We start from the raw sequence: 72089 nt of genomic DNA on the forward strand, positions 1-72089 counted from the left end.
TTGAGGCACACGCTCAAAGGCTTGCAAGTTGTCAGTTACACAAAGGAGAACATATTTTATACAATGAAAGTCACATTGTATTAAATAAGACTTGAAACTAGTGACTCTGGCCACGAATTCATCAGGAAAGTGTTTCCTGAGGTTGTGGATCAAAGTCTTTGTTTTCCAGACTTCCATAGAAGAAGAATTATTTTCTAAACCAAATGAGTTCCCTCCTCACGGCCATCAGGAATACTGAAAGCTGAATTACTGGCTTCACTTTCCAAACGCCAAAGCTACATTCATGTTTTATATGCAGTCTATGGTTCTGGCATTTATTGTTACTGTGACTGTGGAGTGTCCCTTGTGTTAACGGCACAAACTGCTGACAACAATCCATGAACGCCCAACCTCCTGAAAGAATTCACTGTCAAAGTCTTGTGTTCATCTATGGTAGGTCAGCTACACAGTATTACACAGGTGGTTCTAATGTTAAAATCTTTCTCCTGAAATACAAAGTTTTGAATTATCATGTGCCATGATAACTTACAGATCTCACTGTGCCATATTATCCCAGTAGAGCACTTTGATCAACGACTACAGGCTTGCTTGTCGTTCCTAGAGCCTCTAAAAGTAGAATGCGAGGCAGAGCCTTCAAGTCTCAGGTTCCTTTGTAGAACCATTTACACTTTTGGATTCAGGAGACAGACGTCCCTGTATTTTTAAGGTTAGCCTTAAAGTGTTCCTTTTGAAACATCACTTAGTTATGCATCTTACATCAGTCTGTTGGAGGCCTTCCCATGATGGACACAGCATTTCTTCTCCACGTGTCTATGTGCCACTGCTGCACGTCATTAACAATGCCCTCTCTCCTGTAGTCTGTGTTTTGTTGATTGTTCTTCCTCTTTTATGTTTTTTCTTTAACCTAAGAGCTTGGTTCTGCTGAATGGTTCTTCCTATTAAATGGGAGTGATTTTTGGACTTCTCTCTGGTATTGTATGGCCTAGCTGATGATATAAAGCACTTTGAGGTGGGTGGTGTTATGCATTGGCTCTGTAACTGAACTAGCTAATTATTCTGTATGTAAAAATAAAAAAATAATATAAGAGAACCAATTATTTATCTTGTATTTTTAAAGGTTTTTTTTTTTTTTTTTTTAGAATCATTTACAAAATGACTGCATCCATACTCAATAGTTTTTCGGTACAAAATGTTAGTTTTCATCCTTTGATTAAACTCATTGGCACAATGGGGTGTGATATCACACCAGAGAAAAATGTGAACAGGCAAAGGTCTCCCCATGATTTTCCAGCCTATTCTATGGACTAAAATTGACTAAAATTATTATTTTAGTTTCATCAGATCTCTCCATTGTGAACTAAAATGGCTCAAAATGATCAATATATTAAAACATTTGCTCTCTCTGAAAAAACACCTCACTCACTATCAGAAAACATCTGATCTTGTGGTTAGAGACAAAAAAATATACTTGAAACATCAGTACAATAGTCTACATGTGTGTAAAAGTAGTCCCTCTTGCATACCTTCACGCTTTGATGTATCAAATAAAAAGTTAAAGTCTTACTTTCCTGCAGGATAACTGAAAACATGTTGACACGACTTCACAGCCTTTATTCAGACTGCCGGCCACGGGGGGGATTTTTCATCCAATCATTTTTACATCCGTTTCACATGTGGAAACAAATATACACGTGATTACAGCTAGAAGCTGTCAGTCAAAACACCTATGTGCTGTACACCTCCACATGCCTCAGCTGTGATCTCTGTGACACACACACACACACACACACACACACACACACACACACATGTCCAACTTAACAACTTCCTCCTCTCTTTTCTTTTCACCTGCTGACGTGCAGCGATTTCCTGCTTCCAATTCCCCTCCACAAATCTGCAGAAATAATTATTGATATTATTTTAGGATGAGCAGGGATGTTTTTCTTTTTTTGTGAGACATTAAAAGGGAGAAGAGCTGTTAGAAAGTCTTTTCAGAGTGATTGGATCAATCTTTTCAACCTGCAAAATCAAACTTTTCTGATTTGTTGTTTAGAGATGCTAATTCCCCACTGGTGTATTTTTTGATCACATGAATGCTACTCCCGCTAACAACTGACTGTGACCGTGGAGTGCTGGAGGGAGGAACTATCCCAGTATAATTTCCAGAAGCAAAGATGCCACCAAAGACGATTGTGTTAACCCTTTAAAGCCGGTCGGAGCGGGCACGCTCTGTTGTGCGTAACTGTTTTTAAATCCCGGTCGCAAATTTGCATTATAATATTTATTTTCGATTTTCCTGCAGTATATGAAAATTGGTGTATTTCAAAAATAAAACTATGAAGACACTTAAAATAAATTTCCTGTGGTGGGAAACTAGTTTGTGCAACTTTTTTGTATTTACAGTTTTGAGGGATAAGCCTCTTAAATTTCTCTAACTAGAAATATATGTTAAAAAAACAAAAACGATTTTCAATTTTTTTGTAGTTTATTGCACTTTTTTGCAATTTATGTACTTACTATGCACTTAATGCATACATATTATTAAAATTTGGGTTATAATGGTTGTATTGATGTATATCAACTTGAAATGCTCCCAAAAATGGCACTACAGCATGTAAAAATATAATATAAGCTCTGGCGGACTTGGTTCTATGGTAGGTCTTAAAGGTAATCCAGGTATCCAGGTAAGGAAATCCTATAACGTTTGTTCTCTTAAATTCAAGCCACAGAGATGTGGTGTTTAGAAACAATGCATCTCAAATGTTCTGATACTCCTGATGCATACGGGATCCCTACAGGCTTTCGAGAAGGCAGCTGTCCTTCTCTCCTGGATCGGCTGGAGCTTTCTTTAGGTGCCTTCCCAGCTTTGACTAAAGTCCAGCTGGAGTAACCACATTTACTCAGGGCATTCTTGATGTGATGTTCTTCTGCTTCTTTGGCCGCTGTGTCTGTGGGGATGGTGTTCGCTCTCTGTTGTAGCGTCCTGATGACAACCAGTTTATGCTCCATTGGATGATGAGAGTCAAACCTTAAATACTGATCCGTATGCGTAGGTTTACGGTACACATCAGCTTTTAGATGTCCCCCATTACTGATGGAAATGTCACAATCTAAGAAGGCTAACCTGCTACTTCAGACAGTCTATCACCCTCTTCCTGTAACCATTTCCTGGGTCCTAGGGGCTCATAAGTATTTTCGTCACTGAGCAGTGTCAAAGTGTTCTCATGATAGTCTGGCTGGTTTAGCAAAACTGTGCACCTACCTTTGTCTGCCTAAAGGATGATAATGTGATGTGAGTGCCTTCCTCTCCTCCATGCTGATGTTGGATGCTGGGGGCTTTGCGTTGCTGAGACAGACCGAAACGTCTGCCCGTAGTTGCTCTGCTTCCACGTCTGCAATATTGTTCTTTCAAATTGCTCTTTCTGTGGCTGTGATCAGTTCCACTAGCGGGATTTGTCTTGGCGTCACAGCAAAATTCAAACCTTTAGCAAGGATGTTTTTCTCTGTTTGGGTGAGCTGTCTGTCAGACAAATTCTTCACCCACTTGTCCACATCCTCGGTATGGCATCCTTCTCTCTTCTGACCACTGAGGACACTCTTTGTATTTTGCTGTGGTTTCCGACGCACAACAAGTCAAACTCTGTTGCCTGGTTTTAGACTTCATTAAGCAGCTTTTAGCAGACTTTTAGGAGTAATCCTGTCTTGTCGGCATCTGAGGCTGAATCTCAGGTGGTTCCTGTAATCAGCCATCTTGCATGCTGTTTGCTCATACTGATGTACTGATCTACTTACCTGGATGATTGAGCATGCATCAAGACGTTGTACTTAGAAAGTGTTAGTACATTTGTGAACACTACTCTTCAGTAGCGCTGAATGCTAAAAGAAGCAGTTGCCATCTTTCTGATATTATTTTAGGATGAGCAGGGATGTTTTTCAGTTTTTGTGACATTAAAGAGAGAAGACCTGTTAGAAAGTCTTTTCAGAGTGATTGGATCAATCTTTTCAACCTGCAAAATCAAACTTTTCTGATTTGTTGTAAGTGAGCGCTCTACCATTTGAGCTAATCCCCCACGGATGCATCGGTTTGATCACACGAATGCTACTCTCTCCTTGAAATGCCTAAGGAAACAACTGACTGTGGCGTACTGAAAGGAGGAACTATCCCAGTATAATTTCCAGAAGCACGTGTGTCCGTTCTCTGCACTGCGCATCTGCAGCTCTACAACGCCACAGCATGTGTGCTCAGTTAAAGGTCACTACAGTTGACTCGTCTTAGAGTACTGCACCTCTAGTTATTAAGTTAAGCATGTAAACAGGGTGACCCAAGGTCTCACAGTGGTTTGATCCGAAACCTCTGCTGATAATGACCCATGCCTTTTTTCAGTAAATGGTAAAAGTTACTACACCCCTCCCTGTTGTCATTGGCTGTGGTTTATGCTGTGGTATATGATTTATTTTTGGTGCAGCGTCAATACACAGTCCGAAAATATCTGTTCAATAAACCAAATTAATTTTACTTTCATCTCTGAAATACTCTGTATGTATTTGCTGGTGATTCACTTCAAAGTCCGACCTTTCTCACATATTTGAAGACTATTTATCAGTGTCTGATGACGTCACTCGGGGTTGACTCATGTGGGGGATTAGCTCAAATGGTAGAGCGCTAGCTTAGCATGTCAAAGGAATTTGCAAAGAAAAGCGTCTGGACTTCTTTAAGTTGCTTGAAGACGTTTCACCTCTCATCCGAGAAGCTTCTTCAGTTCTAAGGTCAAATGGCCGAGAGTCCCAGATTTAAACCCAGTGGGAGTATCCCCCCAAAGAGGGACAAAGGACCACCTGGTGATCCTCTAATCACATGAGCCAAGGTGTGAAAGCGGGTGTGGGACCTAATCAGCCAGGGTTTCGGGTGAGCTCATTGTGAAACCTGGCCCCACCTTGTCATGTGAATTCCTGAGGTCAGATGGCCCAGGATGTGAGTGGGCGTTAAGGCGTCTGGGGAGGGAACTCAAAACTGGATTATAGATGGCAGACAGTTGGTGTCGTAAACCACCGCCTCTGTTCAAAGATGGTCGCTCACAGTGGACATAGATGGCCTCTTTCACTCCTCTTTCAAACCATCTGTCCTCTCTGTCCAAAATGTGAACATTGGCATCCTCGAAAGAGTGACCTTTATCCTTAAGATGCAGATGGACTGCTGAGTCTTGTCCTGTGGAGGTGGCTCTTCTATGTTGTGCCATGCGCTTGTGAAGGGGGTGTTTAGCCCGACTGATGCCCGCATCCTCCAAAAGACTTTTCTTTTAGGCATCGTCACAAAAACATACAAGTTTGCACAGTGAAATCCCTCTCATCACCTACCCAAACAGACACTGTCTTTTTACTGTACATGTTCAAGCATACAATGGTAGCCCAACATCACAGAACTCTCAAATGACATTAAACAGTGGCTGTCAACTGAGCGGACAATCATAATGAAGCAGTTCATTTTATTTTGTAGAGTCAAGCGGCTCGTGATATTATTGGCCACCAGATGGCACCAAAAACGACGGTGCTAAAAAGCTTTGAGTAATGAACCCTTTTTCTATACAAGCTTCAGTGTTTCAGAAAACTTAATTTGGCCATCACGAGTAACCAACTACCTCATACACATAAAACTTAGAGTGTATTCAAAGTAAATAAAGTTTATTTATTTATTATACAAACTTTAAAGAGCTAATCCCCCTGTGTCTCCTGCGGTAGCAAGATCACAATGCAATGACGTGTGCCACTGAAAATATATGAAGACATATGAGTTATTATTTGTCAGACTATATCAATTGCCCATTGATGATGGCTAAAGATTACATTGCTGTTTTCTGTGAAGGATATATTCCTGAGTCTCGTGACGTACTAATGAAAGCCCAGTAACAGTAAGGTCTGGTAGGGGTAGCTAGTCACAGGGATTTAAGGGATTTGTTCACTCTGCAAATTAAATGTTTTCATGATGAGGTTTAAAGTGAAACACCCATTTGGAGGATGCGGGCGTCGATCCCGCTACCTCTCGCATGCAAAGCGAGCGCTCTACCATTTGAGCTAATCCCCCTGTGGTTGCAACGTACACATGTCACATGATCTGTGGTGTTTCAGAGCTGCACATATGCAGTCCTGAGTACAGACACACCAGGGCTTTGCTTATGAACCTAGAACTGGGATTGCTCCTCTTTCCAAAAGTAGTTTAATGACATTTAGCTTCTAGTAGGGGTACCTGGTCACATGAACGTTTCAAATATTGTAAAGGCCATGCCCAGAATATCAAGTCAACACAGCACTTGAAATGATCTGTTACTTAGAAAAATGAATAAACTGCAATTGAAAAGTCTGGCTCATTGTCTTGAAAGGCAGAGTGCTCGTTTTGAATGGACAACTGTTCCTTGTTGCCCAAACTGCCACACTGCAAATTGGTTTTTATATATTTTTTCTTATCCAGGTAAGGAAATCCTGAAACATTTGTTCTCTTAAATTCTCTATAAGTAATTCTCTATATGATTACTTTGATTTCAGTTATCCAAAACTCCCTATACAGAATATCCAGTGAATGCAGCATTTGAAACGAACTTATACTTAGAAATCCCAAAAAGTTGATTCTGTTCATCTGGACGTAACGTTTTCAGTGGGAGAAATGTTTCGTCACTCATCCGAGTGACTTCTTCAGTCTCAGCTGACTGCAGGTTCCCCCAATCTTATAAACAGCACATTTGCATAATGAATGAAACTAGCACCACTGAACGAACAATGAGCTGGGAGGTCATTTCCTTAAACATGAGTATGCAGATCCTCATGACCACTGATCAATGGCCACTGATCAATGACCATGAGTACATTCACAGAGAGTTGGGGAATGGCTGCAATCACAGCATGGTAAGGTGGCGAAAGATGTACCCTTAGGCCCCCTCCTCGATTCAGAGATGATCTTTTCCTTTTCACGTAAGTGGCCTCCTTGACTCCTCGCTCAAACCAGCGTTCCTCCCTGTCCAGGATGTGTACATCCTCATCATTAAAAGAGTGTCCACTGGCCTGTAGGTGTAAATAGACTGCGGAGTCCTGGCCTGACGAGGCAGCTCTTCTGTGTTGTGCCATCCGCTTCGCCAGAGGTTGTTTGGTTTCCCGATGTATAAATCCGCAATCCTCATGGCACTTAACAGCGTGCAATATATTACTCTGTTTGTGTTGGGGCCCCGTCCTTGGGGTGGACCAATTTTGGCGCAGTGTGATTTGGGGTTTAAAAGCCACAGAGATGCTATGTTTATAAAAATACGTCTCAAATGTTCTGATACTTCTGATGCATACGGGATCACTACAGGTTTTCAAGAAGACAGCTGTCCTTCTCTCCTGGATCGGCTGGAGCTTTCTTTAGGTGCCTTCCCAGCTTTGACAAAAGTCCAGCTGGAGTAACCACATTTACTCAGGGCATTCTTGATGTGATGTTCTTCTGCTTCTCTGTTGGGACAGCGGTCTGTTGGGATGGTGTTCGCTCTCTGTTGTTGCGTCCTGATGACAACCAGTTTACGCTCCATTGGATGATGATAGACAAACAATAAATACTGATCCGTATGCGTAGGTTTACGGTACACATCAGCTTTTAGATGTCCCCCATTACTGATGGAAATGTCACAATCTAAGAAGGCTAACCTGCTACTTCAGACAGTCTATCACCCTCTTCCTGTAACCATTTCCTGGGTCCTAGGGGCTCATAAGTATTTTCGTCACTGAGCAGTGTCAAAGTGTTCTCATGATGGTCTTGCTGGTTTAGCAAAACTGTGCACCTACCTTTGTCTGCCTGAAGGACGATAATGTTGTTGTCATTACTAAGTGATGTGAGTGCCTTCCTCTCCTCCATGCTGATGTTGGATGCTGGGGCTTTGCTTTGCTGAGACCGGCCAAACGTCCGTCCGTAGTTGCTCTGCTTCCACGTCTGCAATGTTGTTCTTTCAAATTGCTCTTTCTGCATCCTTCTCTCTTCTGGCCGCTGAGGACACTCTTTGTATTTTGCTGTGGTTTCCGACGTACAACAAGTAATTCAAACTTCCTTTGTTGCCGGTTTTAGACTTCTCGTGCTGTGCTAGACGAGCCTTCTCGGTGAATTCAAACACCTTTTTAAGAGTATTGTCATCTAGAAGCATTATAAGTCTCTGTCGGATCCACTCCTCTTCAGATTTTAACACGTCGATGGTAAAACTTGTTTGCCTCACCCGCTCATTAAGCAGCTTTTAGCAGACTTTTAGGAGTAATCCTGTCTTGTCGGCATCTGAGGCTGAATCTCAGGTGGTTCCTGTAATCAGCCATCTTGCATGCTGTTTGATCATACTGACGTACTGATCTACTTACCTGGATGATTGAGCATGCATCAAGACGTTATACTTAGAAAGTGTTAGTACATTTGTGAACGCTACTCTTCAGTAGCGCTGGATGCTAAAAGAAGCAGTTGCCATCTTTCTGATGGTAAATGGCCTGCATTCAGATAGCGCTTTTACTCAGTCCCTAAGGACCCCAAAGCGCTTTACACTACATTCAGTCATTCACCCATTCACACACTGGCAATGGCAAGCTACATTGTAGCCACAGCTGCCCTGGGGCGCACTGACAGAGGCGAGGCTGCCGGACACTGGCGCCACCGGGCCCTCTGACCACCACCAGTGAAGGTGAACCACATTGAAGTTCACCTGTTTAAACAAATCTACATTTTATTATTTCAGCAGTACATGTGCAGCATTTTAGTGGCACATATAAACAGTACACAAAGTAAAAAGCTCTGTGAGTTTTCAGGTGAAATCCTTTTTAATTCCTAAGCTCTTCTATCTGTTATGAGCTGCACAGTGTTATAAAAGATACACAGAACACAGCCAAGACACAACATACCTGCATCTGTGATTTTCTAGCTTTTTGAACCAAAGAAAAGCAATGCATAACAGAACAATCAGATCCTTTCACTATATGGGGTTAAGTGTTTTTAAATTTATTTTGTCACCAATCTGCAGCTCTTTTATTTAGAAATGTCCAAAGAAATTAAGTCTGCTGAAAAATACAGAGAATATGATCTGTAAAATCAACATGCTTTTTTTTTCAGTTCAGTCTTACATTCACTGACTTTAAGAAAATTGCAATTTTTGTCCCTTTACTTCTTGTTTGTTAAGTTGGAAATGAAATGGCACAAAATCCAATTTGAATTTGAGCTGGAAAGAAAAGCTGAAGAAACTGCCACTTGGATGCTATGAAGATATACTGTAACTTTAATTAAAAACATGTTAAAATTACAAATAAAAAACATGTATAAATACTGTAGTATACTACAAACTGCCCTTTATTTTCTAAAAAACTAATGCCAGTACAAAATGATTTACTTAAAAAAAATTCAACCTTCTTTTGCTTGTTTTTATGGTTAACTTAACATATCGGTTTTTTAAAAGGAGATGACAAACAAACAGAGAGAAAAAATATGGAAGGAGTCAAGGGTGTTATCTTTGGCTGTTGTTTTATAAAGAAAGTAATAACTCTGGAGCCAAAGTGCTGAATCTGACGCCTCTAGAAGATAAATGAGAGACATCAGGCCCAAGCTCAGAGGCCTGGCCGCCACACAGTCGTACGGAAAGCTACAGATGTTGCTGTGCACAAAAGAGTGCGCAGCTGTGTATTTACTTTCATTTATGGACCTGTGAATGGGATGGAAATTATACAACTAAAATTCTGATTGGTTCCATTAATCTGTGGATAAATATATAACTAGAAATGTAACCATTTTGCATTTCAAATTTCTAACACTCTAAATCGGTTTATTAACTTTACTATGTCAAATTTGATTGGATCCTGTTTTAACTGCAAATTATTGTTGCTATAGGCATTTCCCCACTTTGGCAACTTTCTTTAGCAAATTTAATTTAATATATTTGTGAAATGTGAAGGATTACATAAGGTGGAGTCAGAAAAACAGCTCAGCGAGGCCATTTTTCATGCGTGATGAGGGTGTTGAGGAGGTCCAGTGTCATGGTGAGCTGCAGCATTTCACATTTCATTTGCTTTATCGCTTCCTGTGCTCGAAAAGAATTTCCACATATCCTTCTGCCTGATGTCTAAGAAGAATTTGAATGAGAATGAAATAATCTGCTGTAAAATTCAGCCAGGAGTTTACTCTGCAACGCACAACTATTTATGGAGATTTCTACAACAAAAAAATATCTCCATTATATGATATCGATGCAGGCAGTGTTTGTGTGGGAGTGGCTTAGGGCTGCAATCACAGACTGGATTCAGTGACATAGCCTGAAAAAGTGAAACAGTCTCAAACCTGCATTCTTTTTAATGGCCAGCAGGGGGTGAAAATATAAGTCTACAAGCCTATTTGCAGATCTTTAACCTCAGTGAACACTTTTTACCAGATTCACGGCTTCAGAGTATTTTTTTTTTAATATAGTACAATCTTTATTTTCTAAATTGTAGTTTCATTGAGGATAAAATAGTAAAGCAGGGCCTGCCTTTGGATGTGGTTTCTTTCTTCAGCATTGAGTTTCTCAGACAGATTCTCCCATGCTTTTCATGACTAGTTTCAAAAACACAAAACAGTAATGCCACTGGCCACAATGCTCACTTTTATATACAATCCAATGGTCTACTTTCCAGATTAAATTTATACAAATTTAGATTTTATGCAGAGTAAATAGAAAGTCAAAGATGCAAAGTGATGCAAATACAATATTTCAAATATTTTAAGAACAGGTAAAAAAAAAAACAACAACAACCCATCATGCTTGGCAGTAAAAGCCTGTGTGCAGTACAAACTTACTGCTGCTTGTACAGACCTGCAGCTGAAAGATTTACCTTTGCTTTAATGTAGAAAACAACAACAAAAGAAGATGTCAGTTATTGGTTGTAACTGTATTTGTGAAAGATACAAAAGGCAAAACTTTGGTCTGAACACTGTATTGTTGAAACATTTATTGGCATTAGTGATTTATCTAATGATTATTTGTTGTTGTTTCTTCTATAAAATATTAAAAAATACAAAATCCAGTCACACAGAAAGTTTAAGAAGATAATGTGAAGAGTTTTTGTTAATGTACTGATTAGCTGACAAACTATTTGACCTCTAATGTGTTATATATCATTAAATAGAATGAGCAACAATACAGATGTTTAATCGTTGTTGCATATATTAAAGTGATTATGAAAAAAAGCCCAGCAGCCCAGAGTTTTCATTGCCTTTCACTATTATGCAGACACGATGGAGGTATGTAATGTAATGCAGATGTCACATGTGATGATTTAATGTGATCAGCTAGCCAAAGAACACTGATACTGTATGCAGATGTAATCGATGACAGAAGGTATTATGTGGTGCATTCACAAGATTATGAGAAAACTTGACCTCTGACCTTGATCTTGAAGTCAAAGTAACTGTGATTTGAATTTGTGGAAAAATTTTAGTAGACACACCCACAGCATCAAGTTCGACACCATACATCAACTCATTCACAATCTCGGCACTCAAGTTTGTGAATGTGATAACTTGTGAATGTGATGATACACACAGCATCAGTTTGAAATTTAAAGTAACTTTAAAAGTGGCTGCATGACAAAGGATGACGTGTGCCGTTCCTTTTCTGGTACAATGACAGGTTTTGAGTGGCAGGAAGGATGAAGACTCCAAGTTTGTAATTTCCCTTGTTTCCACCCACTCATTGCCAAATCTTTATTTTCTCCTGCTTTCATCCATGTCATTAAAATTTGTCATCTTTAATTTTCTTGGTGTTTAAATGTTGTTTTATCTCATTTGTTCACCTTTTTCTTATTTTCTGCCTTGTCCAATCCCTGTGTTCTCATGTTATTCTCTTTGTTAATTTGTTTTCGTTTGGGTCTTTTTAAATGTTGCTTTTGTTTTGTTATAATTTTTTTCCACATGCATCTAGTTCTTGTTTCCTCTTCGTATTTCTCATGTTTTTGAGATTTTCTTGTTGTATTTTGTTTTTTGTTTCATGCTGTTCTTTTGTGCATTTTTTCCTCATTGTGTTTCCCCTCACAGAACCAAAACTGATTTCTAAAGAAATACAATTTAAGTATCAGCTTGAACACGAGCCTTTCATCATTTTAAGAAAACTTAACCTGTTAGATTGACCTTGAGGTCCTTTGAGATTACTGAAATTTAAAATCACCTGAGATTGTTAATAGATAAACACGGTATCAGTTCCTACATCACCTCATTCACAAACTTGTTTGTCTATGCCACCATTATCAGCCTTTTAGGACTGAGGGGTAAAAACTTGTTGGTTCTATTAAATTTAGTATGAGCAGCTTTCATATTTAACATTTCATAAGTTGAGTTTGTATTATCATCACAATAATGAGTAGGGCATAAATGTTTTATAAACAATGTGTCCTGTTTCATTTACATTTCACTCTTTGACACTTTATATCGATTAACATGGAAGAACCAAATGGAAAAGGTATATTGTTTTATTTCATGTTTATTTATTTAAAAATGAAAGCAAAGATAACATGCAGAGGTCTTCCTCCAGCGAGCTCTAACTCACGGCGAAAAAGTTAAGTCCACTGGTGATGAAAGCGTCATGAAATCTGGAGGGAACGTCCAGCTTTCCACGCCAGCTGTGATGGATGCTTACAAGCGGGTGAGATGGATATCAGAGTGCAGGAGCCCAGGAACAGATCCAAGACCTGAAACACAAGGAGAGTGGAAAGAAAGCGTTGTGAAATCTGGAGGAAACCTCCAGGTTTCCACGCCAGCTGTGATGGATGCTTACAAGTGGGTGAGATGGATATCAGAGTGCAGGAGCCCAGGAACAGGTCCAAGACCTGAAACACAAGGAGATTGGAAAGAAAGCGTTGTGAAACCCGATGTCAAATAGCAATGCCAAAATAGATTCCCTGCTGTGATGTCAAATATCAATACCAGACTTGTCTCTCTGCTGTGATGTCAAATATCCATGCCAGATTCGCCTCTCTGCTGTGATGTCAAATATCAAAACCAGAATCATGATTTTGCTGTGATGTCAACAATTAATTCCAGACTCGACTCTCTCCTGTGATGTCAAATATCAATGCCAGACTCGCGTCTCTACTGTGATGTCAAATATCAATACCAGACTAGTCTCTCTGCTGTGATGTCAACAATTAATTCTAGACTCGCGTCTCTGCTGTGATGTCAAATATCTCACACGGGGTGTGTCTGACGTGAATTATGAGTGATCGCCAATGTCAGGGCGTGACTGTTTTGTGACTTATCAGCAATCGCCACTCGCACGCCGTGCTTGTTATGTGACATATGAGCAATCGCCAGTAGTTGGGCGTGTCTGTGACAAAATTTATCAGCAATCGCTGCTCACACGGGGTGTCCGACGTGAAGTATGAGTGATCGCCGATCACAGGGCGTGTCTCTGACGTGACTTATCAGCAATCGCCGCTCGCCGGGCGTGTCTGTGACGTGACGTATTAGCGATCGCCAATGTCAGGGCGTGACTGTGACATAACTTATCAGCAATCGCCGCTCGCCGGGCGTGTCTGTGACGTAACGTATTAGCGATCACCAATGTCAGGGCGTGACTGTTTTGTGACTTATCAGCAATCGCCACTCGCAGGCCATGTTTGTTATGTGACGTATGAGCAATCGCCAATAGTTGGGCGTGTCTGTGACATAACTTATCAGCAATCGCCACTCGCCGGGCGTGTCTGTGACGTAACGTATTAGCGATCACCAATGTCAGGGCGTGACTGTTTTGTGACTTATCAGCAATCGCCACTCGCAGGCCATGTTTGTTATGTGACGTATGAGCAATCGCCAATAGTTGGGCGTGTCTGTGACATAACTTATCAGCAATCGCCACTCACACGGGGTGTGTCTGACGTGAAGTATGAGCTATCGCCGAGCACAGGGCGTGTCTCTGCTTTGATGTCAAATATCAACACCAGATTCTACTCTCTGCTGTGATGTCAAATATCAATACCAGACTTGTCTCTCTGCTGTGAGGTCAAATATCAATGCCAGATTCGCCTCTACTGCCATTTCAAATATCAATACCAGATTGCTCTCACTGCTGTGATATCACATATCAATAACAAACTCGCGTCTCTGCTGTGATGTCAAAAATCAATGCCAGACTCGCGTCTCGAATGTGATGTCAAATATCAATACCAGACTCGCGTCTCTGCTGTGATGTCAAATATCACTGCCAGAATCATGATTCTGCTGTGATTTCAAATAGCAATGCAAGAGTAGATTCCCTGCTGTGATGTCACACATCAATTCCAGGTTCGTGTCTCTGCTGTGATGTCAAATATAATAACAAACTCGCGTCTCTGCTGTGATGTCAAAAATCAATGCCAGACTCGCGTCTCGAATGTGATGTCAAATATCAATACCAGACTCGCGTCTCTTCTGTGATGTCAAATAGCTCACACGAGGTGTGTCTGACGTGAAGTATGAGTGATCGCCGATCACAGGGCGTGTCTCTGACGTGAACTATCAGCAATCGCCGCTCGCCGGGCGTGTCTGTGACGTAACGTATTAGCGATCGCCAATGTCAGGGCGTGACTATGACATAACTTATAAGCAATCGCCGCTCGCCGGAGGTGTCTGTGACGTGACGTATTAGCGATTGCCAGTTTCAGGGCGTGACTGTTTTGTGACTTATCAGCAATCGCCACTCGCAGGCCCTGTTTGTTATGTGACGTATGAGCAATCGCCAATAGTTGGGCGTGTCTGTGACATAACTTATCAGCAATCGCCACTCACTCGGGGTGTGTCTGACGTGAAGTATGAGTGATCGCCGATCACAAGGCGTGTCTGTGACGTGACTTATCAGCAATCGCCGCTCGCCGGGCGTGTCTGTGACGTGACTTATTAGAGATCGCCAATGTCAGGGCGTGACTGTGATGTGACTTATCAGCAATCGCCACTCACACGGGGTGTGTCTGACGTGAAGTATGAGCTATCGCCGAGCACAGGGCGTGTCTCTGCTGTGATGTCAAATATCAATGCCAGACTCGCGTCTCTGCTGTGATGTCAAATAGCTCACACGGGGTGTGTCTGACGTGAAGTATGAGTGATCGCCAATCATAGGGCGTGTCTCTGATGTGACTTATCAGCAGTCACCGCTCGCCGGGCGTGTCTGTAACGTGACGTATTAACGATCGCCAATGTCAAGGCGTGACTGTTTTGTGAGTTATCAGCAATCGCCACTCGCAGGCCGTGCTTGTTATGTGACGTACGAGCAATCGCCACTCGCCGGGCGTGTCTGTGACATAACTTATCAGCAATCGCCACTCACACGGGGTGTGTCTGACGTGAAGTATGAGCTATCGCCGAGCACAGGGCGTGTCTCTGACGCGATGTCAAATATCAATACAAGACTTGTCTCTCTGCTGTGATGTCAACAATTAATTCCAGACTCGCGTCTCTGCTGTGATGTCACATATCAATTCCAGGTTCGTGTCTCTGCTGTGATGTCAAATATCAACACCAGATTCGACTCTCTGCTGTGATGTCATATATAAAAACCAGACTCGCGTCTCTACTGTGAGGTCATATATCAATGCCAGATTCGCAACTACTGCCATTTCAAATATCAATACCAGATTGCTCTCACTGCTGTGATATCACATATCAATAACAAACTCGCGTCTCTGCTGTGATGTCAAATAGCTCACACGGGGCATGTCTGACGTGAAGTATGAGTGATCGCCGATCACAGGGCGTGTCTCTGACGTGACTTATCACCAATCGCCGCTCGCCGGGCGTGTCTGTAACGTGGTGTTTTAGCTATCGCCAATGTCAGGGCGTGACTGTTTTGTGACTTATCAGCAATCGCCACTCGCAGGCCGTGCTTGTTATGTGACATATGAGCAATCGCCAGTAGTTGGGCGTGTCTATCACAAAACTTATCAGCAATCGCTGCTCACACGGGGTGTGTCCGACGTGAAGTATGAGTGATCGCCGATCACAGGGCGTGTCTCTGACGTGACTTATCAGCAATCGCCGCTCGCCCGGCGTGTCTGTGACGTGACGTATTAGCAATCGCCACTCACACGGGGTGTGTCTGACGTGAAGTATGAGCTATCGCCGAGCACAGGGCATGTCTCTGACGTGATGTCAAATATCAATACCAGACTCGTCACTCTGCTGTGATGTCAAATATCAAAACCAGACTCACCTCTCTGCTGTGATGTCAAATATCATTGCCAGATTCGCCTCGCTGCTGTGATGTCAAATATCAATACCAGACTTGTCTCTCTGCTGTGATGTCAAATATAAATACCAGACTCGTGTTTCTACTGTTATTTCAAATGTCACTACCAGACTTGACTCTCTGCTGTGATGTCAAATATCAAAACCAGAATCATGATTCTGCTGTGATTTCAAATAGCAATTCTAGACTCGTCTCTCTGCTGTGATGTCAAATATCAATGCAAGAGTATATTCCCTGCTGTGATGTCACACATCAATTCCAGGTTCGTGTCTCTGCTGTGATGTCAAATATCAACACCAGATTCGACTATCTGCTGTGATGTCAAATATCAATGCCAGACTCGCCTCGCTGCTGTGATGTCAAATAGCAATACCAGTCTCGACTCTCTACTGTGAGGTCAAATATCAATACCAGATTGCTCTCACTGCTGTGATATCACATATCAATACCAAACTCGCGTCTCTGCTGTGATGTCAAAAATCAATGCCAGACTCGGATCTCTTCTGTGAATTCAAATATCAATGCCAGACATGTCTCTCCGCTGTGATGTAAAATAGCTCACACGGGGTGTGTCTGACGTGAAGTATGAGTGATCGCCGATCATAGGGCGTGTCTGTCACGTGACGTATTAGCTGTCACCAATGTCAAGGCGTGACTGTTTTGTGACTTATCAGCAATCGCTGCTCGCCGGACGTGTCTGTAACGTGACGTATTAACGATCGCCAATGTCAAGGCGTGACTGTTTTGTGACTTATCAGCAATCGCCACTCGCAGGCCATGTTTGTTATGTGACGTATGAGCAATCGCCAATAGTTGGGCGGGTCTGTGACATAACTTATCAGCAATCGCCACTCACACGGGGTGTGTCTGACGTGAAGTATGAGCTATCGCCGAGCACAGGGCGTGTCTCTGACGTGATGTCAAATATCAATACAAGACTTGTCTCTCTGCTGTGATGTCAAATAGCAATGAAAGAGTAGATTCCCTGCTGTGATGTCACACATCAATTCCAGGTTCGTGTCTCTGCTGTGATGTCAAATATCAATACCGGACTTGTCTCACTCCTGTGATGTCAAATAGCAATGAAAGAGTAGATTCCCTGCTGTGATGTCACACATCAATTCCAGGTTCGTGTCTCTGCTGTGATGTCAAATATAAAAACCAGACTCGCGTCTCTACTGTGAGGTCAAATATCACTGCCAGATTCGCCTCTACTGCCATTTCAAATATCAATACCAGATTGCTCTCACTGCTGTGATATTACATATCAATAACGAACTCGCGTCTCTGCTGTGATGTCAAAAATCAATGCCAGACTCGCGTCTCGAATGTGATGTCAAATATCAATACCAGACTCGCGTCTCTGCTGTGATGTCAAATATCAATGCCAGAATCATGATTCTGCTGTGATTTCAAATAGCAATTCTAGGCTCGTCTCTCTGCTGTGATGTCAAATATCAATACCAGACTCGCGTCTCTTCTGTGATGTCAAATAGCTCACACGAGGTGTGTCTGACGTGAAGTATGAGTGATCGCCGATCACAGGGCGTGTCTCTGACGTGAACTATCAGCAATCGCCGCTCGCCGGGCGTGTCTGTGACGTAACGTATTAGCGATCGCCAATGTCAGGGCGTGACTATGACATAACTTATAAGCAATCGCCGCTCGCCGGGGGTGTCTGTGACGTGACGTATTAGCGATTGCCAGTTTCAGGGCGTGACTGTTTTGTGACTTATCAGCAATCGCCACTCGCAGGCCCTGTTTGTTATGTGACGTATGAGCAATCGCCAATAGTTGGGCGTGTCTGTGACATAACTTATCAGCAATCGCCGCTCGCCGGGCGTGTCTGTGACGTGACTTATTAGAGATCGCCAATGTCAGGGCGTGACTGTGATGTGACTTATCAGCAATCGCCACTCACACGGGGTGTGTCTGACGTGAAGTATGAGCTATCGCCGAGCACAGGGCGTGTCTCTGCTGTGATGTCAAATATCAATGCCAGACTCGCGTCTCTGCTGTGATGTCAAATAGCTCACACGGGTGTGTCTGACGTGAAGTATGAGTGATCGCCAATCATAGGGCGTGTCTCTGATGTGACTTATCAGCAGTCACCGCCAGACTTGTGTCTGTAACGTGATGTCAATGATCGCCAATGTCAAGGCGTGACTGTTTTGTGAGTTATCAGCAATCGCCACTGCAGGCCGTGCTTGTTGCTGTGACGTCAAATAGCAATCGCCACTCGCGGGCGTGTCTGTGACATAACTTATCAGCAATCGCCACTCACACGGGGTGTGTCTGACGTGAAGTATGAGCTATCGCCGAGCACAGGGCGTGTCTCTGACGTGATGTCAAATATCAATACCAGACTCGTCACTCTGCTGTGATGTCAAATATCAATACCAGACTTGTCTCTCTGCTGTGATGTCAAATATCAATGCCAGACTCGCGTCTCTGCTGTGATGTCAAATATCAAAACCAGAATCATGATTCTGCTGTGATTTCAAATAGCAATTCTAGGCTCGTCTCTCTGCTGTGATGTCACATATCAATGCAAGAGTAGATTCCCTGCTGTGATGTCACACATCAATTCCAGGTTCGTGTCTATGCTGTGATGTCAAATATCAACACCAGATTCGACTCTCTCCTGTGATGTCAAATATCAATGTCAGATTCGCCTCTACTGCCATTTCAAATATCAATACCAGATTGCTCTCACTGCTGTGATATCACATATCAATAACGAACTCGCGTCTCTGCTGTGATGTCAAAAATCAATACCAGACTCGCGTCTCTTCTGTGAATTCAAATATCAATGCCAGACATGTCTCTCTGCTGTGATGTCAAATATCAATGCCAGACTCGCGTCTCTGCTGTGATGTCAAATAGCTCACACGGGGTGTGTCTGACGTGAAGTATGAGTGATCGCCGATCACAGGGCGTGTCTCTGACGTGACTTATCAGCAATCACCGCTCGCCGGGCGTGTCTGTGACGTGACGTATTAGCAATCGCCAGTGTCAGGGCGTGACTGTTTTGTGACTTATCAGCAATCGCCACTCACACGGAGTGTGTCTGACGTGAAGTATGAGCTATCGCCGAGCACAGGGCATGTCTCTGACGTGATGTCAAATATCAATACCAGACTCGTCACTCTGCTGTGATGTCAAATATCAAAACCAGACTCACCTCGCTGCTGTGATGTCAAATATCAATACCAGACTTGTCTCTCTGCTGTGATGTCAAATATAAATACCAGACTCGTGTTTCTACTGTGATGTCAAATATCAAAACCAGAATCATGATTCTGCTGTGATGTCAAATATCAATGCAAGAGTAGATTCCCTGCTGTGATGTCACACATCAATTCCAGGTTCGTGTCTCTGCTGTGATGTCAAATATCAACACCAGATTCGACTATCTGCTGTGATGTCAAATATCAATGCCAGACTCGCCTCGCTGCTGTGATGTCAAATAGCAACACCAGACTCGACTCTCTACTGTGAGGTCAAATATCAATGCCAGACATGTCTCTCGGCTGTGATGTCAATTATCAATGCCTAACCCGTCTCTCCGCTGTGATGTAAAATAGCTCACACGGGGTGTGTCTGACGTGAAGTATGAGTGATCGCCGATCATAGGGCGTGTCTGTCACGTGACGTATTAGCTGTCACCAATGTCAGGGCGTGACTTTTTTGTGACTTATCAGCAATCGCTGCTCGCCGGACGTGTCTGTAACGTGACATATTAACGATCGCCAATGTCAAGGCGTGACTTTTTTTTGACTTATCAGCAATCGCCGCTCGCCGGGCATGTCTGTGACGTGACTTATTAGAGATCGCCAATGTCAGGGCGTGACTGTGCTGTGACTTATCCGTAATCGCCACTCGCAGGCCGTGTTTGTTATGTGACGTATGAGCAATCACCAATATTCTGGCGTGTCTGTGACATAACTTATCAGGAATCGCCCCTCACACGGGGTGTGTCTGACGTGAAGTATGAGTGATCGCCGATCGCAGGGCGTTTCTCTGACGTGACTTATCAGCAATCGCCGCTCGCCGGGCGTGTCTGTGACGTGACTTATTAGAGATCGCCAATGTCAGGGCGTGACTGTGATGTGACTTATCAGCAATCGCCACTCACACGGGGTGTGTCTGACGTGAAGTATGAGCTAACTGTCTCTGACAGACCTGTTGAGTGCTCAGGGCTCCGCCCCCTCATACTAACACGGCCGACCAGCTCCTCCTAACTCATTCTCGCTTTCTTCCCGTGAGAAACTACTTTGAGCTCCCTCAGCGCATCCAGGCTAACTTGATTAGCTGCTTAACAGTTCTCAGGCGTCCCGTGTAGGAGTACGTCGCCAAACGCAGTTTTTCCATTTCCAGTTTTGATCGTGCTGAGTAAGTCCTTCGAAAGAAGTGTACTTAGAGTTGTACTGTGGAACAGCAACCGCGTCAGGCGAGCTGTCCCAGCGGTTCCTGGTTTTAGTTAGCGAGGTAGCCGACGTTGTGTAACTCGGGCTAACGCGTTACGGCGAGCTGTTCGTTCAGTGTCCGGCTAGCATTAACTTGTTAGCAGGCCACGAACAACATTAGCGTCTCACTAGCATTAGCTTGTTAGTCGACCTAGGGCTCAGTTAGCATTAAGTTGCTAACGATATTGGCTAGAGGAGTGCAGCTAACGTGTCACGACGAGCTGACTCCCGCGGTGACTAGCTCGGATTTAACACCCGCCGCTAGTCCTAGCTACTTACGGGCTAACGTGTTGAGACAAGCCTGGTGTAGCCTAGTCTCACCAACTTTCCGCTAACCATGTCGACGGCTCCTACTCCCACCAAAAGGTCGGAGCCGAAGGCCAAAGAGGCTGCATCCCGCCCGTGCCCCGCATCATGCGGTGCCACCATCTCGGGCAGGGACCCTCATCCAATGTGCATCGTCTGTATGGGTGCCAAGCATGCTCAGGCTTCACTGGCGGACCCTCAGGGATGCCCACACTGTGCGTTGATGCCAGAGAAAGTCCTGGAAAGGAGGCTGAGAGTAGCAGTAACGAACAGTCAGGACCCCTGCCTGTCGGCCGCTACTGGTACGAGTGATATCCATCATCCGCGAGCCTCCACAAGCTGGGCGGACATGATGGAAGAAGAGTCCCCGCTCATGCCCCCATCGTTCGAGGACCTCCTCGATCAAAACGTGGGCGGGCCGGGTGGCGAGGACGCGGAGGGCGATGCCGACTCCGACCTCCTCGACATGGAGGACATGGATGAGGAACAGGAGGATGACTCCACCTTTCCTCCCCAGCAGTCCAGGCCACCGAGTGGGGCTGAAGCAGTGGAGCCTTCAGTGGCGTATCACCTTCACCCTAACCGCAGGGCAATCTCAGCGTCTTCTAGTGTTTCTTTGCCCAACAAGATAGATTGCCTCACGGCGTCTATCTATCAAAGGATGTACAAATATGCTGCACAGTCAGTATGCTCGCTTAATGCAGTCACACAGCTATCAGCATATCAGGCAGAAATTCTGGAAGACATGGGCCGTGAGCTTGACTCGGGTTCCCCGAACCCAGCCCTCTGGGATGAAATCTGCGTGGTTAATGATCTCATTCTTCGCTCCTCCAGGGGAGCAGTCCAAGGGTGTGGCCGCGTTATGGGCCTTGCAGTCTCGGGTGAGAGAGCCTTGTGGCTAAACCTGTCAGGCCTAGGTGATGCTCAGAGGGCTGAGGTAATGGATGCAGCCTATGACCCAACCAAGGGTCTTTTTGGCCCAGCCCTGGAGAGAATGAGAGAAACAAGCACCCACAGAAAGCAGGAGGGAGAAGCATTCAACCTCTGCTTACCCAGAAAACCTAACTCTCAGCCCCAGCAGGTGCCAAGAGCTGGCTTTGCCGCAACAGCAGCAGCTGTGAGAGGGAGACAGAGTGGGGTCAGAATGCAGAGAGGAGCAGGAGGCCAGCAGGGTGCCCACCAGGCCAAGGTAGAGAACCAAAGACCTTGGGGCAAGCATTCCTTTGCAGCGGCTGCTGCAAAGAACAAGCCGTCACACCCCGGAGAGGGGAAAAAGAAGTGGTCAGCCTAGCACACCTGCAACGTTCTGTGTCACCCTCTTCTCCCCAAAGAGAAGGAAGGTGTTAGAAGGGGTAACCAAATCACTCCAAGGTTCAGGGTCTCCAGAAGTTTCCAGTTCACCAGGAGCACCCTCTCAGTCTCCTCCTCCAGTTCAGGGAGGACAGACTTGTGGACAAATGGCGCAGTGTCATCAAGCACTCCAAAGAACTCTGTCTGTGTCACCAAGCACTGCCCAGAGTCACCAGACACTTCACTGTGGTTTGGGGGTAACAAAAGAAATAAAACGTGCATTTCTGCAGCCAGGCAGTTTGCCAAGGGCAGAATGTCCCCCCAGTTTCAAAATAAAAACAAAAGAAAATCACTGCCATTTGTCTTTGTTCCCAGCGGGGGCAGCTCACGCTCTTCCCGAGGGGGACAGCCCCAACTCCTCCCGGGAGACAGGGGTGACGTCACGCTACTGCGTCTTCAGAGGCCCGCTCACAGCGCGGCTGGAGCGGTGGCGCACATGCGCAGTTCATGTCAACCATTTCCCAGGGTTACAGACTACAGTTTGCAGTAAAACCACCGAGATTCGGCGGAGTGTTGGCTTCGGTGGCCAGTGGCGACTCAGCGAATGTGCTGAAAGAGGAAATATTCTCCCTGTTACACAAAAAGGCGATCAGAGTGGTTCCGAGCGAAGAAGCTCAGCAGGGCTTTTACTCCCGCTATTTCCTCATCCCGAAAAAGGACGGAACGTCGCTCCGTCCTATTCTGGATCTGCGTGTGTTAAACAAGCATTTGAGAAAGTACACGTTCAGAATGCTCACACACAAGACGCTTTGTCGCTCAATTCACACAGGCGATTGGTTTGTTACAATCGACCTATCAGACGCATATTTTCACATCGCCATTTATCCTCCACACAGGAAATATCTCAGGTTCGCTTATCAGAGAGTAGTGTACGAGTTTCAAACTATCCCATTCGGGCTATCCTTAGCCCCAAGGGTGTTCAGCAAATGTGTGGAAGCAGCGCTGTCTCCGTTAAGGAACAGCGGCATCAGAATATTCTCTTACATAGACGATTATCTAATATGCTCACGATTGCGCGAGCAGGCGATCAAAGACTCCGAGGTGGTAGTGAATCACCTCACGGAGCTTGGGTTCACAATCAACCTGGAAAAGAGCCACTTGGAACCCGCACAGTTTATAGAGTATCTGGGGCTCAGAATAGACTCCATCTCTTATCGTATGGCACTTTCAGAGCGGAGGATCGCATCCTTCACTCACTGTCTTTCCGTTTCAGCTGGGGAAAGTCGTGCGGTTCCGACTCTGTCTCCGCCTCCTCGGCCTCATGGCCTCGGTGATATCGGTGGTACATTTGGGGCTGCTTATGATGAGAGATTTTCAGTGGTGGGTCGCTTCTCTGCAGCTGTGCCCTCGCCGACATCTCAGTCATGGTGTAAAAATAACGCAGCCGTGTATCGCGGCTCTCCGGCCTTGGAGGAGCCCGACAGCTCTCGCTGCGGGGGTACCTCCCGGGGCAGTGTCTTCCAGGGTGACGCTGACCACAGATGCATCCCTGTCAGGCTGGGGTGCAACTATGATGGGCAGAGCAGTGAATGGCGTTTGGTCACAGAGACTCGCTCTGAATCACATAAATGTGCTGGAGCTCCGCGCGGTGCTCCTAGCCTTACGGCATTTTCTGCCATATCTCCGGGGACAACATGTTTTAGTGAAAACAGACAACTCCACTGTAGTTGCTTATATCAACCGCCAGGGCGGCACCCGTTCCCGGCAGCTACACAGATTAGCCAGGGAAATAATTGTGTGGAGCAGCACTCGGCTCCTCTCCCTTCGGCCAACTCACGTGCCAGGAATTCTGAACAGGGGGGCGGACCTCCTGTCCAGAGGAAATCCACTGTTCGGAGAATGGAGGCTTCACCCACAGGTGGTGGAGCAGATTTGGCAGAGATACGGCCGGGCTGCCGTAGATCTCTTCGCCTCACGAGAAAACACACAGTGCCCTCTGTTTTTCTCCCTATCAGACGCAGATGCGCCACTGGGCGTGGATGCGCTGGCCCATCCATGGCCAAAAACTCTGCTGTATGCTTTCCCTCCCCTCAGCCTGATCTCCCCAACACTGATCAGAGTGAGGGATCAGGGGCTGTCACTGATCTTAATAGCTCCACGGTGGCCATCCAAACACTGGATAGCAGAAATCATCCAGCTTCTGGTGGACGAGCCATGGCCACTCCCCATCCACAGGGACCTTCTGTCTCAGGCGCGTGGGGAGATATACCATCCCCATCCAGAACAGGTTGCTCTCTGGGCCTGGCCCGTGAGAGGTGGAATTTGAAGGCAGCAGGCATGCCTCCGAAGGTTATTGAAACCATTCAGAATGCCAGAGCCTCCTCCACTCGTTCCATTTACAGCAGTAAATGGTGTGTTTTGGGGAGTGGTGCCATGAAAAGCAGATTATCCCTTTTCAGTGTTCAGTGGTGGAGCTGTTGTGTTTTCTTCGGGACTTGCTGGACAAAAGGAGAGCTTTTTCCACCATAAAGGTCTATTTAGCAGCTATTTCAGCCTGCCACGTGGGTTTTGGTGATAAACCTGCTGGTCAGCACCCCTCGTATGTCGCTTCATGAGAGGGCGCGTCGAACGCTCCCAGTTTCTAGACCACTGGTCCCTTTATGGGATCTGTCAGTCGTTTTGGGCGCCCTCTCCCACCACCCCTTTGAGCCCATTGGGGCAGTGGGGTTGAAGTTTCTCTCTCTTAAAACCACTCTGCTGTTAGCTCTAACCACAGCCAAGCGAGTTAGTGAATTACAGGCTCTGTCTATTCACCCCTCTTGTCTACAGCTGGCCCCAGGACTGACTAAAGCACGCCTGAGGCCTAACCCTGCCTTTGTCCCTAAAGTGTTGGAAACGTCATACAGGTGCTCTACAGTATAGCTCCTGCCTTTTCACCCCCCTACATTCTCTTCAGAGACGGAGCAGAGGCTGAACACTTTGTGCCCTGTGCGGGCGTTGGGGACTTATCTTGACAGAACAGCTGGATTCAGGAAGTCGGATCAGCTGTTTGTTTCCTGGCCTCCCTCACAAGGGCAGGCCCTTATCACGCCAGAGGCTAGCTCATTGGATTGTAGAGGCCATAGCTCTGGCTTATAGCTGTAAGGGCTCGCAGGCCCCCCCGGGACTTCGAGCTCACTCCACTAGGGGTGTGGCCACATCCTGGGCTTTGTTCAGAGGTGTATCAGTCCAGGATATTTGTGCGGCAGCAAGCTGGGCTACGCCGCACACGTTTGTCCGGTTTTATCGGCTGGATGTTGCACAGTCATCCCTGGCTCAGGCAGTGCTGGATTCTGGTGCCTCAGGTTCGACCTGAGATCCTGGAGTAGTACTGGAGTGTGGCTTCGGGAGCTGGCACAATCCGGGAGTGGGCCATATCTCCCATAGTGAAACACCGAGCGAAGTTAGAAAAAGAACGTTGGGTTACTTAACGTAATCCCTGGTTCTTTGATAACAGAGTGAGGTGTTTCACCAACACTTCCCTCCTTGCTTAGGCACGGAAAGAAATCTGCTTGGAATGAGATAGGAGGAGCTGGTCAGCCGTGTTAGTATGAGGGGGCGGAGCCCGAAGCACGGATCGACAGGTCTGTCAGAGACAGACGTGGTGTCATTGGAGCTTCCGTAGTTGGTCACGCCAAGGCAATTCATAGAGTGAAACACCTCACTCTGTTATCAAAGAACCACCGATTACGTTAAGTAACCCAACGATATCAGAGTGCAGGAGCCCAGGAACAGATCCAAGACCTGAAACATAAGGAGACTTGAAAGAAAGCGTTGTGCAATCTGGAGGGAACTTCCAGGTTTCCACGCCGGCTGTGACGGACACTTACATGCGGGTGAGATGGATATCAGTGTGCAGGAGCCCACAAACAGATCCAAGACCTGAAACACAAGGAGAGTGGAAAGAAAGCGTTGTGCAATCTGGAGGGAACCTCCAGGTTTCCACGCCGGCTGTGACGGACACTTAGAAGCGGGTGAGATGGATATCAGTGTGCAGGAGTCCACAAACAGATCCAAGACCTGAAACACAAGGAGATTTGAAAGAAAGCTTCGTGAAATCTGGAGGGAACCTCCAGGTTTCCACGCCGGCTGTGACGCACACTTACAAGCGGGTGAGATAGATACCAGTGTGCACGAGCCCAGGAAAAGATCCAAGACCTGAAACACAAGGAGAGTGGAAAGAAAGCGTTGTGCAATCTGGAGGGAACCTCCAGGTTTCCACGCTGGTTGTGACGGACACTTAGAAGCGGGTGAGATAGATGTCAGAGTGCAGGAGCCCACGAACAGATCCAAGACCTGAAACACAAGGAGAGTGGAAAGAAAGCGTTGTGCAATATGGAGGGAACTTTCCACGCCGGCTGTGACGGACACTTAGAAGCAGGTGAGATGGATATCAGAGTGCAGGAGCCCAGGAACAGATCCAAGACCTGAAACACAAGGAGAGTGGAAAGAAAGCGTTGTGCAATTTGGAGGGAACTTCCAGGTTTCCACGCCGGTTGTGACGGACACTTAGAAGCGGGTGAGATGGATATCAGTGTGCAGGAGCCCACAAAAAGATCCAAGACCTGAAACACAAGGAGAGTGGAAAGAAAGCATTGTGCAATCTGGAGGAACTTCCAGGTTTCCACGCCTGGCTGTGACGGACACTTAGAAGCGGGTGAGATGGATATCAGTGTGCAGGAGCCCACAAAAAGATCCAAGACCTGAAACACAAGGAGAGTGGAAAGAAAGCATTGTGCAATCTGGAGGAAACTTCCAGGTTTCCACGCCAGATGTGATGGATACTTAGAAGCGGGTGAGATGGATATAAGTGTGAAGGGGCCCACAAACAGATCCAAGACCTGAAACACAAGGAGAGTGGAAAGAAAGCGTTGTGCAATCTGGAGGGAACTTCCAGGTTTCCACGCCGGCTGTGACGGACACTTAGAAACGGGTGAGATGGATATAAGTGTGCAGGAGCCCACAAAAAGATCCAAGACCTGAAACACAAGGAGAGTGGAAAGAAAGCGTTGTGCAATCTGGAGGGAACCTCCAGGTTTCCACGCTGGTTGTGACGGACACTTACAAGCGGGTGAGATGGATATCAGTGTGCAGGAGCCCAGGAACAGATCCAAGACCTGAAACATAAGTGGAGGGGAAAGAAAGCGTTGTGCAATTTGGAGGGAACTTCCATGTTTCCACGCCGACTGTGACGGACACTTAGAAGCGGGTGAGATGGATATCAGTGTGCAGGAGCCCAGGAACAGGTCCAAGACCTGAAACATAAGTGGAGGGGAAAGAAAGCATTGTGAAATCTGGAGGGAACCTCCAGGTTTCCACACTGGTTGTGACGGACACTTACAAGCGGGTGAGATGGATATCAGAGTGCAGGACCCCAGGAACAGATCCAAGACCTGAAACACACGGAGATTGGAAAGAAAGCGTTGTGAAATCTGGAGGGAACCCCCAGGTTTCCACGAAGGCTGTAATGGATAGTTACAAGCGGGTGAGATGGATATCAGAGTGCAGTAGCCCAGGAAGAGATCCAAGACCTGAAACACAAGGACATTGAAAAGAAAGCGTTGTGAAATCTGGAGGGAACCTCCAGGTTTCCACGCCGGCTGTGACGGACACTTACAGGCGGGTGAGATAGATATCAGAGTGCAGGAGCCCAGGAAGAGATCCAAGACCTGAAACATAAGGAGATTGAAAAGAAAGCGTTTTGAAATCTGGAGGGAACCTCCAGGTTTCCACGCCGGCTGTGACGGACACTTAGAAGCGGGTGAGATGGATATCAGTGTGCAGGAGCCCAGGAACAGATCCAAGACCTGAAACATAAGGAGATTGGAAAGAAAGCGTCGTTAAATCTGGAGGGAACCTCCAGGTTTCCACGCCGGCTGTGACGGACACTTAGAAGCGGGTGAGATGGATACCAGTGTGCAGGAGCCCACAAACAGATCCAAGACCTGAAACACAAGGAGAGTGGAAAGAAGCGCGTTGTGCAATCTGGAGGAACTTCCAGGTTTCCACGCCTGCTGTGACGGACACTTAGAAGCGGGTGAGATGGACATCAGAGTGCAGGAGCCCAGGAATAGATCCAAGACCTGAAACACAAGGAGAGTGGAAAGAAAGCGTTGTGCAATTTGGAGGGAACTTCCAGGTTTCCACGCCGGTTGTGACGGACACTTAGAAGCGGGTGAGATGGATATCAGTGTGCAGGAGCCCACAAAAAGATCCAAGACCTGAAACACAAGGAGAGTGGAAAGAAAGCATTGTGCAATCTGGAGGGAACTTCCAGGTTTCCACGCCGGCTGTGACGGACACTTAGAAGCGGGTGAGATGGATATCAGTGTGCAGGAGCCCACAAAAAGATCCAAGACCTGAAACACAAGGAGAGTGGAAAGAAAGCATTGTGCAATCTGGAGGAAACTTCCAGGTTTCCACGCCAGATGTGATGGATACTTACAAGCGGGTGAGATAGATGTCACAGTGCAGGAGCCTAGGAAGAGATCCAAGACCTGAAACAGAAGGAGAGTGGAAAGAAAGCGTTGTGCAATCTGGAGGGAACTTCCAGGTTTCCACGCCACATGTGATGGATACTTACAAGCGGGTGAGATGGATATCAGAGTGCAGGAGCCCAGGAACAGATCCAAGACCTGAAACATAAGGAGATTGGAAAGAAAGCGTTGTGCAATCTGGAGGGAACTTCCAGGTTTCCACGCCGGCTGTGCCGGACACTTAGAAGCGGGTGAGATGGATATCAGAGTGCAAGAGCCCAGGAAAAGGTCCAAGACCTGAAACATAAGGAGATTTGAAAGAAAGCGTTGTGAAATCTGAAGGGAACCTCCAGGTTTCCACGCTGGTTGTGACGGATGCTTACAAGCGGGTGAGATGGATATCAGAGTGCAGGAGCCCAGGAACAGGTCCAAGACCTGAAACGGAAGGAGATTGAAAGGAAAGCGTTTTGAAATCTGGAGGGAACCTCCAGGTTTCCACGCCGGCTGTGACGGACACTTACAAGCGGGTGAGATAGATATCAGAGTGCTGGAGCCCAGGAAGAGATCCAAGACCTGAAACACAAGGAGAGTGGAAAGAAAGCGTTGTGAAATCTGAAGGGAACTTCCAGGTTTCCACGCTGGTTGTGACGGATACTTACAAGCGGGTGTGATGGATATCAGAGTGCAGGAGCCCAGGAAAAGGTCCAAGACCTGAAACATAAGGAGAATTGAAAGAAAGCGTTGTGAAATCTGAAGGTAACCTCCAGGTTTCCACGCTGGTTGTGACGGATACTTACAAGCGGGTGAGATGGATATCAGAGTGCAGGAACCCAGGAACAGGTCCAAGACTTGAAAGATAAGGAGATTGAAAAGAAAGCGTTGTGAAATCTGGAGGGAACCTCCAGATTTCCACGCTGGTTGTGACGGACACTTAGAAGCGGGTGAGATGGATACCAGTGTGCAGGAGTCCACAAACAGATCCAAGACCTGAAACACAAGGAGAGTGGAAAGAAAGCGTTGTGCAATCTGGAGGGAACTTCCAGATTTCCACGCCGGCTGTGACGGACACTTAGAAGCGGGTGAGATGGATATCAGAGTGCAGGAGCCCAGGAATAGATCCAAGACCTGAAACATAAGTGGAGCGGAAAGAAAGCATTGTGAAATCTGGAGGGAACCTCCAGGTTTCCACGCTGGTTGTGACGGACACTTACAAGCGGGTGAGATAGATATCAGAGTGTAGGAGCCTAGGAAGAGATCCAAGACCTGAAACAGAAGGAGAGTGGAAAGAAAGCGTTGTGCAATCTGGAGGGAACTTCCAGGTTTCCATGCCGGCTGTGACGGACACTTAGAAGCGGGTGAGATGGATATCAGTGTGCAGGAGCCCACAAACAGATCCAAGACCTGAAACACAAGGAGAGTGGAAAGAAAGCATTGTGCAATCTGGAGGGAACTTCCAGGTTTCCACGCTAGTTGTGATGGACACTTAGAAGCGGGTGAGATGGATATCAGTGTGCAGGAGTCCACAAACAGATCCAAGACCTGAAACACAAGGAGAGTGGAAAGAAAGCATTGTGCAATCTGGAGGGAACTTCCAGGTTTCCACGCCGGCTGTGACGGACACTTAGAAGCGGATGAGATGGATATCAGAGTGCAGGAACCCAGGAACAGATCCAAGACTTGAAAGATAATGAGACTGAAAAGAAAGCATTGTGAAATATGGAGGGAACCTCCAGGTTTCCACGCTAGTTGTGACGGACACTTAGAAACGGGTGAGATGGATATCAGTGTGCAGGAGTCCACAAACAGATCCAAGACCTGAAACACAAGGAGAGTGGAAAGAAAGCGTTGTGCAATCTGGAGGGAACTTCCAGGTTTCCACACTAGTTGTGACGGACACTTAGAAACGGGTGAGATGGATATCAGTGTGCAGGAGTCCACAAACAGATCCAAGACCTGAAACACAAGGAGAGTGGAAAGAAAGCGTTGTGAAATCTGCAGGGAACCTCCAGGTTTCCACGCCGGCTGTGATGGATACTTACAAGCGGGTGAGATGGATATCAGAGTGCAGGAGCCCAGGAACAGGTCCAAGACCTGAAACACAAGGAGATTGGAAAGAAAGCGTTGTGAAATCTGGAGGGAACCTCCAGGTTTCCACGCCGGCTGTGATGGATGCTTACAAGCGGTTGATATGGATACCAGTGTGCAGGAGCCCACGAACAGGTCCAACACCTGAAACATAAGGAGTTTGGAAAGAAAGCCTCCTGAATTCTTGAAATTTTTTAAAGATGCTTCATCTCCCAACCCAGAAGCTCCTTTAGCCCCCTGCGAATGCCCGCCGTTTTTTTTTTTTAGTTTAACTGATGAAGATTCATAAAAATGTAAAAAAAAATGCTGAGCAGGAGCTGAATAAAACTGGTCATACACTGTGCGATCTTTTCAGTCACGTTATTCAGCTTCTGCTCAAACTGCACGATTGATTCGCAGGGGTTAGAAGTTCGTAGGTAATGCTGGGCATACACTGTGCGATTTTTGGATAATTTTGAGTCGAGTCTTTCAGTCATGCGACCGTTTTGGTGATCGGCCCGAGTTTTGCCTTCATCGTGCATCGTGTTGTATACATGGGGTAACAAGAAGCGATTAACACCTCGACCAGCTCCCTATCATCAATGGTTTGGACATAAGAAAATCAAGCCTGTTTGAAATCCTGTCGGCCATCGTGAGGGTCACTGCAGCCTCTCACACTGCGCACGCGCAAACACAGAAATGAAGGCGAAAAGACGGAGCAGCACAGTAGTGCAGCATGTGATCTGGACACAAGCGATGAAAGCACAACTTGTAGAACTTTTGCAAGCTCTTCCGAGCCTTTTCGATGTCTCCTCACAAAATTATCACGACCACAACAACCGTGAAAATATTTGAATGGACATTGCTGCTCAATCACAGCTGCCTGATTAATATTTTTCATTAGCAATTTAGCACAGTTGATGGTGGTGGTGTGTGTGTCTGTATGAGTGAAAGACAGAGAGGGAGAGAGAGGGACAGATTGATGCTTAGTGTGAGCACTCAGGTCGCATCAGAGCATCGGGCGTATAGTGTGACACCCTGCATCGTGACCTACGAACTTCTAACCCCTGCGAGTCGATCGATCGTACAGTTTGAGCAGGCGCTGAATAACGCCACTGAAAAAATCGCACAGCGTATGCCCAAGGCTCCGCCGATGCTGATGGAAATGGACAAAACGTTGAGAAACGCAAAGCCAGAGGAACAGACTAACACACACTAATGCTGTTTTTGACTTCTATTTATGCCCTCAGTAGGCGTGACCTAACGGCCGCACTTCAAAGCACGGCCGAACTTCAAAGCACTCAGCCTTTTGACGCGTCATGTAATCTTCCTTCTAATGGCGCAACTCCTCCCACTCATTCATAATCCGACCTCCGCGTTTGCACTCGTCCTACAAGAGCTCCCAAATTTGAACATCACTGATGTTCATCGGATTTACAGAGTGACGACAAACCCCGTCAGCATGTTAGATAAAGGATTTAAGTTATATGCTGCATCATATATACACAACTACGAAGGTAAAAAACGTAAATTAACCGACAAAGAAACGTTAGCTAACGTGAAATGCAAACACTACGTTACTCCGCTATGTGTTTCATTTGATGTCAATTCTCTACATTACATGTTTCCTTAAACGGTGTTTATAGTTGAGGTTTAACTAATGTCACTTTTGTTGTTAGACACTTTTATAATAGCGTTAGGTAGTTGGCTAACTAAGCAGGTAGTTAACTACCCAATGCTACTCTTGCTACGTGTAAAGTATATATGTTTAAGACGTGTTGACATGAGTAGTACAGAAATAATGCTAATGGTTCTTGTATCTTTATTCAGTGTCCAAAAAACACAGGTTGACAGGGAGGTCTCTGTGAGAGCCCTGTGCTACAGGTCAATGAGGAAGAGTGAGGCACCACACAGACTAAGTGTAGGCAGGAAGCTGTGTAAAGTTGTTAATCCCTGTTCAGTGGGGTTCAGTTCATTTAAGCATTAGTTAAGTTCATTCCTGAAGGCCCATCAACTTGAATGTTTTCCTTGTCCCCTGCTTTATCACACCTAATTTGACTAGTCAGATGTGTTTGGGTGATCAGAAACAAATTTACACCAAGTTAATACTGCAAATATACACAATCTAAGTTATTACAGTTATCAAGGATGGTTAAATTGTTTTAATAGGGAGAGAAGGAAACCCTAAGCATTCAGGAGGGTAAGCCTGTAGGGGTCAGTAACCATAACACTGAACTATGTTCCTGTTTGGCTCTTCCATGAAGATGATGTTACATTTTAATTTTAGTTCTTTCTTCTTAGATTAAGCTTCTGGATTCATCGCCAGTGCTCCTGTGTGGCAGGTGCTGTTATGTGCAATCACACAGTGGCACTGCTCTTCCAAACAGCACACTACTCACAACTCAGAGTGCCGGTTGTCCCCTGTGCATAGCTGCACCGAATCTGAACAGCAATGGCACAAGCCACGGACAGTGGTAATTTAAATAAGGTTAAAGTTTTTGAATTAGACCATGTTTACATATGAACAGCAACACCATCCATAGTAAATGTGTCTTCTGTTAGGGTGTGAAGCCAGGACCTATCAACTCTATGATCTTCACTAAGCCGGTACCAAATAGGATGGCCCAGACTGGAGTACGGTAATTAGATTTGTAAAATTTGGTTTCCTGTGTTACAAATGCATGTTGCTATTTGTTCATACATGCATGTGTCAGAATAGGTATTAATTTACATACAACATTACACTTTCTGAAGACGGCTAACTCAGTCATGTACATATATACATCCCAGTCTCTAACTTATGCACCACTGTTTCACACTTTTTAGTTTAGTTGTTGTTCAGTATAATAACCTTCTTCCTTACATTATTGTCATTGATGTTTTCTTTAGGAGTGGATTCTACAGAGGCATTGTGGGTCCATTACCAGATCCCTGACCTGACAAGCCCCTTGTGGAAAGTGCCTTTGGGCTGGTGCAGGAGGGCAGTGTTCTGTCATGTCAGCAGCCGGTTTGACAACCCGGTACATCACACTACACCGTGATGCACCACCAACACCGCACTTGCCTCTGGAGGGTATGACATCAAGGAAACCCTGCTCGCTCAGACAGCCTGTGATATTTTCTCAAACCGCTGCGCTGAACAAGTTTCCAAAGAACATGCTGTGTGACACAATAAATATCCTTTAACCTGTTAACCTGTGGCTTCTGGAAGAAACTCGGGTGAGTCAGTCACTGCAAACACATTTGTATCATCAAGTGTTTGTCAAATGAAAATGATATGTTTTTCACACTTAGGATAATTTTCTATGTTGCAGTGCAGTAAAGTGCATGTTTCTTCTGTGTTCAATCATACATGTTCTAATTGTTATAAACAGAAAAATCTTTTCTTACTTAACTGCTTGATTCTTAACTTGTTTAACTGAAACATGATGAAATGTCATAGTATTATTTTTTTAAATGTCCTTGGCAGTGCATGTGTCCGCATTGTAACTTACTAATAAAAAGTCCTGTGTGTACTTTGGTGTGTGTTTTATGTTATTTTATTGCAAATAAATAATAGTCATTTGATTTTACAGTTACACACAATCTTATATCTCTGGCATGGCATGGCAAGGCAATATCGGGTACATGCAATTTGAAACCTGACATTCCAGAGCAAAGCATGAAGCACACAGCACGTGGTCAACGTGACTCATATGGAGACTGACAACATTACAAGGAATAAAGGAAAATTGAGGACTTAGCCACAGAAAAGACTTTTTCCTTTTTTGTTACAATAACTCGAAAAGGTCAACTATGATTTTTAAATTAATATCATAGGTGTGAGTTTAGAGTTCAGATTTTTCTGCACATTCTTTCTTTTGTATTTAATTATGATGGTAAATACATTTTGCAACATATCTGCCTGCACTTGCACTTGCTCTTAAAGTAGGAACAGTTCACCTTTCCAGCTGTATTTTTAATACTGATGAGTTTACTTTAATTGTTAGCCTATTGGTCAAAATGTATTGTTCTTCTGATTCATGTGTAATGCTTTTCTCAAATAATACATCCACATTTCAGCACGTAAGCAGCTGTTTGTCTCAGTATTACCTGATAACATACTGAGGCCTGCTGATCACGAAGTATGTGGGAAATAAAAGCATGTTAGGAAGAGACTAGGGCCATTTTCAGTTCGCGCCTGCTTTCTCTCCAACGCCTTGGCTCAAAGAATGTGCTGATGCTGAAGTTGACCTCGACCTTGTGAGCCAATTTTGTTTCATGTCCCACTTCACATGCTGCAGATGCTCCTGCAGCTCAGTCTTCTCATTGTTTGCAGGGATAACCATTTCATTTGAGGAAGAGGAGCAGGAATGTGGTCCAAAGACAAACGGATGTGGAGAGGAACACTGGGACTTTCTCTCTTTCTATCTCTGTTTTTTCAGTTGCTAGTTTCCCCTCAAGAGGAATGAGCTCATGTTTGTGGGCTCTGTTGCCACATGTTGTGGTTCACTTTCTAGAATAAGGATGAGTTAGTTTCTGGTCAGACCACAGAGAAGCAGCCAGAAAGAAAACGTGCTTCCCTGTCAAGAACAAACACAAAACATTTGCATGACTTAGTGTAATTACTTCAGTACAGAGATTAGACTTAAAGTAGGATCATAATAATTTGTGATTTTTAAAAAATTATTGTCAAAGGAACTTATTATGCTCATTTCCTTTTTAAAACAATTCCTGCATTTTACCAGAGCGGTTTTGCATGATTCACAGTTTTAAAAATCCTTAGCTTTTTGGCTGAGATGAGCATTTAGAGACATCCCATTCACCTGAAGTAATTTACAGCCAATAGTATAGCAAAACTGCCTGAACGAGGCATGACGGAGACACACTTTCGTGTTTTTATGCAAAATTCTGACCCTACCTTCTGAATGTTGCTCATATTGTTTTTCCAGTCTTCTAATTTCCAATTTTGGTGAGCCTGTGCTGTCTTAGTTGACAGCAGTGGGACCTGATGTAGTCTTCTGCTGTTGTAGACCATCTGCTACAGGATTCAATGTGTTATTCAGAGATGTCTTTCTACACACCTTGGTTGATATGAGTGGTTATTTGAGTTATTTCTGCTTTCCTATTATCTTGAAGCAGTCTCGCCATTCTCCTCTGACCTCTGACATCAACAAGGCATTTTTACTCAAAGGACTGCTGCTCACTGCATATGTTCCTCTTTTAATCCCCAGAGATGGTTGTGTGGGAAAATCCTAGCAGATCAACAGTTTCTGAAATACTCAGACCAGCCTGTCTTACACCAACAAATATGCAAAGTTTAAAGTTACCTAACTCACTTTTCTTCCCCAAAAAGTATGTGGATCCTTTAATATAACTGGAAGAATTTCTATCCTGCTTGTTCAGAATCATTATTGCTTAGGAAAAGAAATGCACAGAGAATACTTTTGCTAAATGTAGTCTTTTCGGTGAGGTTAGGATAGCACTTCAAGTGCAGCATCATCCTGGATTTAGGTGTCAAGACTGATATGCATCTTTCTCTCCTGTGGCTTTTTACATCTGGAATCAAACAGAATTGCAACTCATGAAAGAATTGTTTCCATACAAACATGCAGACTGCCTTCCAGTTTAACTCCACTCCTCAGCTTGTATAAAACCCTTTATAGTTCACTCTGTCTCCCTGCCCCAAAAAGCCACAGTACAACCAGAGATTATATATGCCAAGTAATGAGATGAAGAATAGGGACGATGGCATGTGGAGTTGATGCTGAGGAGAATTTACAACATCTGCCTTCTTTGTTGCGGCAAATGCATGAGTTGGACCAATGTTTTGGTTAATTTCATGTCTGAACCAGACATGAAGAACCCTCGGTTTCTTGTTATGAAACTGAGTGCTCTTATGGGATGAACAAGAAAATAATCTCATATATTGTAATTCAGAAAAAAATGAGAAATGAGAAAATATATATATAAAAAAAGCCAAAAGAAAACACCGGTCATATCTTTAGAAAGCAACATTATGCCACAGACTGTCACTGTTGTGAGTCCATCCATTAGTTTGCAAAAACTTGTTATGAAGCCTCAAGCTGTGCACTTTTGCCGTGACAGTCTAGACATGTTGAATCTGGGATGTGACAAGTGAGTGTGGATTTCACTGTTTAATTGAGGCACACGCTCAAAGGCTTGCAAGTTGTCAGTTACACAAAGGAGAACATAATTTATACAATGAAAGTCACATTGTATTAAATAAGACTTGAAACTAGTGACTCTGGCCACGAATTCATCAGGAAAGTGTTTCCTGAGGTTGTGGATCAAAGTCTTTGTTTTCCAGACTTCCATAGAAGAAGAATTATTTTCGAAACCAAATGAGTTCCTCCTCACGGCCATCAGGAATACTGAAAGCTGAATTACTGGCTTCACTTTCCAAACGCCAAAGCTACATTCATGTTTTATATGCAGTCTATGGTTCTGGCATTTATTGTTACTGTGACTGTGGAGTGTCCCTTGTGTTAACGGCACAAACTGCTGACAACAATCCATGAACGCTCCAACCTCCTGAAAGAATTCACTGTCAAAGTCTTGTGTTCATCTATGGTAGGTCAGCTACATACACAGGTGGTTCTAATGTTAAAATCTTTCTCCTGAGATACAAAGTTTTGAATTATCATGTGCCATGATAACTTACAGATCTCACTGTGCCATATTATCCCAGTAGAGCACTTTGATCAACGACTACAGGCTTGCTTGTCGTTCCTAGAGCCTCTAAAAGTAGAATGCGAGGCAGAGCCTTCAAGTCTCAGGTTCCTTTGTAGAACCATTTACACTTTGGATTCAGGAGACAGACGTCCCCTGTATTTTTAAGGTTAGAATTAAAGTGTTCCTTTTTGAAACATCACTTAGTTATGCATCTTACATCAGTCTGTTGGAGGCCTTCCCATGATGGACACAGCATTTCTTCTCCACGTGTCTATGTGCCACTGCTGAACGTCATTAACAATGCCCTCTCTCTCCTGTAGTCTGTGTTTTGTTGATTGTTCTTCCTCTTTTATGTTTTTTCTTTAACCTAAGAGCTTGGTTCTGCTGAATGGTTCTTCCTATTAAATGGGAGTGATTTTTGGACTTCTCTCTGGTATTGTATGGCCTAGCTCAGGGGTCGGCAATGGCTCTTTAGTCCTTAAAGTGCGGCTCCGCCTGGTTTGGGCAAATAAATTAGAAGCATTTAGCTGAAGTGTATTTTATTTATGTTAGTTCTTTTTAACTCGGAGTTCTAAATTGGAAGATTATTGTGATATTGAAATATAAAAATAAAATTATATTCTATTATTTTTTCATCGCTCAAAATAAGAGTCACACTCGCGGAAGCCGGTGTACCCGCCGAAACGCCGTGCATTTATCGAGACTTTCAACCCCAGGTAGGCCAATTATGGATCTTCGGATCCACATTATGTCAGCAGCTGTTCTCCACCGTGAACTAAAGACAAACACCGTTCACGCCTGACAGATGACAGCTTACAGTCCTGCGTAAACTGACTTCGTACAGCCCCGATTTGCGGACTCTGTGCGCAGAGGTTCAGGAGCAGAAGTCCCATTGTAAACAAATCACGGCAGACCCGACGATGTTTCCATGAACATGCTTTTGAGCATCTCTTTATTGGGCACTTTTCTTTTCACACACGGTTGCTGTACGCATACAGCCGGCTGTAGCTTTTCAGCTCACAGCCCGACATACACCACCAACACAGCACAGATAGCGCAGGGCGTAAAGGCAGCGAGGCGTGATTGCGGTGTCGCCAGGTGCGTCCGCCTCCCCTGCAGCGGCGCCGCAAACCACGCCCGCCGCACGCATTAACCAGGTAAAATACATAATTAGGCAGAATTTTGCAAATATCTATTTTTCATCTTTCAGCAGCATAGTGCTTTTTCCAATTATTTTTTAAGAGTCAGGTCAAGGCTCCAACAGCCCAAAGGCGATATAAGGGTGGCGACTGACAACAGTTTTGTTTGCTACATGGATCATTTTAGTTCAGCTGGGTGTCTTTCCTTTTGTTATATTTCTTTAAGAGTTCAAAATGTGTTGATTACATAAATATAATTTAATTTTCTCTGTAGCACTTCATGGATTTCATAAGCAGCACACCTTAGTTGTTCACACAAAGCATAAAGATAAAAAACAATATATACAGTGTTATCTTCATTTTAGATGTCAAAAAGTATTTGCGGCTCCCAGTGTTTTCTTTTGCGTGGAAACCGGGTCCAAATGGCTCTTTGGGTGTAAAAGGTTGCAGACCCCTGGCCTAAAGGATGATAATGTGATGGGAGTGCCTTCCTCTCCTCCATGCTGATGTTGGATGCTGGGGGCTTTGCGTTGCTGAGACAGACCGAAACGTCTGCCCGTAGTTGCTCTGCTTCCACGTCTGCAATATTGTTCTTTCAAATTGCTCTTTCTGTGGCTGTGATCAGTTCCACTAGCGGGATTTGTCTTGGCGTCACAGCAAAATTCAAACCTTTAGCAAGGATGTTTTTCTCTGTTTGGGTGAGCTGTCTGTCAGACAAATTCTTCACCCACTTGTCCACATCCTCGGTATGGCATCCTTCTCTCTTCTGACCACTGAGGACACTCTTTGTATTTTGCTGTGGTTTCCGACGCACAACAAGTCAAACTCTGTTGCCTGGTTTTAGACTTCTCGTGCTGTGCTAGACGATCCTTCTCGGTGAATTCAAACACCTTTTTAAGAGCATTGTCATCTAGAAGCATTGTAAGTCTCTGTCGGATCCACTCCTCTTCAGATTTTAACACGTCGATGGTAGAACTTGTTTGCCTCACCCGTTCATTAAGCAGCTTTTAGCAGACTTTTAGGAGTAATCCTGTCTTGTCGGCATCTGAGGCTGAATCTCAGGTGGTTCCTGTAATCAGCCATCTTGCATGCTGTTTGCTCATACTGATGTACTGATCTACTTACCTGGATGATTGAGCATGCATCAAGACGTTATACTTAGAAAGTGTTAGTACATTTGTGAACACTACTCTTCAGTAGCGCTGAATGCTAAAAGAAGCAGTTGCCATCTTTCTGATATTATTTTAGGATGAGCAGGGATGTTTTCAGTTTTGTGACATTAAAGAGAAGACCTGTTAGAAAGTCTTTTCAGAGTGATTGGATCAATCTTTTCAACCTGCAAAATCAAACTTTTCTGATTTGTTGTAAGTGAGCGCTCTACCATTTGAGCTAATCCCCCATGGATGCATCGGTTTGATCACACGAATGCTACTCTCTCCTTGAAATGCCTAAGGAAACAACTGACTGTGGCGTACTGAAAGGAGGAACTATCCCAGTATACAGTAGACAGCCATTGTTCCCCGGATTTGGAATATTTGACTGTGAAGTGCAGACCCGTCTACATACCTCGCGACTTTACTGTTGTCATGGTAACGGCCGTGTATGTACCACCCGATGCTAATGCTAACTCGGCCATGGAGGAGCTGCACAAGACAATAAGCAACCAGCAGAACTCCCATCCAAACGCAGTGCACATTATAGCTGGGGACTTCAACCATGCTGATTTAAGGTCAGTATTCCCCAGATTTGAACAGCATATTAAATGTGCAACCAGGGGGAAAAACACATTGGATAAAGCCTACAGCAACATCCAAAAAGGCTACAGAGCAACCCCTCTACCACATCTAGGTTTGTCAGACCACATGTCCGTGCTGCTGATCCCTGCATACACTCCCATTAGGAGAAGAGCCCCCCCAGTCACAAAAACTGTGAAAACCTGGCCAGAAGGTGCATCACATCAGCTGCAGGACTGTTTTGAAAACACGGACTGGAGCTTGTTTGAACATCAGGACCTCGAAGAGCACACAACATCAGTGCTCTCATATATTAACTTCTGTGTCAACAGTGTCACTGTGGACAAACGTCTCCGGGTGTATTCCAACCAGAAACCCTGGATGACTAAAGAGGTCCAGATCCTGCTGAAGCAACGTGACGCTGCTTTTAGATCCGGTGATGGTGTGCAGTACAGTGCAGCCAGATCTGAGTTGAAAAGAGGCATCAGAGAAGCCAAGGCAGCGTACAAGAGAAGGATCGAAGACCACTTCAGCACCAACAACTCACGACAGGTATGGCAAGGAGTTCAGCACTTAACCAACTACAAACCTTGCAATACCACGTTGACTGAGGGCAATGCGGAGCTTCGGAGGAGCTGAACCACTTCTTCGCACGCTTTGAGGTGAAGGGACCAGAGGCAGCAGCAGCAAAACATCGGACAGCAGCAGCAGCCCAAGCCTCATAGTGCAGGAATATGAGGTGAGGCGCACACTGAGGGCAGTGAACCCCAGGAAGGCCGCCCGGACCAGATGGGGTAACCGCAAAGGTCCAAAAAGAGTGTGCAGACCAGCTGGCTGGGGTCTTCACTAAGATCTTCAACACTTCACTGTCCCAGTCCTGCATCCCGCCGTGCCTAAAGTCAGCCACAATTGTCCCACTGCCAAAGCGTACTAACATTAGCAGCCTCAACGACTACCGACCACTTGCTCTAACACCTGTTATAATGAAGTGCTTTGAGAAACTGGTCTGACGTCACATCATGTCCTGCCTGCCACCCACACTCGACCCACTCCAGTTCACATACAGAGCTAACAGATCAACTGAAGATGCCAATGCTACAACGCTCCACACCACCATATCTCACCTGGAAGTGCAGGGCCGTTACGCCAGGCTGCTCTTTGTTGACTTTAGCTCTGCTTTCAATACGATACTCCCGGACAGACTAATAGTTAAACTGCTGGAAATCGGACTTCCTTCTACCACCTGCCGCTGGATCAGAGACTTCGTGTCAGACCGTGTACAGAGAGTTAGAGTGGGGCCTCATCTTTCCTCAGCCCTCAGCCTCAACACCGGCTCTCCACAAGGCTGTGTACTGAGTCCCCTACTGTACACTCTGTACACACATGACTGTGTTAGTACCCACCCAGACAACGCAGTCATCAAGTTTGCAGATGATACCACCGTGGTGGGGCTCATCTCAGGGGAGATGAGACAGCGTGCAGAGCTGAAGTTCAGAGGCTGTCAGATTGGTGTGTAGATAACAACCTGGACCTCAATACCACCAAGACAAAAGAACTGGTAGTTGACTTCAGAAGGAGGAAGTCCGAGCTGCAGCCTGTCAGCATCAACGGGAGTGCGTGGAAAGGGTCTCCAGTTTCAAGTTTCTGGGTGTGCACATAGACACAGACCTCCAATGGAGCTCTAACACCTCTGCGGTCTTAAAGAAGGCCCAACAGCGTCTCCACTTTCTGAGAATCCTCAGAAAATGGACCTGAAGAAGGAGCTGCTGACCGTCTTCTACCGCTGCTCCATTGAAAGTGTGCTGACATATTGCATCGGTGTATGGTTCTCCAGCTGCACCACAGCACACAGAAAGGCACTCCAGAGGGTCATCAATATGGCCCAAAAATCATTGGACATCCTCTTCCCTCCCTGAAGGACCTGTACAGCACTCGCTGTCTCAAGAGGGCACGCAGCATCCTCTGAGACTGTACACACCCAGGACACCGGGTGTTTAAGCTGCTGCCGTCTGGCAGGAGGTTCAGGCTGCTGAGGTCCCGAACAAACAGACTCAAGGACAGCTTTTACAACAGGGCAATAGCCCTAATCAATGCAAATAGCTGACCTGATTGGCTACCTGCCTGGACTTTTTTTAGGGGAGGTAACAATGTTTAAAACAATAACAATAATAATATTTATATTTATAACAAGGTGCAATAATAATTAATGTGCAATAATAACAATGTGCAATACACATAACACTTATTCTTCTTTTTTATTTCTAAGTTAATATACTGTGTTGTGTTGTTTGTGTTGCATTGTGATGTGTCATATCGTGTCGTGTTGTGTTATATGTAGTACCGACGTAGGACAGTTTTTCCAATTTCATTGTACTACTGTACTATGTATGACTGTGCAATGACAATAAAGAATTATCTTATCTTATCTTATCTTATCTTATCTTATAATTTCCAGAAGCACGTGTGTCCGTTCTCTGCACTGCGCATCTGCAGCTCTACAACGCCACAGCATGTGTGATCAGTTAAAGGTCACTACAGTTGACTCGTCTTAGAGTACTGCACCTCTAGTTATTAAGTTAAGCATGTAAACAGGGTGACCCAAGGTCTCACAGTGGTTTGATCCGAAACCTCTGCTGATAATGACCCATGCCTTTTTTCAGTAAATGGTAAAAGTTACTACACCCCTCCCTGTTGTCATTGGCTGTGGTTTATGCTGTGGTATATGATTTATTTTTGGTGCAGTGTCAATACACAGTCCGAAAATATCTGTTCAATAAACCAAATTAATTTTACTTTCATCTCTGAAATACTCTGTATGTATTTGCTGGTGATTCACTTCAAAGTCCGACCTTTCTCACATATTTGAAGACTATTTATCAGTGTCTGATGACGTCACTCGGGGTTGACTCATGTGGGGATTAGCTCAAATGGTAGGCGCTAGCTTAGCATGTCAAAGGAATTTGCAAAGAAAAGCGTCTGGACTTCTTTAAGTTGCTTGAAGACGTTTCATCTCTCATCCGAGAAGCTTCTTCAGTTCTAAGGTCAAATGGCCGAGAGTCCCAGATTTAAACTCAGTGGGAGTATCCCCCCAAAGAGGGACAAAGGACCACCTGGTGATCCTCTAATCACATGAGCCAAGGTGTGAGAGCAGGTGTGGGACCTAATCAGCCAGGGTTTCGGGTGAGCTCATTGTGAAACCTGGCCCCACCTTGTCATGTGAATTCCTGAGGTCAGATGGCCCAGGATGTGAGTGGGCGTTAAGGGAACTCAAAACTGGATTATAGATGGCAGACGGTTGGTGTCGTAAACCACCGCCTCTGTTCAAAGATGGTCGCTCGCAGTGGACATAGATGGCCTCTTTCACTCCTCTTTCAAACCATCTGTCCTCTCTGTCCAAAATGTGAACATTGGCATCCTCGAAAGAGTGACCTTTATCCTTAAGATGCAGATGGACTGCTGAGTTTTGTCCTGTGGAGGTGGCTCTTCTATGTTGTGCCATGCGCTTGTGAAGTGGCTGTTTAGCGGGATTGATGCCCGCATCCTCCAAAAGACTTTTCTTTTAGGCATCGTCACAAAAACATACAAGTTTGCACAGTGAAATCCCTCTCATCACCTACCCAAACAGACATTGTCTTTTTACTGTACATGTTCAAGCATACAATGGTAGCCCAACATCACAGAACTCTCAAATGACATTAAACAGTGGCTGTCAACTGAGCGGACAATCATAATGAAGCAGTTCATTTTATTTTGTAGAGTCAAGCGGCTCGTGATATTATTGGCCACCAGATGGCACCAAAAACGACGGTGCTAAAAAGCTTTGAGTAATGAACCCTTTTTCTATACAAGCTTCAGTGTTTCAGAAAACTTAATTTGGCCATCACGAGTAACCAACTACCTCATACACATAAAACTTAGAGTGTATTCAAAGTAAATAAAGTTTATTTATTTATTATACAAACTTTAAAGAGCTAATCCCCTGTGTCTCCTGCGGTAGCAAGATCACAATGCAATGACGTGTGCCACTGAAAATATATGAAGACATATGAGTTATTATTTGTCAGACTATATCAATTGCCCATTGATGATGGCTAAAGATTACATTGCTGTTTTCTGTGAAGGATATATTCCTGAGTCTCGTGACGTACTAATGAAAGCCCAGTAACAGTAAGGTCTGGTAGGGGTAGCTAGTCACAGGGATTTAAGGGATTTGTTCACTCTGCAAATTAAATGTTTTCATGATGAGGTTTAAAGTGAAACACCCGTTTGGAGGATGCGGGCGTCGATCCGCTACCTCTCGCATGCAAAGCGAGCGCTACCATTTGAGCTAATCCCCTGTGGTTGCAACGTACACATGTCACATGATCTGTGGTGTTTCAGAGCTGCACATATGCAGTCCTGAGTACAGACACACCAGGGCTTTGCTTATGAACCTAGAACTGGGATTGCTCCTCTTTCCAAAAGTAGTTTAATGACATTTAGCTTCTAGTAGGGGTACCTGGTCACATGAACGTTTCAAATATTGTAAAGGCCATGCCCAGAATATCAAGTCAACACAGCACTTGAAATGATCTGTTACTTAGAAAAATGAATAAACTGCAATTGAAAAGTCTGGCTCATTGTCTTGAAAGGCAGAGTGCTCGTTTTGAATGGACAACTGTTCCTTGTTGCCCAAACTGCCACACTGCAAATTGGTTTTGTATATTTTTTCTTATCCAGGTAAGGAAATCCTGAAACATTTGTTCTCTTAAATTCTCTATAAGTAATTCTCTATATGATTACTTTGATTTCAGTTATCCAAAACTCCCTATACAGAATATCCAGTGAATGCAGCATTTGAAACGAACTTATACTTAGAAATCCCAAAAGTTGATTCTGTTCATCTGGACGTAACGTTTTCAGTGGAGAAATGTTTCGTCACTCATCCGAGTGACTTCTTCAGTCTCAGCTGACTGCAGGTTCCCCAATCTTATAAACAGCACATTTGCATAATGAATGAAACTAGCACCACTGAACGAACAATGAGCTGGGAGGTCATTTCCTTAAACATGAGTATGCAGATCCTCATGACCACTGATCAATGGCCACTGATCAATGGCCACTGATCAATGACCATGAGTACATTCACAGAGAGTTGGGGAATGGCTGCAAACACACCATGGTAAGATGGCGAAAGATGTACCCTTAGGCCCCCTCCTCGATTCAGAGATGATCTTTTCCTTTTCACGTAAGTGGCCTCCTTGACTCCTCGCTCAAACCAGCGTTCCTCCCTGTCCAGGATGTGTACATCCTCATCATTAAAAGAGTGTCCACTGGCCTGTAGGTGTAAATAGACTGCGGAGTCCTGGCCTGGCGAGGCAGCTCTTCTGTGTTGTGCCATCCGCTTCGCCAGAGGTTGTTTGGTTTCCCCGATGTATAAATCCGGCAATCCTCATGGCACTTAACAGCGTGCAATATATTACTCTGTTTGTGTTGGGGCCCCGGTCCTTGGGGTGGACCAATTTTGGCGCAGTGTGATTTGGGGTTTAAAAGCCACAGAGATGCTATGTTTATAAAAAATACGTCTCAAATGTTCTGATACTTCTGATGCATACGGGATCACTACAGGTTTTCAAGAAGACAGCTGTCCTTCTCTCCTGGATCGGCTGGAGCTTTCTTTAGGTGCCTTCCCAGCTTTGACAAAAGTCCAGCTGGAGTAACCACATTTACTCAGAGCCTTCTTGATGTGATGTTCTTCTGCTTCTCTGTTGGGACAGCGGTCTGTTGGGATGGTGTTCGCTCTCTGTTGTAGCGTCCTGATGACAACCAGTTTACGCTCCTTTGGATGATGATAGTCAAACCGTAAATACTGATCCGTATCGTGGGTTTACGGTACACATCAGCTTTTAGATGTCCCCATTACTGATGGAAATGTCACAATCTAAGAAGGCTAACCTGCTACTTCAGACAGTCTATCACCCTCTTCCTGTAACCATTTCCTGGGTCCTAGGGGCTCATAAGTATTTTCGTCACTGAGCAGTGTCAAAGTGTTCTCATGATGGTCTTGCTGGTTTAGCAAAACTGTGCACCTACCTTTGTCTGCCTGAAGGACGATAATGTTGTTGTCATTACTAAGTGATGTGAGTGCCTTCCTCTCCTCCATGCTGATGTTGGATGCTGGGGGCTTTGCTTTGCTGAGACCGGCCGAAACGTCCGTCCGTAGTTGCTCTGCTTCCACGTCTGCAATGTTGTTCTTTCAAATTGCTCTTTCTGCATCCTTCTCTCTTCTGGCCGCTGAGGACACTCTTTGTATTTTGCTGTGGTTTCCGACGTACAACAAGTAATTCAAACTTCCTTTGTTGCCGGTTTTTAGACTTCTCGTGCTGTGCTAGACGAGCCTTCTCGGTGAATTCAAACACCTTTTTAAGAGTATTGTCATCTAGAAGCATTATAAGTCTCTGTCGGATCCACTCCTCTTCAGATTTTAACACGTCGATGGTAAAACTTGTTTGCCTCACCCGTTCATTAAGCAGCTTTTAGCAGACTTTTAGGAGTAATCCTGTCTTGTCGGCATCTGAGGCTGAATCTCAGGTGGTTCCTGTAATCAGCCATCTTGCATGCTGTTTGATCATACTGACGTACTGATCTACTTACCTGGATGATTGAGCATGCATCAAGACGTTATACTTAGAAAGTGTTAGTACATTTGTGAACGCTACTCTTCAGTAGCGCTGGATGCTAAAAGAAGCAGTTGCCATCTTTCTGATGGTAAATGGCCTGCATTCGTATAGCGCTTTACTCAGTCCCTAAGGACCCCAAAGCGCTTTACACTACATTCAGTCATTCACCCATTCACACACTGGCAATGGCAAGCTACATTGTAGCCACAGCTGCCCTGGGGCGCACTGACAGAGGCGAGGCTGCCGGACACTGGCGCCACCGGGCCCTCTGACCACCACCAGTGAAGGTGAACCACATTGAAGTTCACCTGTTTAAACAAATCTACATTTTATTATTTCAGCAGTACATGTGCAGCATTTTAGTGGCACATATAAACAGTACACAAAGTAAAAAGCTCTGTGAGTTTTCAGGTGAAATCCTTTTTTAATTCCTAAGCTCTTCTATCTGTTATGAGCTGCACAGTGTTATAAAAGATACACAGAACACAGCCAAGACACAACATACCTGCATCTGTGATTTTCTAGCTTTTTGAACCAAAGAAAAAGCAATGCATAACAGAACAATCAGATCCTTTCACTATATGGGGTTAAGTGTTTTTTAAATTTATTTTGTCACCAATCTGCAGCTCTTTTTATTTAGAAATGTCCAAAGAAATTAAGTCTGCTGAAAAATACAGAGAATATGATCTGTAAAAATCAACATGCTTTTTTTTTCAGTTCAGTCTTACATTCACTGACTTTAAGAAAATTGCAATTTTTGTCCCTTTACTTCTTGTTTGTTAAGTTGGAAATGAAATGGCACAAAATCCAATTTGAATTTGAGCTGGAAAGAAAAGCTGAAGAAACTGCCACTTGGATGCTATGAAGATATACTGTAACTTTAATTAAAAACATGTTAAAATTACAAATAAAAAACATGTATAAATACTGTAGTATACTACAAACTGCCCTTTATTTTCTAAAAACTAATGCCAGTACAAAATGATTTACTTAAAAAAATTCAACCTTCTTTTGCTTGTTTTTATGGTTAACTTAACATATCGGTTTTTTAAAAGGAGATGACAAACAAACAGAGAGAAAAAATATGGAAGGAGTCAAGGGTGTTATCTTTGGCTGTTGTTTTATAAAGAAAGTAATAACTCTGGAGCCAAAGTGCTGAATCTGACGCCTCTAGAAGATAAATGAGAGACATCAGGCCCAAGCTCAGAGGCCTGGCCGCCACACAGTCGTACATTTGAAAGCTACAGATGTTGCTGTGCACAAAAGAGTGCGCAGCTGTGTATTTACTTTCATTTATGGACCTGTGAATGGGATGGAAATTATACAACTAAAATTCTGATTGGTTCCATTAATCTGTGGATAAATATATAACTAGAAATGTAACCATTTTGCATTTCAAATTTCTAACACTCTAAATCGGTTTATTAACTTTACTATGTCAAATTTGATTGGATCCTGTTTTAACTGCAAATTATTGTTGCTATAGGCATTTCCCCACTTTGGCAACTTTCTTTAGCAAATTTAATGTAATATATTTGTGAAATGTGAAGGATTACATAAGGTGGAGTCAGAAAAACAGCTCAGCGAGGCCATTTTTCATGCGTGATGAGGGTGTTGAGGAGGTTCAGTGTCATGGTGAGCTGCAGCATTTCACATTTCATTTGCTTTATCGCTTCCTGTGCTCGAAAAAGAATTTCCACATATCCTTCTGCCTGATGTCTAAGAAGAATTTGAATGAGAATGAAATAATCTGCTGTAAAATTCAGCCAGGAGTTTACTCTTCAACGCACAACTATTTATGGAGATTTCTACAACAAAAATATCTCCATTATATGATATCGATGCAGGCAGTGTTTGTGTGGGAGTGGCTTAGGGCTGCAATCACAGACTGGATTCAGTGACATAGCCTGAAAAAAGTGAAACAGTCTCAAACCTGCATTCTTTTAATGGCCAGCAGGGGTGAAAATATAAGTCTACAAGCCTATTTGCAGATCTTTAACCTCAGTGAACACTTTTTACCAGATTCACGGCTTCAGAGTATTTTTTTTAATATAGTACAATCTTTATTTTCTAAATTGTAGTTTCATTGAGGATAAAATAGTAAAGCAGGGCCTGCCTTTGGATGTGGTTTCTTTCTTCAGCATTGAGTTTCTCAGACAGATCCTCCCATGCTTTTCATGACTAGTTTCAAAAACACAAAAACAGTAATGCCACTGGCCACAATGCTCACTTTTATATACAATCCAATGGTCTACTTTCCAGATTAAATTTATACAAATTTAGATTTTATGCAGAGTAAATAGAAAGTCAAAGATGCAAAGTGATGCAAATACAATATTTCAAATATTTTAAGAACAGGTAAAAAAAAAAAAAACATCATGCTTGGCAGTAAAAGCCTGTGTGCAGTACAAACTTACTGCTGCTTGTACAGACCTGCAGCTGAAAGATTTACCTTTGCTTTAATGTGAAAACAACAACAAAAGAAGATGTCAGTTATTGGTAGTAACTGTATTTGTGAAAGATACAAAAGGCAAAACTCTGGTCTGAACACTGTATTGTTGAAACATTTATTGGCATTAGTGATTTATCTAATGATTATTTGTTGTTGTTTCTTCTATAAAATATTAAAAAATACAAAATCCAGTCACACAGAAAGTTTAAGAAGATAATGTGAAGAGTTTTTGTTAATGTACTGATTAGCTGACAAACTATTTGACCTCTAATGTGTTATATATATCATTAAATAGAATGAGCAACAATACAGATGTTTAATCGTTGTTGCATATATTAAAAGTGATTATGAAAAAAAGCCCAGCAGCCCAGAGTTTTCATTGCCTTTCACTATTATGCAGACACGATGGAGGTATGTAATGTAATGCAGATGTCACATGTGATGATTTAATGTGATCAGCTAGCCAAAGAACACTGATACTGTATGCAGATGTAATCGATGACAGAAGGTATTATGTGGTGCATTCACAAGATTATGAGAAAACTTGACCTCTGACCTTGATCTTGAAGTCAAAGTAACTGTGATTTGAATTTGTGGAAAAATTTTAGTAGACACACCCACAGCATCAAGTTCGACACCATACATCAACTCATTCACAAGTTATCACATTCACAATCTCGGCACTCAAGTTTGTGAATGTGATAACTAAGAATGTGATGATACACACAGCATCAGTTTGAAAATTAAAGTAACTTTAAAAGTGGCTGCATGACAAAGGATGACGTGTGCCGTTCCTTTTCTGGTACAATGACAGGTTTTGAGTGGCAGGAAGGATGAAGACTCCCAGTTTGTAATTTCCCTTGTTTCCACCCACTCATTGCCAAATCTTTATTTTCTCCTGCTTTCATCCATGTCATTAAAATTTGTCATCTTTAATTTTCTTGGTGTTTAAATGTTGTTTTATCTCATTTGTTCACCTTTTTCTTATTTTCTGCCTTGTCCAATCCCTGTGTTCTCATGTTATTCTCTTTGTTAATTTGTTTTCGTTTGGGTCTTTTTAAATGTTGCTTTTGTTTTGTTATAATTTTTTTCCACATGCATCTAGTTCTTGTTTCCTCTTCGTATTTCTCATGTTTTTGAGATTTTCTTGTTGTATTTTGTTTTTTGTTTCATGCTGTTCTTTTGTGCATTTTTTCCTCATTGTGTTTCCCCTCACAGAACCAAAACTGATTTCTAAAGAAATACAATTTAAGTATCAGCTTGAACACGAGCCTTTCATCATTTTAAGAAAACTTAACCTGTTAGATTGACCTTGAGGTCCTTTGAGATTACTGAAATTTAAAATCACCTGAGATTGTTAATAGATAAACACGGTATCAGTTCCTACATCACCTCATTCACAAACTTGTTTGTCTATGCCACCATTATCAGCCTTTTAGGACTGAGGGGTAAGATGGATATCAGAGTGCAGGAGCCCAGGAACAGGTCCAAGACCTGAAACACAAGGAGATTGGAAAGAAAGCGTTGTGAAACCCAATGTCAAATAGCAATGCCAGACTAGATTCTCTGCTGTGATGTCAACAATTAATTCCAGACTCGACTCTCTGCTGTGATGTCAAATAGCAATGCAAGAGTAGATTCCCTGCTGTGATGTCACACATCAATTCCAGGTTCGTGTCTCTGCTGTGATGTCAAATATAAAAACCAAACTCGTGTCTCTGCTGTGATGTCAAATATCAATGCCAGACTCGCGTCTCTGCTGTGATGTCAAATAGCTCACACGGGGTGTGTCTGACGTGAAGTATGAGTGATCGTCGATCATAGGCCGTGTCTCAGATGTGACTTATCAGCAGTCACCGCTCGCCGGGCGTGTCTGTCACGTGACATATTAGCTATCGCCAATGTCAGGACGTGACTATTTTGTGACTTATCAGCAATCGCCGCTCGCCGGGCGTGTCTGTAACGTGAGGTATTAACGATCGCCAATGTCAAGGCGTGACTGTTTTGTGACTTATCAGCAATCGCCACTCGCAGGCCATGTTTGTTATGTGACGTACGAGCAATCGCCGCTCGCCGGGCGTGTCTGTGACGTGACTTATTAGAGATCTCCAATGTCAGGGCGTGACGGTGATGTGACTTATCCGTATTCGCCACTCGCAGGTCGTGTTTGTTATGTGACGTATGAGCAGTCGCCAATAGTTGGGCGTGTCTGTCACAAAACTTATCAGCAATCACCACTCACACGGGGTATGTCTGACGTGAAGTATGAGCTATCGCCGAGCACAGGGCGTGTCTCTGACGTGATGTCAAATATCAATACCAGACTTGTCTCTCTCCTGTGATGTCAAATAGCAATGCAAGAGTAGATTCCCTGCTGTGATGTCACACATCAATTCCAGGTTCGCGTCTCTACTGCCATTTCAAATATCAATACCAGATTGCTCTCACTGCTGTGATATCACATATCAATAACAAACTCGCGTCTCTGCTGTGATGTCAAATATCAATGCCAGACTCGCGTCTCTGCTGTGATGTCAAATAGCTCACACGGGGTGTGTCTGACGTGAAGTATGAGTGATCGCCGATCACAGGGCGTGTCTCTGACGTGACTTATCAGCAATCACCGCTCACCGGGCGTGTCTGTAACTTGGCGTATTAGTTATCGCCAATGTCAGGGCATGACTGTTTTGTGACTTATCAGCAATCGCCGCTCGCCGGGCGTGCTTGTTATGTGACGTACGACCAATCGCCAGTAGTTGGGCGTGTCTGTGACATAACTTATCAGCAATCGCCACTCACACGGGGTGTGTCTGACGTGAAGTATGAGTGATCGCCGGTCACAGGGCGTGTCTCTAACGTGACTTATCAGCACTCGCCGCTCGCCGGGCGTGTCTGTGACGTGACGTATTAGCAATCGCCAATGTCAGGGCGTGACTGTGACATAACTTATCAGCAATCGCCGCTCGCCGGGCGTGTCTGTGATGTGACGTATTAACGATCGCCAGTGTCAGGGCGTGACTGTTTTGTGACTTATCAGCAATCGCAGCTCGCCCGGCGTGTCTATGACGTGACGTATTAGCGATCGCCACTGTCAGGGCGTGACTGTTTTGTGACTTATCAGCAATCGCCACTCGCAGGCCGTGCTTGTTATGTGACGTACGACCAATCGCCAGTAGTTGGGCGTGTCTGTGACATAACTTATCAGCAATCGCCACTCACACGGGGTGTGTCTGACGTGAAGTATGAGTGATCGCCGGTCACAGGGCGTGTCTCTAACGTGACTTATCAGCACTCGCCGCTCGCCGGGCGTGTCTGTGACATGACGTATTAGCAATCGCCAATGTCAGGGCGTGACTGTGACATAACTTATCAGCAATCGCCGCTCGCCGGGCGTGTCTGTGATGTGACGTATTAACGATCGCCAGTGTCAGGGCGTGACTGTTTTGTGACTTATCAGCAATCGCAGCTCGCCCGGTGTGTCTATGACGTGACGTATTAGCGATCACTGTTTTGTGACTTATCAGCAATCGCGGCTCGCCCGGCGTGTCTATGACGTGACGTATTAGCGATCGCCAGTGTCAGGGCGTGACTGTTTTGTGACTTATCAGCAATCGCCACTTGCAGGCCGTGTTTGTTATGTGACGTATGAGCAATCGCCAGTAGTTGGGCGTGTCTGTGACATAACTTATCAGCAATCGCCACTCACACGGGGTGTGTCTGACGTGAAGTATGAGTGATCGCCGATCACAGGGCGTGTCTCTGACGTGACTTATCAGCAATCGCCGCTTGCCAGGCGTATCTGTGACGTGACTTATTAGACATCGCCAATGTCAGGGCGTGACTGTGATGTGACTTATCAGCAATCGCCACTCACACGGGGTGTCTCTGACGTGATGTCAAATATAAATACCAGACTCGTGTTTCTACTGTTATTTCAAATGTCACTACCAGACTTGACTCTCTGACGTGATGTCAAATATCAAAACCAGAATCATGATTCTGCTGTGATTTCAAATAGCAATTCTAGACCTGTCTCTCTGCTGTGATGTCAACAGGGCCTGTGCTTCACAGGAAGCACAGGCCCTGGTGTGATATGGATGGTATCAGCCAGCAACACAGGGCCTGGTGTGTTGAAGACAGCCTCAGCCAGAAGCACTGGCCCAGGTGTAATGTGGATGGCTTCAGCCAGCACCGCAGGTCCTGGTGAAATATAGACGGCATCAGCCAGCACCACAGGCCCTGGTGTGATGAAGATGGCCTCACAGGAAGCACAGGCTCTGGTGTAATATGGATGGTATCAGCCAGCAGCACAGGCTCTGGTGTAATGTGGATGGTATCAGCCAGCACCACAGGCTCTGGTGAAAGGTAGATGACGTCAGCCAGCAGCGCAGGCCCTGGTGTAATTTGGATGGAATCAGCCAGCAGCACAGGCCCTGATGTAATGTGGATGGTATCAGCCAGCACCACAGGCTCTGGTGAAATGTAGATGACGTCAGCCAGCAGCGCAGGCCCTGGTGTAATGTGGATGGAATCAGCCAGCAGCGCAGGCCCTGGTATAATGTGGATGGCCTCGGCCAGCACCACAGGGCCTGGTGTGTTGAAGATGGCCTCAGCCAGAAGCACTGGCCCAGGTGTAATGTGGATGGCTTCAGCCAGCACCGCAGGTCCTGGTGAAATATAGATGGCATCAGCCAGCACCACAGGCCCTGGTGTGGTGAAGATGGCCTCACAGGAAGCACAGGCTCTGGTGTAATGTGGATGGCATCAGCCAGCACCACAGGCCCTGGTGTGGTGAAGTTGGCCTCACAGGAAGCACTGGCTCTGGTGTAATATGGATGGTATCAGTCAGCAGCACAGGCGCTGGTGTAAAGTGGATGCCCTCAGCCAGAAGCACAGGACCAGATGTAATGTGGATGCCCTCAGCCAGAAGCACAGGACCTGCTGTAATGTGGATGGCATCAGCCAGCACCACAGTCTCTGGTGAAATGTAGATGACGTCAGCCAGAAGCGCAGGCCCTGGGGTGGTGAAGATGGCCTCACAGGAAGCACAGGCTCTGGTGTAATATGGATGGTAGCAGCCAGCACCACAGGTCCTGGTGTCATGAAGACGGCCTCAGCCAGAAGCACAGGCCCTGGTGTAATGTGGATGGCATCAGCCAGCACCACAGGCTTGGTGTGGTGAAGATGGCCTCACAGGAAGCACAGGCCCTGGTGTGATATGGATGGTATCAGCCAGCACCACAGGCTCTGGTGAAATGTAGATGACGTCAGCCAGCAGCGCAGGCCCTGGTGTAATGTGGATGGCCTCAGCCAGCAGCACAGGCCCTGCTGTAATGTGGACGGCCTCAGCCAGAAGCACAGGCCCTTGTGCAATGTGGATGGCATCAGCCAGCAGCACAGGCCCTGGTGTGGTGAAGATGGCCTCACAGGAAGCACAGGCCCTGGTGTGATATGGATGGTATCAGCCAGCACCACAGGCTCTGGTGAAATGTAGATGACGTCAGCCAGCAGCGCAGGCCCTGGTGTGGTGAAGATGGCCTCACAGGAAGCACTGGCCCTGGTGTGATATGGATGGTATCAGCCAGCACCACAGGCTCTGGTGAAATGTAGATGACGTCAGCCAGCAGCTCAGGCTCTGGTGTGGTGAAGATGGCCTCACAGGAAGCACTGGCTCTGGTGTAATATGGATGGTATCAGCCAGCAGCACAGGCCCTGGTGAAATGTAGGTGACGTCAGCCAGCAGTGCAGGCTCTGGTGAAATGTAGATGACGTCAGCCAGCAGCTCAGGCCCTGGTGTGATATGGATGGCATCAGCCAGCACCACAGGCTCTGGTGAAATGTAGATGACGTCAGCCAGCAGCGCAGGCCCTGGTGTGGTGAAGATGGCCTCACAGGAAGCACTGGCTCTGGTGTAATATGGATGGTATCAGCCAGCAGCACAGACCCTGGTGAAATGTAGTTGGTCTCAGCCAGAAGCACAGGCGCTGGTGTAATGTGGATGCCCTCAGCCAGAAGCACAGGCCCTGGTGTGATATGGATGGTATCTGCCAGCACCACAGGCTCTGGTGTAATGTGGATGGTATCTGCCAGCACCACAGGGCCTGATGTGGTGAAGACGACCTGAGCCAGAAGCACTGGCCCAAGTGTAATGTGGATGGCTTTAGCGAGCACCGCAGGCCCTGGTGAAATATAGATGGCATCAGCCAGCACCAGAGGCCCTGGGGTGGTGAAGATGGCCTCACAGGAAGCACAGGCTCTGGTGTAATGTGGATCGTATGAGCCAGCACCACAGGGCCTGGTGTCGTGAAGACGGCCTCAGCCAGAAGCACAGGCCCTGGTGTGGTGAAGATGGCCTCACAGGAAGCACTGGCTCTGGTGTAAAATGGAAGGCATCAGCCAGAAGCACAGGCCCTGGTGTAATGTGGATGGCATCAGCCAGCACCACAGGCTTGGTGTGGTGAAGATGGCCTCACAGGAAGCACAGGCCCTGGTGTAATGTGGATGGTATCAGCCAGCACCACAGGGCCTGGTGTGGTGAAGACGGCCTCAGCCAGAAGCACTGGCCCAGGTGTAATGTGGATGGCTTCAGCCAGCACCGCAGGCCCTGGTGTGGTGAAGATGGCCTCACAGGAAGCACAGGCTCTGGTGTAATGTGGATGGCATCAGCCAGCACCACAGGCCCTGGTGTGATATGGATGGTATCAGCCAGCACCACAGGCTCTGGTGAAATGTAGATGACGTCAGCCAGCAGCGCAGGCCCTGGTGTGGTGAAGATGGCCTCACAGGAAGCACTGGCTCTGGTGTAATATGGATGGTATCAGCCAGCAGCACAGGCCCTGGTGAAATGTATTTGGTCTCAGCCAGAAGCACAGGCGCTGGTGAAATGTAGATGACGTCAGCCAGCAGCGCAGGCCCTGGTATAATGTGGATGGCCTCGGCCAGCACCACAGGGCCTGGTGTGGTGAAGACGGCCTCAGCCAGAAGCACTGGCCCAGGTGCAATGTGGATGGCATCAGCCAGAACCACAGGCCCTGGTGTGGTGAAGATGGCCTCACAGGAAGCACTGGCCCTGGTGTAATATGGATGGTATCAGCCAGCAGCACAGGCCCTGGTGAAATGTAGTTGGCCTCAGCCAGAAGCACAGACCCAGGTGTAAAATGGATGGCATCAGCCAGAAGCCCCGACCCTGGTGTAATGTAGTTGGCCTCAACCAGAAGGACAGACCCAGGTGTAAAATGGATGGCATCGGCCACAAGCCCAGACCCTGGTGTAATGTAGTTGCCCTCAGCCAGAAGTACAGGCCCTGGTGTGATATGGATGGTATCAGCCAGCACCACAGACCCTGGTGTAATGTAGGTGACGTCAGCCAGCACCCCAGGCCCTGGTGAAATATAGATGGCCTCAGCCAGCACCACAGGCCCTGGTGTGGTGAAGATGGCCTCACAGGAAGCACAGGCTCTGGTGTAATGTGGATGGCATCAGCCAGCACCTCAGGCCCTGGTGTGGTGAAGATGGCCTCACAGGAAGCACTGGCTCTGGTGTAATATGGATGGTATCAGCCAGCAGCACAGGCCCTGGTGTAATGTAGTTGGCCTTAGCCAGAAGCACAGACCCAGGTGTAAAATGGATGGCATCAGCCAGAAGCACAGGCCCTGGTGTGATATTGATGGCGTCAGCCAGCACCACAGTCTCTGGTGTAATGTGGATGGCATCAGCCAGCACCAGAGGCCCTGGGGTGGTGAAGATGGCCTCACAGGAAGCACATGCTCTGGTGTAATGTGGATCGTATCAGCCAGCACCACAGGGCCTGGTGTCGTGAAGACGGCCTCAGCCAGAAGCACAGGCCCTGGTGCAATGTGGATGGCTTCAGCCAGCACCGCAGGCCCTGGTGAAATATAGATGGCATCAGCCAGCACCACAGGCCCTGGTGTGGTGAAGATGGCCTCACAGGAAGCACTGCCTCTGGTGTAATAGAATAGAATAGAATAGAATAGAATAGAATAGAATAGAATAGAATTCAACTTTATTGTCATTGCACATGTCACAGGTACAGGGCAACGAAATGCAGTTTGCATCCATCCAGAAGTGCTTTAGCCGTGATATAGATATATTACAATATATATTTGCAATAATATAGATGTGTAAGTATATTACAGAAATGGGTCTATTATGGTATGTTATAATATACACAGTGTGAAGTATGTTATGAATATTCTATAACTATAAGTATGTACAGGCTGTAGTGAGTACAAGCTATGTACAGGCTATGAACAGGATATAAATATGAAATAAAAACTATACAGAAATCTGAGATATACAGTTATACAGAAATGTGAACTATGCAAGTTATAAACAGTTGTAGGATTGAAAAATTATCATATGTACAGAATGATATTCACACAGAACTATACAGTAGTGCAGTTAGGATAATTGTGATAGTGATAAAGTGCTAGTGGTTGTGGGTGTGTGTATGTTCAGTCCATGAGTTTAACGTGGGTCAGATGTCAGGAGGCAGAGTTCAGGAGTCTGACAGCTGTGGGGAAGAAGCTGTTCCGGTACCTGGTGGTCTTAGTCCGGAGGCTCCTGTAGCGCCTCCCAGAGGGCAGGAGGGTGAAGAGTCCATGTGACGGGTGACTGGGGTCTTTGATGATTTTCCCAGCCCTTTTCAGACATTGCTTCCTGTAGATGTCCTTTATGGCAGGAAGTGGTGCTCCGGCGATGTGCTGGGCAGTTTTCACGACCCTCTGCAACGCCTTCCGGTCCGAGGCAGAGCAGTTCCCGTACCAGACTGTTATACAGTTGGTCAGGATGCTCTCGATGGTGCAGCGGTAGAAGTTCACCAGGATGTCTGAGGACAGGTGGTTCTTCCTCAGAGTCCTCAAGAAGAAGAGGCGCTGGTGAGCCTTCTTGACCAGCTTGGAGCAGTTGGTTGTCCAGGTGAGATCCTCGGAGATGTGGACTCCCAGGAACTTGAAGCTGCTCACACGCCTCCACAGCCGTCCCTTAATGTGGATGGGTGGATGTGGGTCAGTATTCCTCCTGTAGTCCACGATGAGCTCCTTGGTCTTCTCGGTGTTAAGCAGCAGGTTGTTTGTGTCGCACCACTCAGCCAGATGATCCACCTCCTCCCTGTAGGCGGTCTCATCGTTGTCGCTGATGAGGCCAATCACCGTGGTGTCATCTGCAAACTTAATGATGGTGTTAGAACCATCAGCAGGTCTGCAGTCATGGGTGAAGAGGAGTAGAGGAAAGGGCTCATCACACAGCCTTGTGGTACACCGGTGTTCATTGTGATTGTTGATGAGCAGCGGTTATCCAGTTGGACATGTTGGGGGCGGTTGGTCAGGAAGTCCAGTAACCATTTGCAGATGAGGGAACTGATGCCCATGTCTGTCAGTTTCCTGATGAGTTGTGAGGGGTGGATTGTATTGAATGCTGAACTGAAGTCTATAAACAGCATTCTGGCGTGAGGTGTTGTTGTTGTCCAGGTGTGAGAGGACAGAGTGCAGTGCGATGGAGACTGCATCCTCTGTGCTCCTGTTCTGGCGGTATGCAAATTGGTGGGGTCCAGGGTGGGGGAGACAGGATTTGAAGTGTGCTAAGACCAGCTGCTCTAAGCACTTAGTGATGATGGGGTGAGTGCTACTGGGCGGTAGTCATTGAGGCTAGATGGGTTGGAGTTTTTGGGTATCGGGACGATGGAGGTGGTTTTGAAGCAGGCGGTACCACAGCGTGGGCCAAGGACAGGTTGAATATGTCTGTCAGGACTCCTGCAAGCTCCCCAGAACACGCTCTGAGAACACGCCCGGGGATGCCATCAGGACCTGCAGCCTTGTGGACATTGATCCTGCTCAGCACCGCTCCTACATCGGTGGGGGAGAGAGTCAGAGATTGGTGGTCTGGCGTCGTGTCTGTTTTGGTTGTGGTCGTGGGGTTCCCTCGCTCAAAACGAGCATAAAAGTTGTTGAGTTCGTTGAGGAAGGAGACATCAGAGAATGTAATATGGATGGTATCAGCCAGCAGCACAGGCCCTGGTGTAATGTGGATGCCATCAGCCAGCACCACAGGCCCTGGTGTGGTGAAGATGGCCTCACAGGAAGCACAGGCCCTGGTGTAATGTGGATGGTATCAGCCAGCACCACAGGCTCTGGTGAAATGTAGATGACGTCAGCCAGCAGCGCAGGCCCTGGTATAATGTGGATGGCCTCGGCCAGCACCACAGGGCCTGGTGTGGTGAAGACGGCCTCAGCCAGAAGCACTGGCCCTGGTGTAATGTGGATGGCTTCAGCCAGCACCGCAGGCCCTGGTGAAATATAGATGGCATCAGCCAGCACCACAGGCCCTGGTGTGGTGAAGATGGCCTCACAGGAAGCACAGGCTCTGGTGTAATGTGGATGGTATCAGCCAGCACCACAGGCCCTGGTGTGGTGAAGATGGCCTCACAGGAAGCACTGGCTCTGGTGTAATATGGATGGTATCAGCCAGCAGCACAGGCCCTGGTGAAATGTAGATGGCATCAGCCAGCACCACAGGCTCTGGTGAAATGTAGATGACGTCAGCCAGCAGCGCAGGCCCTGGTATAATGTGGATGGCCTCGGCCAGCACCACAGGGCCTGGTGTGGTGAAGACGGCCTCAGCCAGAAGCACTGGCCCTGGTGTAATGTGGATGGCTTCAGCCAGCACCGCAGGCCCTGGTGAAATATAGATGGCATCAGCCAGCACCACAGGCCCTGGTGTGGTGAAGATGGCCTCACAGGAAGCACAGGCTCTGGTGTAATGTGGATGGTATCAGCCAGCACCACAGGCCCTGGTGTGGTGAAGATGGCCTCACAGGAAGCACTGACTCTGGTGTAATATGGATGGTATCAGCCTGCAGCACAGGCGCTGGTGAAATGTAGTTGCCCTCAGCCAGAAGCACAGACCCAGGTGTAAAATGGATTGCATCAGCCAGCAGCACAGGCCCTGGTGTGGTGAAGATGGCCTCACAGGAAGCACAGGCCCTGGTGTGATATGGATGGTATCAGCCAGCACCACAGGGCCTGGTGAAATATAGATGGCATCAGCCAGCACCACAGGCCCTGGTGTGGTGAAGACGGCCTCAGCCAGAAGCACAGGCCCTGGTGTAATGTGGATGGCATCAGCCAGCAGCACAGGCCCTGGTGTGGTGAAGATGGCCTCACAGGAAGCACTGGCTCTGGTGTAAAATGGAAGGCATCAGCCAGCAGCACAGGCCCTGGTGTGGTGAAGATGGCCTCACAGGAAGCACAGGCCCTGGTGTGATATGGATGGTATCAGCCAGCACCACAGGCTCTGGTGAAATGTAGATGACGTCAGCCAGCAGCGCAGGCCCTGGTGTGGTGAAGATGGCCTCACAGGAAGCACTGGCTCTGGTGTAATATGGATGGTATCAGCCAGCAGCACAGGCTCTGGTGAAATGTAGATGACGTCAGCCAGCAGCGCAGGCCCTGGTGTAATGTGGATGGCATCAGCCAGCAGCACAGGCCCTGGTGTGGTGAAGATGGCCTCACAGGAAGCACAGGCCCTGGTGTGATATGGATGGTATCTGCCAGCACCACAGGCTCTGGTGAAATGTAGATGACGTCAGCCAGCAGCGCAGGCCCTGGTGTAATGTGGATGCCATCAGCCAGCACCACAGGCCCTGATGTAATGTGGTGGCCTCAGCCAGCAGCACAGGCCCTTGTGTGCTGTAGATGGTCTCAGCAGGAAGCAAATGCCCTGGTGACGGTCACTTTTGTTTTTGCTAGCATCAGAGGCCCTGGTGTGCTGTAGATGGCCTCAGCCAGCAGCACAGGCCTTGGTGAGGTTTAGTTTGCTTTATGCTACCAGCACAGGCCCAGGTGTAATGTAGATGGCCTCAGCCAGCACCTCAGGCCCTGATGTGCTGTAGATGGCCTCAGCAGTACCAAAGGCAATGTTGACAGTCAATTTTGTTTTTGCTAGCAGCACAGGCCCTGGTATGTTGTGGATGGCCTGAACCAGCAGCACAGCCCCCGATGAGGCTCAGTTTTCGTTTTGCAAGTAGTACAGGCTCTGGTGTGTTTCAGCCATCAGCACAGGCTCGTTTTTGTGGTGAAGATCACTTCAGCAAGCAGCACAGGCTCTAACAAAATTTAGATGTCCTCAGGAAGTGGCCTCAACCAGCCACTTCCGGTTTTGGGCAGGTAATGGCGGACATGCGATAGTTCGCGCGGATGTCTATCCCAACGTGGGAAGTGTTATGAACAGCTGATAGGAGCGGCAAAAGGTGTTTTTGGAATATTATGTTTTTGTTTCTGCAAGTACTTTTATGTAATTTTTGCAACGCTATATGTGTAAGGAAAGCTTGACCTAGGACAAACTGATGGCATAATATCTAAGTACTACTCTTCCAGTTTCATATGTAAAAAAATTATTGCGCTAGCTTATGCAGTTGCAGTTCTACAGGGATTTAAAAATAGTTACACAAACTGGAGCGTGCCCGCTCCGACCTGTCTTAAAGGGTTAAAGATCGGAACCACTACCCCGGTCTCCCAATCCAGGGGTACTGCCCCTGATCTCCACGCAACATTGTAGGGGCGAGTCAACCAAGACAGCCCTACAACATCTAGAGCCTTCAGGAACTCGGGGCAGACCTCATCCACTCCAGGGGCTCTGCCACCACGGAGTTAACTGCCTCAGTGACCTCGCCCCCAGAGATTGGCGGATCATCCCCTTCGTCCCCAGACTTTGCTTCCTTCACGGAAGACATGCCAGTGCGATTGAGGAGGTCCTCAAAGTATTCCTTCCACCGCCCAACAATTTTCTCGGTTGAATTTTCAATTCAATTCAATTTTATTTTTATAGCGCCAAATCACAACAACAGTTGCCTCAAGGTGCTTTATATTGTACAGTAGATCCTACAATAATAGATACAGAGAAAAACCCGACAATCATATTACCCCCTATGAGCAAGCACTTTGGCTACAGTGGGAAGGAAAAACTCCCTTTTAACAGGAAGAAACCTCCGGCAGTACCAGGCTCAGGGAGGGGCAGCCATCTGCTGTGACCGGTTGGGGTGAGAGAAGGAAGGCAGGATAAAGACATGCTGTGGAAGAGAGACAGAGATTAATAACAAGTATGATTCAATGCAGAGAGGTCTATTAACACATAGTGAGTGAGAAAGGTGACTGGAAAGGAAAAACTCAGTGCATCATGGGAATCCCCTGGCAGCCTACGTCTATTGCAGCATAACTAAAGGAGGATTCAGGGTCACCTGGTCCAGCCCTAACTATATGCTTTAGCAAAAAGGAAAGTTTGAAGCCTAATTTTAAAAGTAGAGATAGAGTCTGTCTCCCAAATCCAAATGGGAAGCTGGTTTCACAGAAGAGGGGCCTGAAAACTGAAGGCTCTCGCTCCCATTCTACTTTTAAATACTCTAGGAACAACAAGTAAGCTTGCAGTGCAAGAGCGAAGTGCTCTAATGGGGTGATATGGTACTACAAGGTTATTAAGATAAGATGGGGCCTGATTATTTAAGACCTTGTATGTGAGGAGCAGGATTTTGAATTCAATTCTGGATTTAACAGGGAGCCAATGAAGGGACGCCAATACAGGAGAAATATGCTCTTTCTTTCTAGTCCCTGTCAGGACCCTTGCTGCAGCATTTCATTTTGGATTAATTGAAGGGAGTTTTTAGGACATCCTGATAATAATGAATTACAGTAGTCCAACCTGGAAGTAATAAATGCATGAACTAGTATTCCAGCATCACTCTGAGACAGGATATTTCTAATTTTAGAGATGTTGCGCAAGTGGAAGAAAGCAGTCTTACATATTTGTTTAATATGTGGATTGAAGGACATGTCTTGGTCAAAAATGATTCCAAGGTTACTCACAGTGTTACTAGACGCCAAGGTAATGCCATCCAGAGTAAGAATCTGGTTAGATACCATATTTCTAAGATTTTCAGGGCCGAGTACAATAACCTCAGTTTTATCTGAATTAAGAAGCAGAAAGTTAGCAGCCATTCAGCTCTTTATGTGTTTAAGACATTCCTGCAGTTTAACTAATTGGTCTGTGTTATCTGGCTTCATGGACAGATAGAGTTGGGTGTCATCTACATAGCAGTGAAAATGTATACTATGTATGTCTTCTAATGATACTGCCTAAGGGAAGCATGTATAATGTAAACAGAATTGGTCCTAGCCTAGACCTTAGTGTGTAAAGAGGACTCTCCATTTACATGCACAAATTGGAGTCTATTAGATAGATATGATACAAACCACTGCAGCACAGTAAGTGTAATACCTAGAGTGTGCTCTAATCACGCTAACAGAATATTATGGTCAACAGTATCGAACGCTGCACTGAGGTCTAGCAGGACAAGCACAGAGACGAGTCCACTGTCAGAGGCCATAAGAAGATCATTTGTAACCTTCACTAAAGCTGTTTCTGTGCTGTGATGAGCTCTGAAACCTGACTGAAACTCTTCAAATAAGCCATTCCTCTGCAGATGATCTGTTAGCTGTTTGACAACTACTCTTTCAAGGATTTTTGATATGAAAGGAAGGTTGGAGATTGGCCTATAATTAGCTAAGACAGCTGGGTCTAGAGATGGCTTTTTAAGAAATGGTTTAACTACAGCCAGCTTGAAGGCCTGTGGTACATAGCCGATTATTAGAGATAGGTTGATCATATTTAAGATTGAAGAATTAATTAATCAATTTTGTAGGAATGGGGTCTAAAAGACATATTGATGGTTTGGAGGAAGTAATTATTGAAGTTAACTCAGAAAGATCAATTGCAGAAAAAGAGTCTAACTTAACATCAATGGTACTAAAAGTAGCTGTAGATAATATTACATCTGTGAGATGATTATTGGTAATTTTTTCTCTAATGATTAAAATTTTATTTGTGAAGAAGTTCATGAAGTCATTACTAGTTAACGTTAAAGAGATGGTTGGCTCAGTAGAGCTCTGACTTTTTGTCAGCCTGGCTACAGTGCTGAACAGAAACCTAGGGTTGTTCTTATTTTCTTCAATCAGTGATGAATAGTAAGATGGTCCTTTGCGGAGGGCTTTCTTATAAAGCAACAAACTATTTCTCCAGGCTAAATGATGATCTTCTTGTGACATGCCATTTCCTCTCCAGCTTACGAGTTATCTGCTTTAGGCTACGTGTTTGAGAAATATACCACGGAGTCAGGTACTTCTGGTTTGAGGCCTTATTTTTCACAGGTGCTACAGTATCCAAAGCCTGACGGTTTGCCAAAATCTCTTCAAGGCAGTCCGAAAGTCTTCTTCCATGGCCTCTCCAAACTCCTCCCACACCTGAGTTTTTGCTTCAGCCACCGCCCGCGCCGCGTTCCATTTGGCCTGTCGGTACCTATGAGCTGCCTCCGGAGTCCCACAGGCTAACCAAGCCCGGTAGGACTCCTTCTTCACCTTGGTGGCTCCCCTCACCTCTGGTGTCCACCATTTGGTTGGGGATTACCACCACGACAGGCACCAACGACCTTTTGGCCGCAGCTCAGTGCAGCGGCTTCGGCAATGGAGATGCTGACCACCAGGTGGTGATCAGTTCACAGCTCAGCCCCTCTCTTTACCCGGGTGTCCAAAACATACGGCCTTAGGTCTGGTGATACGATTACAAAATTGATCATCGACCTGTGGCCTAGAGTGTCCTGGTGCCGCGTGCACTTATGGACACTCTTATGTTCGAACATGGTGTTCGTCATAGCCAAACTGTGGTTTGCACAGAAGTCCAATAACAAAACACCGCTCAGGTTCAGATCCAGGGGCCATTCCTTCCAATCACGCCCCTCCAGGTGCGTAGCTGCCCTCTGTCTCCTTTTTGTTGGTCTCTGTGTTTCTTAGTTGCTCTGTCTCCCCTAGTCAAGTCCGCGTCCGTGTTACATTTCCTGTTTTACTTTGAAGGTTTGTGTCCTACGTGAATGTACTGAGTTTCGCTTCCCTTGGGTCTCGTTATGTCCAATTTCTCCCAGCTGTGCTCCCCTTCTGTGTCTCATTCCCCTCGTTATTTCCCAGTGTATTTAAGCCCTGTGTTTCTCTGTGTCAGTGTTGTGATCTCCCTTGTGCTGTGTGTCACTCCCTGTGTGTGTTTTGTTAGATTTGTCCCAGTTTAGGTTTTGTAGAGTTTTCTGTTCAACAATAAAAACTGCCATTTTGAGTTCAGTTCTGTTTCCAGTGAGTTTGCGTTTGGGTCCAATTCCTGCCTGCACACAGCCGGATCATGACACTCTCCACTGCTGAACTCTCATCCCTCTCCCTCTCAAACTACCAAACTACCAGGATTCTTGTGATCCAGGGGTTTGTGTAAGACTCTCAGTAATGAGATGATCAAGATAAACATTTAAAATGTTAGTAAAAGTTTCAGAGTCCACTAAACCTACTTGTATCCTGTGGTTTTACAGTGTTCAAACATTTACTGACAACATTCAAGATATGGCCATCCAGCTAAACCCATAATGACCCCATGCTTCAGTGTCATGGTCTTCCAGTCCTCTCTGGTTTCCCGTCCATGCTTTTTATTGTTTTTGGTGTATGTTTGTTTTCTCCTCTCTCTCCTCCCCACTCCTCCCTGCTTGGGCATTTTTGGGTTCCCACCTTTGGCCATCGCACCTGTGGTCATCACCCCTGTGTCTCCAGGTGCTAGTTAAAGTAGCAGACCTGTGATACTCACCGCTGGCTTGTTGTACTGCTTTAGTCAGTGTAGCCCCAGCTCTCTCTAGTTTATCATGTTTTCCTTCTGCTTCTGAGGATTTCTAAACTGTTTTCTCTTCTCCATGTACAGACCTTCCTGGACCCTTCCCTGTTTCCCTAGACGTTGTGTGAGAGTGTTCGTGAGCGAACATTGGCGCAGTTCAAGTGGGGACGTGTAAGTGAGAAGTAGAGTTGGACGTGTTCACCCTTCCCTGGATTCCCATTACCTGAACTTTTATATACAATACGTAATGTATATAGCACTTGTTGTTCACCTTGACATTCCGCTCTGCTTAAAATGTTCTCTCAGTTGACATTTCTCAGTGATTCATAAATTCCCTCAAGAATTGTCCATAATCTTCTCCCAGACATGTTTTGCTGAACATTATTCATAAGCACCAAAAATGTTGCAATAATGGTAATATGATCTTTCAGGTGATGCGAAATAAAGTTCAAAGTATTTGTAACATTTGGGGTGTGAACAGCTGTAGAAAAAACACTGCATTCCTCCAAAAAACAAAGGCTCTCCAATACAAATACTTAGTATGAAAATTGATTATCCAGCAGCAAGAGACAAACAAAGGCCATTATCTCTTCACTGTTCTTTAATTGTCTACTCTGCAAAAGACTGGCGGCCTACGGGGCAAATTCTAAATTGGCTGAGGGAGGCATGCTTCCTCTTGAGATGTGATAATTCAAATAAACAGTATCTCTCTCACCAGGATACTTCATAATAACTCTATGCTTCTGTGCTTTGCAACAAGTGACTTGTATTTAAGTAACTTGTATTTTAGCAGCAGAGTGGTAAACTTCAGGCAGACTTTCTGTCATTTGGGAATCTAGCTAAGCCCTGTTTGATAAAACTGGGTGTGTCTTATGAGAAGCGTGTCACCATTCCTTGACAAGTCTGCTAATAATATTAGAAGAGAATCTGTTTTCATGGTGCTGAAGTAATATTGATATACCACATAGCATGCCCAGTACATGTAGAGACAGTATAGACTGGAAGAAGGAGGAAAGAACTGATCAGTATTTTTTTTTTTTTTGCCTGTCCCGTTTGGTTCTTTAGCCGTCAGAATTATTGTCTGAAGCCCACAAAAGATACCCAACAGATTTACTTTACCAAGTGGATCATCACGGCCTTGCCGTATTGGTCCATTTGATCGACCTTTGTTGTTATTATTTATTTTATTTTATTTCATTTTCAGTTGTTACAGACGGGACAGACATGGCTGGGGGATAGGAAAGGGAGAAAGAAAGATAAGGGAAAAGAAAAACAGAGGGGAAGGTCACTTAAAAAGAAAAAAAAATCTCCCAGATCACCTGTTGAGAAAAAAAAAAGAGAGAAAACAAGCGAAAAAAGAGAAAAACATAATAAACACAACACCATCGCATTAATCTAGCTAAGTGTAAATAACACCCATCCATCCATCCATCCATCCATTTTCTTCCGCTTATCTGGGGCCAGGTCGTGGGGGCAGCAGCCCAAGCAGAGAAGCCCAGACCTCCCTCTCCCCAGCCACCTCCTCCAGCTTGTCCGGGGGAACACCAAGGCGTTCCCAGGCCAGCTGAGAGATATAATCTCTCCAGCATGTCCTGGGTTGCCCCGGGGCTTACTCCCGGTGGGACATGCCCAGAAAACCTCGCCCAGGAGGCATCTTTGTCACTGCGGCCGCTGCACCAATCCGTCTGTCGATCTCCCGCTCCCTTCTCCCATCACTCGTGAACAAGACCCTGAGATACTTAAAGTCCTCCACTTGGGGCAGGAACTCGTCCCTGACCCGGAGTGGGCACTCCACCCTTTTCTGGCTGAGGACCATTGCCTCAGATTTGGAGGTGCTGATTCTCATTCCTACCACTTCACACTCGGCTGTGAACCTTTCCAAGGCGAGCTGGAGGCCTTCACCTGATGAAGCCAACAGAACCACATCATCTGCAAAAAGCAGAGATGAGATCCTGAGACCAGGAGTCTCAGGATCTGCCAATAAAAATTATGAACAGAATCGGTGACAAAGGGCAGCCCTGGCGGAGCCCATCACCCACCAGGAACGAGTTCGACTTATTGCTGGCTATGCGGACCAAGCTCTTGCAACAGTTGTATATGGACTGAATGGCCCGTAGCAATGGGCCAGACACCCCATACTCCTGGAGCACCCCCCACAGGACCCCCGAGAGACATGGTCGAATGCCTTCTTCAAGTCCATGAAACACATGTAGACTGGTTGGGCAAACTCCCATGCGCCCTCAAGTATCCTCGAGAGGATAAAGAGCTGATCCAGTGTTCCACGACCAGGACGAAAACCGCATTGTTCCTCCTGTATCCGAGGTTCGACTAAGAGACATACTCTCCTCTCCAGCACCCTGGCATAGACTTTCCCAGGAAGGCTGAGGACTGTGGCTCCCCTGTAGTTGGAGCACACCCTCCGGTCCTCTTTCTTAAAGATGGGGACCACCACCCCGGTCTTTCAGTCCAGGGGTACTGTAAATAACAGTAAGTACTAAATTTTGAATGTTGTTGTACAGCACGCAGGACCGACAGCCGCAATGTGCTTTGAGGTAGCAGCCAAGAAAGTTGTAGTTTGTGTTTATGAACAGTGAACACCCGTGTGCACACCTGTGTGGATGAGCGCGCTTGTATTCAAAAGGTTTCTCCATGTAACAATCTGCTAGAGGGTATAGGGAGCCATAACCCTGTCCACCAGGGCATGAAGCAGGCATGGAGGAGATCCAGGCCCCAAACGTCCAGAGACCCCAGAGTGCGAGAGCCCAAGGAGGACCACCGGAGGGGCATCCTTGCCACCCTCCTGGGAAGAGCTGAGGAGAGCCCCAGACCAGGGGTCACCCAGGAGCCAGGGAGCAGAAGCCAGAGGGGGCTGCAGTGGTGTGCCCGTGGGCTCTGCCGGCAGCCAGCTGTGCCAGAGTGAACCGAGCCGACTGATCAGTAATTAAAAGATGACACCAACCGTATCTATAAAGCTCTGTGATCAGCACACTGGATTTCTTGTTACTGAATCAGGCAGCAGACTGAACACAGTACATTTTATGTTTCTAGGAGCTTTTGTGCTCTCTGTACTTCATTCTGGGGCTCAAAAACACTCATCAATGTCACTGTTTTATTGCACGTGATAAAATTTACTGTGACACAAAGTTGACTGTTAAAACACTGTCTGCACTTTCAGCATAACATGTGGCAATGTCCTCCCAACAAAACAGAGGACCTGCAAAAAACGAAAGTCATCTGTGTTGCATCTCAGCATCCACTCTCTCCCCGGCATGACAAAAATACTGGAGTGACGGCGTTGCAGAAAAGATGAAGTGAAATAAATCTGACATATTCAGGACTCGCCTCCTGCTGGCTAAGTCACAATCCTTGCCACAATTCCAAAGACAAAGAGAGTGAACATAAAAGCAGCATGCGGCTGTAGCTGGGGTATGGATAGAATTAAACCCAGAATTTTTTTCTATGTTGCCATCTATACAAGCAGCTGGGAGGCACGTGATCTGAATCTTCTGAAAGAAACAGATATTCGAACTCCACCAAGCTGGAGTGCCATTCTTTCACATTTTTATGATTTGGCACCACACAAAGAAAACTGAATTGTAGTGAAAGCTATTTCCTCTGTTGAAAACCATTTTATCATACTTGTCATAAATTTGATTATAATTATTATATTGAATAATATTTTTATGTGGATTATGCACATGTTTAGAATGAATGTAATTGTTTAGTAAAATGTGTTTAAATGTTTTGAATTATGAAGTAAAAAAAGTTTTTTGATTGTGTTTATTTTGTTTTGACCTTGAAGAAAGCTGTAGGGCAGATTTTATTGGATGGTGAAAATGATTGTTACTGGGCTTTAATCAGTTTACTTTCACTTAAACTTGTTTTCTTGTGTGTGTTTTTAAAAACAAACAGATTTATAGCTGTCTTCGTAATGGTTTATTATGAATTATTATGAAAAGAAAGTCCAGAAAGTACTCACAATAATTCATTTGTTCCACATTTTGTCATGTTTCAGGTTTACTCCAAGTGGATTTGATAATTTTTCACCTTAAAATTCTACACAACTTTGCTCCACAATGACAAAGTGAAAAAGGTTTGCTTGAAATTGTTGAAAATGTATTAAAAATAAAAAACAAAAAATATAATATGCACATAAATATTCACAGATTTAGGGTTAGGTTCCTTTTGCCATGACACTGATCTGAACATCTGTCAAATGTTTCTACGACTTGATTGGCATCTACCTGTGGTACTTTCACTAATTGGAGATTAGTGAATAGGCACACAACTGACCATATGAGGTCCTAAAGTCATGATGTCCAATGAACCTTTTCGGAGAAAGTCAAAACTGTAAAGCCTGCTTTAAGAGGATAAGAGTTATAATGTTTTCTGTCATATAATAATGACAGAAAACATTTTTTTTTTTTTTCCATTTGTATGTGAGTGTTTATCAGTAATGCCTGTTTCCGTAAACGACAAATGTTACTTTCATTAAGTAACATTTGCTGGGCTTCATAAGCTTTTGTACATGATCTTTCCTGTATTCGGGGCTGTTTGGAGCTCGGTTTTACTTTGGTGGTTCGGACAGGAAGTGGTTTCTTGTCCTGAGTATTTGACGGTCGGATGAGTCGGTAGGGAGGCACAGTTGAAGAACGCTGGCAGTATCGAGGGTCACAGGAATGTATAGTAAACACAGGCAGAAAAATGCCCACACATCCTCGGCACAGTGTGGACGTGTGCTCGCTCTTCTTTGTTTCCTGGTGCTGAACGGCGCAGTGGAAGGAGCCCCCAGACACGGAGCCCATAGACACGGAGAGCGAGGTAAGAGCACAGCCTAAGAAACTTGTTGTGCCTAACAGTTGCTGTTGACCCTTAAAAGCGCCTGCCTCTGTCAGAAGGCTTTAGTTTAAGCAAGAAATATGTCACTTTGACACACAGAAGACCGCATTTTTGGTCTGTGTGAAGACGTTTCAGTGAAAAAAGATGTTATCATCGCTGTTACCAACGGCCAGCACATGACCTGCAGACCTTTGCTGGGTGTCCTGGACTCAGGAGTATGCCACTGACTGCAGCGGCAGTGCGACATCTGTTAGTTTCCACCACCCTTCCAGTTCTGGGTGGCAGATGTGATGTTACTGGGGGAGGGGGCTCTTCTACTGAAATCTACCAAAGACTCGCCATGTTTAGGAAATCAGAGGCCAGATGTGTTCCAGGCGTAAACGAGTTATTGTGAGCAGGTCAGATTCTAACTGTGGCATCGTCTGAACGTATTTCCGCATCTCCCCAACACGGCGAGGGGACTCAGGAGTATGCCATGACCTCCTTTACAAGTGTGCTCAGTTTGTTACAACTCAGTAACGTCTTTAGAGGAACTCACATGTGTGAGCCGTCAGAATGAGGCTGGTCCATCTTCGTGCGCTGCCCATAAAAGGCAGGCTTCAGAGAGTCGCTGGAGGATAGGCGGACCGATGCAGCCCGGAGCCAACAAGCTGGCTCCCACACTGCTGGATTTATGGATGATTATGGATGGTATGAGAGAAGAAACGGCTAATTTATTGGTAAATTGATGATATGATGCGTCCACTGCTACTACTAATTTTAGAAGTAACAATAGTAACTGAAATAAAATTATTAATGATGATGATGATAATCATGAATAATATGTTATTAATACAGTGTAGCTGCCAGGTGTGTAAACTGAGTTAGTGTTATTTCGTTAAGTAACCGAGTGCATCAGTCTTCGATGTTTGAGTTCTTTCTTTTTTGTGTAGTATAAAAGTGGCTTTTACACAGCTGGACTGGCCATAGGGCATAGCCCGCATTTGCCCGTTTTTTATGGGTTGATGTTTTTTTTGTTTGT

The 72089-nt window shown here is 45.5% G+C and overlaps 1 protein-coding gene, 1 long non-coding RNA gene, 1 other non-coding gene and 1 pseudogene across 4 annotated transcripts in view; 3 read left to right on the forward strand and 1 right to left on the reverse strand.

Moving 5' to 3' along the window:
* Nucleotides 1-6006: 6006 nt before the first annotated feature.
* trnaa-ugc lies at nucleotides 6007-6079 on the reverse strand. The gene has a single exon. It is a non-coding gene; the product is annotated as a tRNA-Ala (tRNA).
* A 14950-nt stretch (nucleotides 6080-21029) lies between these two features.
* On the forward strand, nucleotides 21030-24683 carry LOC120439120 (annotated as a pseudogene).
* A 7498-nt stretch (nucleotides 24684-32181) lies between these two features.
* On the forward strand, nucleotides 32182-34382 carry LOC120437447. The gene is made up of 4 exons (XR_005611140.1): nucleotides 32182-32384; nucleotides 33169-33341; nucleotides 33430-33506; nucleotides 33757-34382. It is a non-coding gene; the product is annotated as an uncharacterized LOC120437447 (long non-coding RNA).
* Nucleotides 34383-70827: 36445 nt separating this feature from the next.
* The window catches only part of adam19a (ADAM metallopeptidase domain 19a), a 107741-nt gene continuing 106479 nt past the window's right edge, over nucleotides 70828-72089 (forward strand). Inside the window, exon 1 of one of the 2 annotated variants that reach the window (XM_039609279.1) lies at nucleotides 70828-71050. In XM_039609279.1, coding sequence (XP_039465213.1) covers nucleotides 70909-71050 — 142 coding nt within the window. In that variant the 5' untranslated portion in view covers nucleotides 70828-70908. The remainder of the gene's footprint in view (nucleotides 71051-72089) is intronic. The other variant, XM_039609278.1, reaches the window with a different exon arrangement.

Source organism: Oreochromis aureus, linkage group 3 (assembly GCF_013358895.1).
Source record: "Oreochromis aureus strain Israel breed Guangdong linkage group 3, ZZ_aureus, whole genome shotgun sequence".
Classification (NCBI taxonomy): Eukaryota; Metazoa; Chordata; class Actinopteri; order Cichliformes; family Cichlidae; genus Oreochromis; species Oreochromis aureus.